Source organism: Pinus tabuliformis, chromosome 8 (genome assembly GCF_031772625.1).
Source record: "Pinus tabuliformis cultivar Carrire ecotype Pingquan chromosome 8, CPIR1, whole genome shotgun sequence".
Classification (NCBI taxonomy): domain Eukaryota; kingdom Viridiplantae; phylum Streptophyta; class Pinopsida; order Pinales; family Pinaceae; genus Pinus; species Pinus tabuliformis.
In genome coordinates, this window is record NC_142294.1 from 139,336,887 (window position 1) to 139,408,975 (window position 72,089).

The window sequence follows — 72,089 nt, forward strand, 5'->3', positions numbered from 1 at the left end:
ATTATAGAACAATCATATGTTATCCTCCTCAAGCTTGACAAAAATAAAGAGGTACTGGTCAGCAATGACTGGGGAAAAATTGGGAAGAAAACTTGAAGAAACTTTGTTGGTAGCAAGTCGCTCTTTAACATGACACTTTCACTCCGCATCCGAGTCGGGTTGGGTTGTTCCATTCACTGGTCACGTCACCATGGTTCCATCACACCATCCATATTTGGGGTTAATGCTATTGATCCATCATGTCAGTGTCAATGATATGTTCAAGAGAAGTCGCTTAGAGAATTCACCTGTGTCTCACCCACTGCAACACATTTACGCTCCATTCTTTCATGACCGCCACCCTGAACCTTATATCACCAGATCGATTTCACCTCCATTAAAATCATTTGCTCCATTCCGTGTCATTGATGTGGGATTCACTAAGGCCCTCCTATGACGGATCGCTTCTTGTTGACATCAATTCATTATCCAAGAAGTCGATCTAGGAACAACCCTTTCAGTACTTTGAAGCTTGCATGCCTCAATGGCGAGTTTCTCACTTCCGGCGACAGGTTTACATCAATGGCCTTCGACCAAAATATTTTGCGTGGTGTTCGACACCAAGTCCCTTATTCACACCACGTGAATTGTACTGTAGTACCTTGAGGGTCATCATCATTATCGGTGATTCCTCTTGCGCCTGTTAACAGCTTACATCATTGGCGGGTAATCAGGCGATGTCTTTCCATGTTCGACTCCAGAACATCTCTCACATGGATCGACTTGTACTTTGAGTGAAGATAGAACGAGATTGAAGACCCCGGATCTAGTTTCATCCATCCGGGCTGCGATATATATTAAGGAAAATAAAGACATCAAATGTACATCATTGCTGCACAGATAATCATCCAATCTAAGGGATGATGGCTCTACCAGAATCGTCAGTCTACACTCAGACGATTGTCTGTCTCATGTACATGAAAATGAATTTATAAAGCTGAGCATAGGAATGCCTGCCTCAGCTAGATCATGAAAATATTATGAAGATAATGTATTGTATTGTATCTTATTATAGGTTTCCTTCCAGCTTGAAAAAACTTCGGATCCTCATGATAAAACATTTCACCCGACATCAAAAGATTAACAACCTCATGCTTTAGGGGGAAACTGTTATAGACATTTCTGGGCACTGCAACCCCAATCATAAATGTCCATAAACCAAGGGCTCCTAAGTCCCTAAAGGTTTTGTTCCAACCCCTAAAATAACAAGGTCAACTGATTACAGCATCTCCCAGAAGTTCTCCATGAAAAACTACTCAGAACTGGTCAAAACTAGACCATTTCACCTGCTCCATGGTCAAAGTGCGTTGCATCCCACCTAAATACACATAGTAGGTGCGATGCATGTTGAAAAGCCCTTCTATGGGGTGTGATGGGCGAGAGTGGACAAATGGCAGGGTCAATCCGTAAGGTAGAGGATCATGGAATCTTCCAGGAACTTCTCCTGTGACACTTGCCTCTCTGCATTCGCCCAGGGATGAGTAAGAGATCATTAATTTCCAAGTGGAATCAAGAACTATTAGAGAGAGGACACTAATCAAATCTCAGAAGCTGACTCACCTCCCTTGCAAACATCTATATATGGATCCCTCATCCCAGAGACCCAGAGGCTGGAATTTTGTATCTTGTAAGGAAGTGCTGCTGGTTTCTTGGTGCAATATCATAGTGTTGGGTGATCTAAGCTTTTCATGAGGTGAAGAAGGGCTTTCTTGCTGAGAGGATGATGCTGGGTCAGAAAAATTGGTTGTAATACTCTTTGCTCTTTCTTGATTATCAATAAAGCTATTCAAGTTTTCCTCCACATTCTTGTATGATTGATGATTTATGCATTTGTGTGGTCAATATATATCTGGTCCTATATTGTTTATGATAATAGATCTCTGTTCTTGGATAGTGTTATGCTTCTTTGATCCTACAGGTGCTCTTTAAAGCTGGGTATATGCGGAAGTGAGTGGAAAAAATCTATCAGAAGGGAGAGGAATCAAATAAGGAACCAAGCGCAAGACAGAGGTTGGTCTCCTTTATTCCCCTCTTATTTATTTCTCATAAAGGAAAACGAAAGTAGTTTTAGTTTGTTTGTTTCTAAGGTAGCTACCAGCCTTAGTGGGACTAGCAGCTCTGCATAGACACTATATTTCTCGATAACAGAAGGTCTTCGTGCTCTCTTGGTCATACAAGCGACGTGAAAAGATGACCAAGTATTGATATGCCTTCCGCAATATCTTTGTCTTGTCCTTTGACTCTGCTCTTTTGGAGGCCATTAATCCTGAATTTCTGAGAGATGGGCAAAGACCTACTATATTTGGAGACATGGTGACATGCATGGCAAGAAATTTGTCAGTTAAAAACAAAGAAAAATTGAGGGATGAGATGCAACATACCCAAGGAACTACGAGCAAGGATTGCACAATTTTCACTGGGAGGCCGAGAGACTTACTATCGAAACTACACAAGAGGCATTCAGGACTATTGGGAGGCTGGTTGACTGTTGGAATTGTGCAATGCATAATCCAAATTGGCCTGTTGGGTGCTGAGATTGCGTAATGCGCAATTTTAGCTGGCAAGTGATGTAGGCCCAGGGACTATATTTTGCATTTTTTGGGCCAGCAGTCACTGCTTCTCAGAATTGTGCAAAGCCAAATTGGAGGGCAGTGACTGGCCAGATTTGTAGATTCTCTGGGAGGAAGGAATAGTCGTCCCTCTCAGAATTATTCAATGTTGTCCAGGTGAGGTAGAGTCCCAGACAAGGTTTCCCAGACCCGCCGACGGGCAACTGAAGGCAAATGAAGATGTGAATTCTTGGTGAAATTGAGTGTAAGAAGAGGTGAATGATCATGCATGAAAACAGTGAATGAAAGATTCATAAAACAGAACAACATGCATGTGTGTGAAACAAGTCGCTGAATCAGCGACTGTTTGTGAAAAATAGTGTCATGCATGTGACAGTAGTGAGATGCTAACGAAAATTGAAATGGTTCTTGTACATGCTAACATGCATGCAAATGACAACAATCATTCACAAAAATCAAGCAAACAACAATCACACAGGCCAAAACACAAAAAGCAACAGAAATGCTACAAAAGACACATTATACTAACTTACCCAGAAATAGCTCAGCTAGATGTGTCGAGGACTGCTACATGTGTTGTGGGATGTCAGAGATCCAATATCGATGTGAAGAATAAGCTGTGAAGCATCAAATAAATAAGTTTGAGGCTCATGATGTGCATGCCACAAATCTAGGAAAAAGCAACACTTAGAGGAAAGTTTCTAAAATGATATTTGCATGTAAATAGCTCCCTAAAATATAGGGATGCATTTTCATGTATCTTTTTCCTAGTTTGAGAAGAAGTAGCCCATGCATGTAAGTCAAGTTTTCTCGGTCCCGGAGGGAACTGGTCAACTTGAAGGCACATGCAACAACCTGCTTGACCGAGGGAGATTTTTGTATAATTTCTGGGATGAAGTTGGGCTGGCTGTCCAGAGGGATTGCACAATTTCTACGAAGAGTAGCTGACTGCTTCCTAGAATTGCACAATTTCTGGGCTGAGCTACACTATAGGGATAGATTATGCAATTTTCGAGAGGAAGGCTGCTTGATATGATTGTGCAATTTCTGAACCCAGTAGACTTCCAGTCATATTTTCACAATTTATGGAGGGAAAGTTGGTTCCCCTCCAAAATTACACAATTTTTTGAGGGAGCTACTCAGCTAGTAGCTAACCCAAGTCTGGGATGGCAGCCTATGAGGGGAGTAAAACAGAAAATCATTCATAGGCTAGAAATCTGCTAGAGGACCAATGAAGCTCATTTACTTGACAATGTAAGACATGCTTCTAGGATGGTTGGTAGGGAGGCTCCAAAACAAAGGTAAGGAAAAAAATTGGACGGTTGTTGAAGCTGCTACAACATATGGAATTTCAATTTGCGCAATCAAATGATGAGGATCCTTGAGAGATACAAGACTAGTCTGATCAAAATTGGAACTGGCCTCAAGACTACGAGAACCTAACATAACCATCATCTTGGGCTGAAGTTTCTTGACAACTTGTGGAATTTCCATTTCATCAGAACCTAGATTATCGAAAACTGTTGGCTTAGAAAAACTGACAACAGAAAAATCAAAGTCATGATTAGAAGAATCCAATGATTAGATCACGACAACTTTTCATCATCGTAAATAGATTCATCCTATTGATATGATGAATCATAAAGAGGGGAATATTGAAAACAAGAAATTTCACCCTTTGTTTATTTAGAATGATCAGATGACTGATTGGAGGGAGCAAGGAGAGAAGTTTCTTCTTCTCCATGTTCATATGTCAAACTAACATCGCACAAGTTTTGAGTATGATCAAATTTAACATCATTAGAAATTGGTTCTTTGAAATATTCAAAATGAATAACAGAACCACGGAAAATGTCATGATCATGAGGGAGAGGTGAACAAGGAGAATCATCAACTTGTATAACAGATTCTTGTTCAGAGATAGAATCCTACACATACTCATCGTAAATGATATCGCATGTTAGCTAGTCAACACTAAACCCATCATGAGTTTTATCCTCATGGACATTAGAAGACATGATTGAAACTGGTGAACAAAACAACTCACAATCAGGAGGACCAAAAGAACCAATATATGGAGGGCGGGGACAAATAACATCACCAGGAAAATCAAACTCATAGTCCAAACTTGTGTTTAATGTTTGAATATGTGGGGTTGGAAAAGATGGTGGGAGATAAACAAATGTACTCTCAAGTTCTCCAACCCCAATCTATGTAAATGGAGATGTTTGATGAGGGTAATATGAAGATTCACTTGGAACAACAATGGCCTTTGTCACAAATTTGGGAACTCCATAACTAATGTATGTTGGGAGACTTTCAAAAGATTCATATTCTTTTGGATTCATTGAAATATGAACAAGAAATTTGAACTTCTCTTTCATTAAATTCTAATCAATATCATCTTGAGAAAATGCAAAACATAAATGAATAAAATGATTGTGAAAATCATTAAGAGATTCATCAAGTACTTTTCGCAAATGCATGATTTTCTTGTAAACAGATTTATAATCATAACTATCAAAGGTGTGGAAGAGATTTTTGACAAAAGAGTGTATAGAAGTGGCTAGAAATGTGTAACACCATTCCTTGATGTGCTCTTTGAATGTGAGAATGGACAACCTGCAAGCAGCATCCTTGCAGTGCATATTATGTTTAGTGTAAAATTAAAGAAAGTGAGCGGTGTTCTTGAGAATGGTTGTTTCACCCTCGCCATCAAATTCCAAATTAAACAAGTCATTGATTATCCCCACAGACACTTTGAGATTTGTGGTTCTGGAAAAGAACATCGGGGTTAAGATATGGGAAGAAGGCATTAAAGATACAAAAAGTTCAAAAATACCTCAAGGGATTAACTTGTCATCTGGACCTCCTTCTAGCACCAAAAATGTTGATTGCGCTGGATCCACCAACATTAACCGGGTCTCCCTAATATGAAGTCACAATTATACCTCACACTATTTGGTGTAGAATCCCCATCCGGAATACGGCCCAGTTGCCGAAGCAGTGGGTTTTAATGATGTGCCTTGGCTGCAATAACCTATAGAATGGTGTATTTGTGATTTTGGTGAACAAGCGTATGACTCTGCATATATTCAAGTGCAATATATGAAAGGTTCTAACACACAAGGGTAAATGAGTGAGCCCTTAGAAGCATGTAATAGTACACAACTTGAAAGGAACACATAAGCATAAATACATCACGAGTTAGCCTGAAAAATAGTTCACATGTTAACCATGATGGAAATAAACAAAATCACGCATTCAACAAGATTCATACTAATACAAAATAAATAGTTCATAAGCACTAGCGTAAGTGAAATAACATGAATTGAAAACATAACAAGAATAGTCTTAATATATTCACAACATATGCATGAAAATGTGTCGGCTCTGAAATTTATTAAAGTGAAAGTTTCAAGAATACATATACCATTGATGACCCACTAGTCCCAATAGTGGAACATGATGTCAACACCTGCTCCTCCAAAGAAATATACTTACTCTATGCTATGGAGAAGCCAAGGTTCTCAACAAACTCCCAAGATCATGGTCCTAAGCTAAAAACCTAGCCAAAATCTTGGCTCCCAAAATCCCTTTGGGTATATTTATAAAAAAAGGGGTGAATATTCACCTCCCCTTGTGACTCTTGGACTTTCCTCATGACTCTTCAACTTCTTTACAAAATTAATCTTCAACTTCATTACATCATGGCCCTTCACATTCCACAATTGACACATGGAATTTCACTTACAAAATAATTACAAAAGGGTATTACAAATACTCATACCCATATGAGACATAATTAGGTAGAGCCAACTAGATAGCCTAATAAGAAAAAAGTCAATATTGAGTTTGGGGAAACTCCATATCAACAACTTCAACTTGTACGTTCTCGGTCACATGCTGATGCCAAGCTTTGTACAACGTGATTACTTCCCAAAATAGTGCAATGGGATCAGGCTGAAAGTGGACTCTAGCCTCCATGGCATCTGAGTACGCTAATTTGGAACCACTCTAGATTTCATTCTTTAGTAGTAGCATCATATTATTTATTTGGACAGGGCCACCAATGTAATTTTTCATGTTCTACCTGTTTACTTCAAGATCTTCCTTAGTAGTGATCTGTCTAAACCAGTGCAAGTATTCCTCAACCTCCTTCCTAACCTAATTGTTATGTTTTGCTTTAGTGAGTGAGCCAATTGATGGGATCTTATGTGATTTCACCATGAAATATATGTTTTTGTACAATCCTTCATGTGAGGCCTAAATATTGGTGATGAATGAGGCGAATTGTTTGTTTCCTTGAATGATTATCTACACTTGTGTGTTCTCCAACTCTGCTTGTTGCCTCATTTTCTTTGCCAATTCGAGCGATGCCCCTTTGTATTGCATTGACCATTCATGAATGACATTGATTTCTATATGGACAACCTTAATATCTTTGGCATTATGCTTACACTTCTGCTACATGTCGTGCAAGTGGACAACTTCCTTATGCATGGTGACAAGTTTTTCATACAAGCTCTTCATAGTTTCTCCCAATGTCGGTACTTCACCAAGTATGAATGCCTTAAGTTATACCAGATAAACTTGTGTGTGAGTTGCATTTTGAACCTATACTAGATTTTTTCAACTTATTACCTTGCAACCTGCAAATTCTTTTCCAATTGTTTGCTCTCAACCATAAAATACTTCGTGTCTGACTTTGTATCTCCAACCAAGGCCATGTTGACTATAGAAATGGCACTTGGATTTCTTCTGGTGTCTATCACAATCACCCTTTCTCTGATGAATGAAGGAGATGCTAGATCATCTAGAAAATATTTATTCCTCTCTTGTACAATCTTTTTTTGAACCTCATCATAAGTTAGTTTGTACATGTCAATGATCAGACCATTACCAAGAGGAACAATTTCCTCTTCCTTCCCTAGAGATTTCTCTACTACTGGAGGATGGGGAGAGTGAATGGTGACTTGATGTATACTTGGCATGACATCAATATTTTGTGGCTCCCATTCTACCTACATTTCTTGGATCTCAATCAAATCCTCAATCTCTTAAGTGAGCTCCTTGTCCTACATCTGTTTTCTCTCCTCCTCTAGCTATTGGTTCTCCTCTTTCTCTTCAGCTTGTCTTCATGTGACTTCTTCTTCTACTACTCTTCACCTTTGTTATTCTTCTTTATTTTTCCTTTCTTCCTCTAAGCTCTTTTGCACTTGTTCTACCCTATACTTTTGTTCTTATTCATGTATCCTCTATTTCCTCTTCTTCTCTATTGTTATGGTTGTTTTAAGCATGATTGGATCTTCTTTCATCTTGTGGCTTTGCTCTCCCCTTAGGATATGTGCAACCTTCCTCTTACCATTTTCACACATTGGGTTTCACCTCTCTCTTGGTACTACCTCTCGAGTGACTTCTTTCTGTGGAGTAACCTGTGATGTTCCAGTGAAGCTGACTGATTCACAAGACTTGGAGGCATTATAACAATTCTTCGATGCTTCCTCCTCAAGTCTTTGAAAGTTCCCCCTTAGCCAATGATAATGAATCCTCGCATAGTGGTCTTTGAAAACATTCCTTGGATCATATATATTGAAGTGAAAACAATCGAATGTGAATTTCTCTATTGCCTTACCTTCGATGTTTGCAAATTTTAGATTCTTGGTTTCGTACAATCTAATCTGCATAGGAAGAGTGGCCCAAGGTGCTTTCCTCTTCCTGTGAAAAGTTGTTGACAACCCTATCAAGAGATGGTACATAGATTCTTACACAAATAATTCATTGGTGGCATACCTCAATAGAAGATGCAGACACTTTTGTCCACCGAACAATCTAAGGAAAGTTCCATCCAATGGGGCAAACCAATCTACTATCTCCAATCTTGCGTCCATTTCTCCACGTGACATGCAAGGTGGTTCTTCCTCAAACATCAACTTATACAATGTAATGAGGAAGTGATCACTCAAATTTTCCATTACTCCTTTATGCCTTCAATCTAAAAGAACCTTGTAATGAATGTGCATGGAAGGATATTATGGTGTCCAAGTCTAATTCATGCTAGGGAATGCATTATGGGCATAGATTACATCGAGTAGATAGGAAAACATGTAAAATATAGTTTTCTTTCCCTTGGGAGGATTCATGGCATTAGTTACATGGAACCTTAGTTGTTGAGATAGCAAGTCTGACTAGTTGAATGGTATTCCTTCATTCACAACCTGGTTTAGTAAGAATTCCCACCATTCAGGGAAGCTCTCAATACTCTACTAACCATAGATTCTGCAACATAAAACTATCAAGTGATTATAGGCCCTCCTGAAAGATTTTGTCTTGTAGGTGTTTGTGGGTGTTTAAAGGAACTTTGCTAGCTCTTTCACCCATATTTTGATAATATCCTTTGTGCTCAAGTAGTTGGTGGTAGTATAGAAGTAAGAATCCATGAGTGATTCTAGCTTCGCAAAATGGTGAGATGATAATCTGGTGCTAGGAAAGAAGTAAGCCTTTGTCCGCTGGAATTGTTGAGGGTTATAGTCTTTGGATATGTATGAGACAATATCCAATTGATAATGTCTACATATGGGAAAGTAGGGTTCTTGCATGAAACCTTATGTAACCCTGACCTTTGGATATTGATATACATCTTCAATCTTCAAGGTTTTCTTTGAAGATTCTTGTTGAAAAATATTCATTTACTTTTTTCCATGTTATGTCTAATTATTTTTCTATGAAAAATTGAGTATCTAAGTAAACTAGAAATCTCATTTGCATACTCTCAACTACCTCCCCAATTATTATTTCAGTAGTTTCCTTTGAAGCATATCTCTTTGGTTCCATGATATTAGTGATTGATGAAGAGAAGTGCTCAACAACTGCAATACCTGTAGGATGAAAATGCACGCATTGCAAACATGAATTAGCTTCAAAAAAATGTCTCACAAAGCAAGATCACAATAACAACCACATGAATGAAGGGAAGGATTGAAAATTTCTTAAAGGGAAGGGAGAGGGACTGGCTTCTCAAACTTCGCATTACATAGTCTCAATAGCCAGGGGAGTAGCTTGAGGCTAGAGACTATGTAATGAGCAGTCTCAGCCTCGGAAAACTAAGGTGGAGACTATGCATTACACAGTCTCAGTGGACAAGGGACATGCTTGAGCCCTAGAACTATGCAATGCATAGTTTGGTTAGCTAGGTATTGCACATTGTGCAATCTCAGAGGACAAGCATCAATCCTTATCCTTGGACTTGCACAATGCCCAGCTAGATAAGGCATCTGTTGGCCAAGGGAAGGGAAAATATTCCTAGAAAGAGTGTGGGAAACTCACATATATAAGTGATAGTGCAAGTTAGAGTGTAGATCTGACTAAGGTTAGATAGATCAATGAAAATCAAGTGTAGAAGATCAACATGCACAAGGAAAAACAAGCATGCATGGAAAGTCACCAAAATGACGACCATTGATGGGAAAAAACAAGAAAGTTGATGTGACACTTGTAAAAATTGAATGATAGACCGAACTAAAACTTGTACGAGGTAATATAAATTAAAACTCCAGCAACCATGAAAATAAACAAGTGAAACAACACTAACAAAAGCAAAACAATAAAAGCGAAAAAAGACGAAAAAAGAAAAACTCACTCGGAAAAGTGCTACAAACTCCCCCGAAGGCCCTGTGATCTCCTTAGGAATGTTATATCTCCAATATCAAATGTACAAATGAGATCTAGGGTTTATACCAATTAGGTTTTATGGCGTGCATGCCTAAAATCAAGGAAAAACGACACTTGGCAGAATTACAAAAACAACAAGTTGTGTCATCCTTGAGGAAACTAATTATCCGCCCCCTATATTATAGGGATGCCTTTTTTTTGTTTTTTCTTGTTTTTTCTTTTTTGGGAAAACTAGCCATTCACATTGTTGAGGAATATTGTATGATTTCCAACAATTGCGCAACTCCTTGACTAAGTGCATTGCACAGGTTTTGAGAGAAAGGATCATTTGCACGGTTTTTAAGCTCAAGGTTGGGCTACCATCGAAAATGGCACAATTTCTAAGCTCAATGTAGACCTTCATGTCTAGATTGAGCAATTCCAATCATCAAGGTTTCCCGGCCTTCCAAGATTGCACAATTTCTGGAGGCAAGCCCATCAATGTTGCAAAGTAAAGTCAAGAGATATCTTATGTTTGAAAGATATCAAATCAAGATCAATATATCAAAATAAAAGCATGAAAAAATAAGTCCTTATCATAGCATGAATAGTTGATGACACTGAAAGATAATCTCCTATGGATAGAAGGGACGCTCCAAAATCAAAGCATGCACAAAATTTTGGACAGTGGTTGTAGCAGCTTAAACAACTCAAGTGAGACCTTGAGCCATACAATTTTTCATTAATAGGATTAATAAAATTTGGTTGGTTGTTTGAATTTGAAGCACTTGATCGAGCTCTTGAGGTCCAAAAAATCATAGTTTTAGCACCTCTTCTGCAGATTTCTATGCAACCCCATTTCATACCCTAGCGGATTTAGGGAAGAATTTTTCATTAAGTGGCAAATTTTATCATGTTGGATTCGTGAAAGAATCCTCCATCGAATGGCATATGAATTTGACACTTTTGAATTCATATGATATTTTTCATCTAATTTCTTTTAAACATAACGCTTAAAATATTTTTGGACAATTTCAAAGGGGCTCAATAAAAAATCAATAACATAAATATACAAAATGTTTTTTTTTTTAATACCGCTATTTTTGTTCATGAGGCCTCTTTAAAAGGGTAATAATGGTTTTTCAATTTATTTAAAGAGTTTAAAACAATCTTACATGAACACATGTGTCTCCAAAATTCAATTGAAATATTACTTCGCAAACTTTCAAAATTAGTAAAAAAATATAATCTTTCATAAAACTATAAATTTTTAATATGAAAAACTAAGTTATATCAATGTAGATCATGCTCTCTCTCTCTCACACACACACGCACATTTTAGACTAGTTTATGCTACATGGACACACACATACCTCTTAAGTTTTGTGAAACTTTGCAAGGACAAGTATTGCATTTAATGGAAAATTGAGAGATTATACGACACTAAATATTTTAAAAAAAGATATCATTAGGAAAACAACATAACTCTCCACATATTTTCTTTTTACTCTAAACCAAAATTAATAATGCTTATATGAATTTTGAGGTCTACAATTCAATAAAAGAGAAAAACTTGAAATTTCATCTCCACATTTGGCCCAAACCTGTAACCCCATGTTCATGCATTCACCCTTGAGTATTTGAATACTTCGAACTTATTGATTAATATCTGATAAGAATATCCTTCTTTAGGATCATTTGGATGCTAAATGGTGTAGAAAAAGAAAGTTAGTGGAGGAAGAGAAAATTTGGTGTAGGAAGAAGAAGCTAGAGTAGTATGCAAGTTCTCCAACTACCAATGAAAAAGTATGTATGTTATATGAGTGCTACAAGTTGTTAAAAGTATCTGAATATTACAAGGTATGTATAGTATATTGTTTCAGTGTTATGATTTAGCTACAATATCAGGACCACTAGTTAAGCCATAAGGTATGAAAAAAATATTACCTTTAGAAAAGTCTTGATTCATGTAATACTCTTGAGAAATGCATGCTAGTCATATATACATGTGAGTAAGTTTGATTTCTAGTACATGTGATATACTAATGAACTTTATAGCTTAAATCTCATTGATATTTGGATATCCTAATTTTTGTATAAATATAAAGCATGACCAAAAGCAATGACTTTGATATACATTAACTTGATAATGTTGTCAATGCTTGCAATGAGTATGGTAACCCGCATGGAAATAGTATGATTGCAATATTGACATGTATGATCTACTAATTGTCTTCTTGTTGATATTGATGAGGTTTTGATGAGCTATAATCATTATGATACTAACAACATGGTAAATTTATGATAAAATGAATGCCTTCACTTGATGGTGTTTGGGCTCTAATGGAAATGGTTAGTATATCATGATAAATATGTGATATTGAATAGAGGTACACTTTCCAGCTACCCTAATTGTATGATGTTAACCCCTGATGAATGATTGATATACATGTATGATAGTGAAGCCAAATTGAATAGTCGATGATGACTTGTCATGAAAATGATATATATATCTATATCTATATATATATATATATATATATATATATATATATATATATATATATATATATATAACAATTTTGTATGAACTAATATGGTTGTGCACTAAAGAAAAAATTATCTTGATTCATCGATGATGACTAAATAATCCTCCCATTCAGAGGGAGAGGCCCTTAATGAAGATACCAACACCTATTACTAATTGTGTATTGATTGTAAACTTGGGGCTACCTCAAAAGTTTTGAACTGGATGAATAGAAGAACCATGATTGCAGATTGAAATAAGCCTTCTATACTTGGATTGATGAATATCTGAAGTAGTTGAAGGTATGTATTTAATATTTGGTTTTATAAACTAACAAATTTTTTCTTGCATGATTAAGAACATTTTAGCATTCAGTGCCAAAGGGAGTTAACCCTTCATGACCCACTTCCTGAAAGTAAAAGTGTAACAGAAAAATGATGAGGCCTTCCTTGTCAATGGAAGCATGTTGTCATAAACTTGGCATGATGGTTTACACTAAAAAAAAGATTCTCCTCTTTAGATTGATTTTTTGATGAAATCCCATGATGAGCCGACATCTAGTTGGATTCTTGAGTTACAACATGTAGGCTTGTGATTGATGCCTCCTTGTGTGAGAGGTAGAAAGGATGAATATGGTTTTTTATTTATGTAATGCATTTTATCTAAAATATTATTTGATTTCATGTCATGTATGAACTGAAATCAAAGGAAGTATGACTAATCTCTTCAGTGAAATTTTTTGAGTAGGTGGTGGATATGGGCACATTGATATTCTGCATAGACAAGTAAATAGATGTGACCCTCCTAGGTAAAGGTCAAGGATAAGAAAGGACACTTATTTGTGATATTCCCCCCTATATGAGCTCCTAGGGTGAGGGATTGAATCAGAGAGCTTGTGGGGTTGAGGGAAATCTAGAAAATAGGATAGTATGTGATCCTTACCTCCTAGTATGTTGTCTCCTACCTATTGTTGAGAAATAGGATCATTATATATATATATATATATATATATATATATATATATATATATATATATATATATATATATATATATATATATATATATATATATATATAACATTGATATGAAATAAAATAAAAAGAAAAATTGTTAAAAATATTTTTTTGGATAAAATAAAAGGTTAGAAAAAATAATAAAAGTCAAAAACTAAATTATGAATGAAAATGGTGGGGAACCTTCTAAAATGGTTAAGTTTATATCCATTTTTAAATTATTCATAATGTGTATTCTTTATTTTAAATTTTATTAATTATTTCAAATAAATATTGACAATTTAACATTATTATGAATATTAATGATGATGATGATGATTAATATCAATTTAAAACCAATATGGTGTATCAGACCTTAAGAAAGTAAGATTAATTGATATTCTTAAATATTTTAGTTTTATGATAGAAAAAAGAAAAAGAAAAAAGTGTTCATAGATCGTCATAGTTTTGTTGACTTAAATTTGTAGAAAAGCCCTGAAACATTGCAACTGCTAATGAGAGCAAAATGATCACAAAAGACTCAATATTTCTCTACCAAAAAATTGTAGAAAGAAAACAATGAATTGAAACACAATCACACATAGAACACAAAATTTATCTAGGGAACCCAACTAGGAAAAACACCTCTTGCTTGTATTGAATCAACTGTGCAATCTGATCTATTACAAAGAAAGAAATTCAATCACGAAGCTCCTTGCAATAATGATCAACTCTACATAAGACTTTCCCAACACTTAGGAAAATAAGGCATGATAAGAAGCTCCTATTTCCTAGCACAAATCTGCCCATAAAAAAATAGGAATTCCTCTTATTTCCTTATGCAATTCTCAAGAGAAATAGATCTGCCTACTCAACCAAGCCTATACACAAAAACCTGTATACAATAATGAGTTATAATGGTGCCATCATTCATTCTCAATAGTCAATTTTAATTTCATGACCTACTAGGGAGAAAATTAGTAGTTGTTGCAGCTAACTGAGATTAAGTTGAGTTAAAAAAAAGTGAACTACTCAACTAAACTAAAATATATCTCTATTCTAGAACTAGAGATCAGTTAACTGACAAACACTAGATTTAACACCACTAGATAGATGTTGGGAATGGGTTCCCCCAAGAGCAATTTTGGGGCTAAAAACCCATGTGTTGGGACAATTTTGTAATAAAGTTTTAAAGTCTCTGCATTTTGTGGTCGCTGAGTGCGAAGGTGTCAAGAGTCATAAAGGGTTATCCTCTCTTGTTTTGTAAAGTGTCAAGTTGGCTGTAAAGATCTACCCATGGTCTGCAGACCATGGGAGTGTATAAAAAGGAGCTAAGTAAGTAAGCTCTAAGTTATTTAGAAAAGAAGAATGAAGAGTAAGTAGCAGAGTAGTGTGGAGAAGTTCTAAGTATTCTTGGCTTTTAGCATAGGTAGAGGCTCTATAGCTGAGTGCACAGAGGCCTAGGGTAGAAGTTCGCAGTTGAGTGTGCATACCCCTGCAACTATGTGCGTAGGGTGGATAGAGTCTCTATTAAATTGGAGATATCAATAAAGAGAAGTATTCTGCAATTTCTGTGTATTTAGTCTCTGTTAATGCATCTAATTATATTGCATTGTGATATGGGTTTATTTTACACTGCTTATTTGATGCGTGAATGTATGTGAGTATATATGTTAATTGAACACAAGTAAGAATATCAGTCTAGACGACAATAACTGTAATTGATTGGTAGAATAAGTAGAACACTTAAGATAAATTAGGGACCTATACAATACTTCTTCATAGGAGCACAAAAGTGAACGGAACCACTGGTTAGGGCTGCGTGAAGATCAATCGTACACATTCGCGAAGGTACTAAAGGGTAGGATAGAGGATAGATCGATAAGCTCTAAGTCTTAGCAACCTGTGTGAAGGAAGGAGCAGGAGGTATAAACCAACATCACAACCATCTTAGGGTGTAGAAACTTGGTTCCAGCATCCCCCCATACTACTTCGAGTGAGACTTCGGTCCGCACTCCGCGGGCTAATGCCAAAAGGGCTAGTAGTGTAGGGATTTATTTGGCTGACTAACACTGAACCTGGGTTACGGCCCACAAAGCTAGCAAATGGTTCCATTTCCATGACCGGAATCTGCATAAGAGATCTGTGATGTCATATCACTAGAATCCAACTATGAAAGAGATTAAAGACTGGTTGGATAGGAAGATCCACGAATTTGTGGTGCAAGAGAATAGAAATCCATGGCTGATGAAGGAACAATGGCTAGACAGGTACCTGTATACGAAAATCCATGAGATCTTTTTCTTTTCCTTTCCAGTTGAGTTATACGAGTGGATCGCGAAGACAGTGGATAGCCAAGGAAGGTGGAAGCTTGACGGTCCTATTGTTTGGGCCCCGAAGTTAGTGCAAAGACTGGAAGCCTGTGAGGTTAAGATCATCTGCGATGTTGATCATTGGCTCAATTGTATCATAGGAGGGTTTGTGACTGAATTCGTGGTTGATAAATCAGTCAATTATAGTGAGGAGGGGCAGCGCTTTTTGAAAGGTCTGTGAGGTAAGTACTTGATGTCTTTAAATACTTGGATTAAGATGTTATTGTATGAAAAGTAGGTTATGCAGCTACCTTGATGTTCGAAGCTACATGAAGTTGAAAGACTTATAGGAACAAAGGAAGAAAGGGTCCTGAATATAGCCCACTGATTTCACCTCCTTTGAGTGACAAAGAGGGAGTAGCACAGGATTCTCCACGAAGTACAGTTCTGTTTATAAAACAAGGGTTCCCGCGACTACCACTTCCACCTACACCACCTCCACCTTCACCATTGTCACCTGCAAATTTGCTCACTCCACCACCACCTCCACCATAGTTCAACATGGCGAATTAGTGAAGATTCCATTGTTTAAGGACCTGGGATATGAGTACTCGGACCAGTTCTGGTTCATCGTAAAAGTCGTATCGGAAGTTTAGGGTGTCACAGATGATCACATGAAGAAGGAAATGTTGGTTAATGATCTGCAGGATCGCGCGCTAACTTGGTACATCAAGTACTCTAATGATAACCCAAACATTGCATTGGCATAGATCCAGACCACGCTAAATTAAGAGTTCAATAGGCCTAACTCCAAGGCACAATCAATTGTGGGATTCAAGGAAATTATGATGAAACCAGGTGAGACCCCTTGGGAGTTGGATCAGAGATTGAAGTGTAAAATTCACGAAGCTAATATGAATTTAACAGATGGGTAGCATATCGAATGGTTCGTGGCTTCACTCCTGCCTCACCTAAGGTTTGTGATGTCACAACAGAAGATTACAACTTAGGTAGATGCCTTGGAAATTGCAATAAGACTGCATGAAACACCGATGCAAGATCTAAATCTAGGGGTTTAGAAGATCCATGTGCAATTGCAAAATATTTTCCTTGAAATGCAAAGTTTGACGCAGGACAAAACAGTTGGGCTAGAGGTGTGTGAAGAGATATGGTGCCTGAAATGTAAAGGTCAAGGGCATGACAAATACCATTGCCCGGTCTTTGCGAACTATATTATAGGAGGAGGATTGATGCCTTTGAGGCTGGAAGCCCAAGCAGGACCGAGCATGGGGCCTATGTTGTGGTGTGCTATATGTCAGGTAGTAGGGAAACATATGACTAATAATTGTCATTTGCTGTAGAAGTTTGTACAAACACCGCAACAACTTTTCTGCAACTTCTGTAGGTCGATAGGGCATGATGAGTGCAATTTCTGAAGTTATGAATTGATGATGGATAGGACACCCACCTATAGAGTTCAGGCAGAAACATGGCCTCCAAACTAGGCTACTGGGATGGCGCAAATAGTCTTTCAGGGGCGCAGACGAGGCCAAGGTGGAGGAGGACTTGGCAGAGTGTTACACAGTAATTTGTCACTGCCTTCACTCCCAGTCCTTCTACTATATCATGTGTCCAAGTAAAACATGCTCATACTGAAAAAATGCTCTCTTATGTTGCCAATTGACCTACTTTTCCTAAGTTATTTGCCTCATCGCGAGAATGGACTTAATATACACGATGAACAGTGGTTATAAATAGTCCAGCCACGCTTCCAGTGAGGAAGTGTTTCCCGTGACGGTCAGATTTCCTGCTCCGGCACGAGGCTATTTGCTATCTTTAGCGACGGTCTGACTGGATACATTACCTACTAGCGATGTCAGCGCTAAATCTTAGTTATAAACTCGCGATGATCCAGATTGGGCGAATTCATTCCAACAATTAGCCTTCTGGATGTCTCCAGACCTAGTTGTTGGCATAGTTTGTGTCGCCCTTCCTTCTCTGGTATGGCAGTTCCATCATTTGTGCTACCTTCCTTGGGGATAAGCTCTCTCTTCCACCTTTCATGGAGACTCCTTCTCCTATTTAAACACTCACCTTTGATATGATCAGCTAGTTGGTAATTTCTTGGTTTGAGCAGTGCTGTTAGTGCTTTTGGGTTTGATAGATAGCTGGTGTGGGTGTGACAAGTGTGGGATTGTTGATAGCTTGTGGAAGGTTGTGAAGTGCCTTTAACTTTGTGTTAAAACTTATGAGTAAGAGAGAGACATTGTATGTTGGGAGATCCATCTTCAAAGAGTGAATGCTTGAGGAACATGCTGGCTGGATCCTCTGAGAAGGCTTGCGACATCAAGACTTTGGTTGTAATCTTGCTCTTATTTCATTATTAATACAATCAATGATGTTTTCCTATGTCTTGTATGTAATTTACTTGATAGCTCATGACTTCTTGACTTTGTGAGTAAATAGATCATTGTTGTTTTTCGATTATGTGCTTTGTTGTATTTCCTTTGCATTGTCTCAGGTTGATCACTCATTGAGGAGAAGGAAGTGAAAGCTGGAGCAGCACAACGGAACTCCATCAACCACCGGTTGAGGTAGGCATTCAAATATGACTATTTAAGGAAATCTATTGTTGATCTGTCCTTGTTGTGACTAGACCCACTCTAGAGCTAGAGGGGTTGCCTCTGTCCACAGAGGGAACACTTTGCTGCATCACAAGTTGGCGACTTCACTCGGGAGTCTGTCCTGTGTTCTTCTCTTGTTTGCTCTTGTTTTGATTTTGATTTGGTCTCTCTTGAATTTTGGGGATTAACTGTCAGTCTTTTGGGTCACCTAGATCAATCTAGGAAATCCCTCTATTGTTTGTAGGATTGACTGGTTTTTGTTTGGGAGTTTTTTCTTCATTTGTCATTGTTTTTAGCATCATCACGGAAAATAGTTTAACAGTTGCGCTGAAGTCACGCTCACTCTTTTGTAAAGTCCTGTGTGTCGCTGAATACCATCGCACAGTCATGACGACTCCTGAAATGTACGTCGCAGGAAAGACATGTACTTCTGTGATGACATCACTCTGTTGCTACTGCTAGTTGCTGATTAGCACTAGTTGCTTGTGTGGTCCCCACGACGATTCCTGTAGAATTGATTTTTTCAATTCTTCCTCCTTTCACCAGTCCTGTTGATCCTTTACTTTTTTTTCTCTTGCTCAATAGCTTGTTTTTCATTGTTTATGGTTAAGGCACTCTTTCTTTGGCTCTGTTGAATGAATCTTGCATTTTTTCCTGTGTGACCTAGTTTGTTCTTTCAAGTTCTTGAATAAATTGGCTTGGTTGCTAGTTTGCCCAAGGTTCGTTTGTAGCTTTCTTGTTGGTTTGATTGAGCCTTCCTCATTGCTTGTTTTTGGTTGATTTTTAGTGACAATTATTGAACCAATCTTTGGTATTGATTCAATTTATTTTCACTACCGAACATAGATCACGATTGTTTGGATCAACCAGTTTTTTCACGCTTGCTTGTTTGTTTCTTTTTAATTTAAAACATCAAAATCAAAAGACTGCATTCATTTAATATACGAAAGTGAAAGTGAATTTGCATTTCAAGGTTGCATATTGGGAAGCAAATGATAAAATCCCTCATTAGTAGTATCGATGCATCATGAGATTAGTGTATTGATGCATTGTGTTTCTTAGTGTTTGCACTCCCTTGTCTTGGTTCTCTTGGTTTGGGAATGATCTCTCTACCCTTCTATAACTAGGAGTTCATCGAAATGAAAGGTGCTTTGTTCATTCTAGTTGCATCCTAGGTTTTGATATACATGCGGTAAGGCCTGAAAATTGAAACATAATCCAAGATCAACTATAAAATGAACTAAATGAACTTAACAACGCATTGGAACATAACGCACACTATTTAGAGGTCTAGGCTAGAGACATGCTCCAGCATCGTTAAACCTAGTCACTATTGTTTTCACTCAAGGTTGGGTGATTCCTCCTTCTATGACTCAATAGCGGTCTAGTACAGAATTGTGCTCCCAGTACTGTCAAGTATATGTTGGGAGACCCCACTAGGTTATCATCCTATATCCCTAGGAAGTCGTGTTTGCCACCTCGCAAACCATAATGCACCGAACAAAACATTAGGGAAGATTGACTACCGTATGGAAAGTCCTTCGTTTTCATATGATCGCTAAGGTGTATATGCAGTTTTACGGGTTGTTTGGTAAACCTTTTGCCTAGTTTCTCCAAAGTAGTCACTTTCATTCCTTTTCAGACTCCTTAAAAGAAAAGGTCCGTCTGAGCACTTGTCCTTTTAGGCTCATTAAACCTCGAAAGAGATAGAGTCACCTTTTCGTCCTTTTCTCGACTCTTGAAACATGAAAAGGTCAAGTTTTGTTACTACGTCATAAAATTTACTGCCCATGAAATATTCCTGGTAACAGTTTGAGTTTTTGTTTGTGATAAGAGTGTTTCTCAGGCCGTTCTCGATGGCAACATTCCCCAAGTCTACCGGCCAAGGTCTTCCCCCAGATGGAAATCCTGGTCCATTTGCCGGTGCTCCGTATATGGAAACATTGTCTTTGCCTGGGCTAACCATCAGTTTGCCCCTGTGGTTGTTTTCAACCTCGGTGGTCCCGAGCGTCATGACTCCTATTCCACCATCTTATTTGTCTAAACCATGCCACAATGATTCCAAGGTTGAGCCTACGCCTTCTTCCCCTGTTTCTTCCTCCTCCTCTCCTCCTTCGCTTGGTGAAAGTTTCACATCTAGTAACCAGGAGACTAAGAAGAAGAAGAAGAAGATGAAGAAGAAGAAGAAGTCCGATAAGCATGATGCCACCTGTGCAGCTACTGCTCTGAGTACATCTCAGGTCAAAACACCTTTTTCTCCTCCACGGAAGGTTAAGTTTCCTTGTAAATTGTGCAAGGGTGACCATCTTCTTCGTGATTGTCCTGGTATTCCTAGGATCTTAGATGTATGGTCTCATGATCTGGCTTATCCCTCGTCATCCTATGAACCTCATGGTGATGCTACCCTATAAACTAGCAAGGGTAAGAAGAAAGGGAAGATTCAATTCCCCTGTAGGCTATGTGAACGCAACCATCCCCTTCACCTTTGTCTGCTCATGGATAAAGCTTCCACCATTTTGGAAAGTCTTAGAGCTTCTTCACCCCAACTTCCTGTTGTTTATCAGAGGCTCTCTTCAGACCCTCTTGCCATAGACAAAGAGATTGACTTAGATTCTTCTCTTTTCCGTCCTCCTCCTTCCAACCCTAGCTCTGCTCAGCCTGTTCTGGACCAACCATTGGTTGGAAAGAGTGTCGACTTGGGTTCACCACCTGTTGATCACTCTCTTTCGGAAGAGCATCATGCTCATGTTCTTCTCGTCTCATCAATTTCTCCTGAGTCCAAAAACGACCCTCCTATCCCCGCTGGTCAAGAGGGTCCTTCTTCAATTCTTGTAGAGTAGGGGGGCAATCATACGATTCCCCCACCAAGTAGTTTAGTCGTTTCCTTCGAATGGAGTCATTTGAATACTTTCTACCTTCCATCATATGTGCCTTTCCAGATTACAGTACATGCCTATGATAAGGCAGTACCTAGCACTGTCTTGGATGAGGGTGCGTCAGTTAGTCTCATGCCTTTCACTATTTGGCAAGCTTTGGGCTCCCCACAGCTTGTGTCGGTCATGTAGAATCTATTAGCATTTGACGGAGGAACCAGTCAACGTTTAGGGATCCTCTTGAAGCTTCCCGTTACTTTGGGGGGCAAAATTGTCTATATAGACATCATGGTTGTCCAAGGTGCTTTAGATTTCATTCTTCTCCTTGGCCGTGACTATGTTTATGCCATGGGGGCCCTCGTCTCTTCACTTTTCCATGTGGTTTGTTTTCCACACGGTGGAAAAATGGTGACCATCGATAAATTATCATTCTTTAATCCCCCGGTGCCTCATGTTCAGCCGTATTCCCCTATCGGTTCTTGCTCGCAAGCAGTACCTTCCTTGCCACAGGTCAATTATGTGGCTACCCGTTTCATCTCTGCCTCTACTGATGATCATGCAGATGGTCTCGTACATCATGTACTGGGGGCATTGGAACCCGATCTGTCATTAGTGCCTCATGACATGTATTCCTCCCAGAGTGTGTCCCTTCCATCCTGCGAAGACCTCTTGGGAGCCATGTTCTCATATGGCCAATGAACCAAGGAGTGACGAGGATAGTTTGTTCCTATCTCAACCTCATTAAAAAATGAAACTGGGTGTCCTGAGGATAGTTCTGATCATGTGTCGACTTCGTTAAAAAATGAAACCAAGAGTAATGAGGATAGTTTGTTCCTGTCTCAACCTTGTTAAGAAATGAAAACAAGGGTGATGAGCATAGTTCTTGACCTTGTGTCAAGCTCATTAATAAATGAAACAAGGAGTCTTGAGGAAGGTTCTTGATATTATGTCAACCTCATTAAAAAATGAAACACCTCCCTTTCCAAATCGAGTCTTTGATTAAGATCTCGTAAAATCCAAGTCGATTATTTCCAAGATCTCGAAAGTGAACCTTCATTCCATCCACTTCGTTGAATGCAATGAAGCTTGGGGGGCATGTACCTCAATTTGCGTTGTTATGCTGGGGGCATGCGAACTCATAACAAGCATAGTTTTTTCATTTCAGGCTTGTGTAAACATGAAACTGAATCCAAGCAGAGTTCTCCATGGTTCAAGCTTGTGTAAAAATGAACCCATACTCGATTTACATCTCATGATTGCCATTTTACCCGCTAAATTCTACTAGATGAGCCTTGGTTGTTTCATTCCATTGCCACCATCTCTTTGGCCGATCATATGCTTTCACTTGGTTGTTTTTCCTTTCCCGAGGAACCACAACGATGAGTGGTTTTATTAGCCAACCTATTGACCATTACATGTTTTGAGTAGTTCCACCATTGTCAGAACCAGTTGCTACCCTTTATACCACTCATTCCTCTAGGACGAGTCACCTTTAAGCTCTTTTCTGACTCATAAAATATGAAAAATATTGCCAAGTTTTTCCTTTTTGACTCGTTAAATGGAATAAAAAGGCGGTCCACTTTGATCTCTTTTCCGACCATATAAACGTGAAAATATTGCCAATCTTTTGTCGTTTTGGGTTCGTTATTATTTACGAAATGATGTGGTTTCGATCGCTTTTCTACTTTTTCGGGTCTAGGTCACTAATCACGAAAAGTACTCCTTGATCGTAATGGTCAAGCAGTTCTTTCGAGTATCATTTTAAACTTTTTTGGGCTCGAGAGACACAAATCTACGGAAAAAGACCCCCCTGGAGTTTTCTTTTATGTGTCCTTTTCAAACTCCCTAAACATGAAAAAGACTCCAAGTTTTACCTATGTCAGACTTGTTAAACCCTCACGACATCAGACTTGTCACCATGACGAGACTCGATCTTCTCCTCCCTAGGGCTCATTAAAATTTTACTAGGTTGGATTCGATCGAAGGTCAAACTTATGTTACAAGAACATGCTATCCCCTTCAAGCTTGTTTTCAAAAATAATTGGGGCACTTGCCAACAATGGTGGGGGAAAATTTGGAAATCATTATTGATCATCTATGGCAGCTAGTCACTCTTGAACATTGACACTTTTGTTTCTTGTCGGGTTGGGATATCCATACATCGTCATTTGGCCTTCCATGGATTTGGGTTGCCATTTAGCCTCATTCCATCTGATCCATGCTATCTTCATCAAGCCTTTGATCCCTTGGTACCTGAATGCTGCCACCCTCCAGAGTCGTGTCGTCGACATGTTCAAGAGTATAATCCTTCTGCAGTTTACATCCTTTCCTTCTCCCATGATACTCTGTTTCACCATTTACCACTTGCTCCTTATCTCGTGTCGTTGATGGGGGAAACATTATGGCCCTCCTATGACGGACCGTCTCCTGTCGACATCAGCTCATTATCTAGGAGATTGATCTAGAGATCAGCTTTGGTACCTTAGAGCTTGCATGCCTCAATGGCAAGTTCTTCACGCCTGACGGTCAACTTTCATCATTGGTCCTCGATTGGGTGATTCCATGAGTGTTCAACTTCAACTCATTTTTCACACTTCGTGAATTGTACTATACAGTACCTTGAGAACCATTGGAATTATTGGTGGTTTCTCTCGTGCTTGTTAATGGTTTTACTCATTGGCCGGTAATCAAGCGAATTTCTATCATGCTCGACTTCAACACCTCTATTCGCATGCTAGAATTTGTACTATGATTGGTTGGGTTCAAGACCCCGAACTCAGATTACACATGTTCGGGCTACGTGGATTGGTTCATGATTGCATGACTCATTGATGGATGGCTGCGACCATACCTGAGTCTTCATGGATGGCTGCGACCATACCTTTATCATTATCATGGTCTTATTAGCTGGATGGTTGCGTCCATACCACAGACCTTGTTCGTATGTCTTTTGGATGGCTGCGCCCATGCCTATACTACATGTATTTCACTATCCGAGATATCAGTTGTACTTGTACCTGCAGGTCCTTCCAGATGGTGTTCTAGCTCAGTCAGTTTCATAAAGCATTTCACCCCTCCCTCTCTCTTGGGCTTCATACTTTAGGGGGCATCTGTTACACAGTAATTTGTCACTGCCTTCACTACCAATCCTTCTACTATGTCATGTGTCCAAGTAAAACATGCTCATACTGAACAAGTTCTCTCTTATGTTGCCAATTGACCCACTTTTCCTAAGTTATCTGCCTCATTGCGAGAATGGACTTAATATATGCGATGAATGACGGTCGTAAATAGTCCAACTATGCTTCCAGCATGGAAGTACATCAGCTTCCCACGACAGTCGTATTTCCTGCTTCGACGCGAGGCTATTTGCTATCTTTAGCGATGGTATGATTGGCTACATTACCTACTAGCGATGTCAGCGCTAAAGCTTAGTTATAAACTCGCAATGATCTAGATTGGGCGAATTTGCTCCAAAAGTTGGCCTTCTAGATGTCTCCAGACATGGTTGTTGGCATAGTTTGTGTCACCCTTCCTTTTCTGGTATGGCAGTTCCGTCATTTGTGCTACCTTCCTTGGGGATAAGCTCTCTCTTCCACCTTTCATGGAGACTCCTTCTCCTATTTAAAAACTCACCTTTGATATGATCAGTTAGTTGGTAATTTCTTGGTTTGAGCAGTGCTGTTAGTGCTTTTGGGTTTGATAGATAGCTGGTTTGGGTGTGACAAGTGTGGGATTGTTGATAGCTTGTGGAAGGTTGTGAAGTGCCTTTAACTTTGTGTTAAAACTGATGAGTAAGAGAGATACATTGTATGTTGGGAGATCCATCTTCAAAGAGTGAATGCTTGAGGAACATGCTAGCTGGATCGTCTGAGAAGGCTTGCGATGTCAAGACTTTGGTTGTAAGCTTGCTCTTATTTCATTATTAATACAATCAATGATGTTTTCCTATGTCTTGTATGTAATTTACTTGATAGTTCATGACTTCTTGACTTTGTGAGTAAATAGATCGTTGTTGTTTTCCGGTTACATGCTTTGTTGTATTTCCTTTGCATTGTTTCAGGTTGATCACTCATTGAGGAGAAGGAAGTGAACGCTGGAGCAGCGCAACGGAACTCCATCGACCACTGGTTGAGGTAGGCCTTCAACTATGACTGTTTAAGGAAATCTATTGTTGATCTATCCTTTTTGTGACTAGACCTTCTCTAGGGCTAGAGGGGTTGCCTCTATCCAAAAAGGGAACACTTTCCTGCATCACACAGAGGTTGGGGACAACTAATCTATTACAATTATGGAGGACCAGGACACTATGCCTATGAATGCACTAACCCAACGTGGTCGTCGTGCAATTATTGCACTCAGTTTGATCATGAGACTGAGGACTGTCCTACATTGATAGTAAGGATACACGACAAAGGAGTGCTACCCCCGCAACCGACTCAGAACTTGTAGATGATGAGGGTTGAGCCTCGCAAAGAGGATTCAAATTTGAATATAGTGCTCTGAAGTGGAATTGCAGTGGGTGACGATAAGGGGAAATAACTTGAAGACAACACATGGGTTCACAAAGCTCCAGAGAAGGAGGTTGAATTTGATTTGGAGCATGCACATGAAATGTTCATGGAAGAAAAGAAGATCTTCGTTAAGGCCTCTACCTCAGGGAGCCAGGATAAACATGTTTAGGAGATGGACCCTTATATGCTTACAACCTTTCTAGAGACCCACATGAAGTTGTTGCAAAATAGAAAAGTTGTGAAGGGGTTATAGGAACTTATAAATAGATGTGCCAAAAACACTCCGGGTGAACCGCACATGGTACGGAAGATTAGTAAGCACAAGGCAAGGACAGCACATGAGATGAGGCTCACCGCGTAGATAGGAGAATATGAAATGGATCAGGTTATTTTGGATCTGGGGTCAGACGTGAACGTTTTGCCAAAGAAGACTTGTGAGCGGATGGGGAGACCTATGCTACAATGGTATCTGATTCAGTTAAGGATGGAAAATTAGCAGAAGATCATCCCCATGGGATGGCTGCAAGGAGTAACTATAGATATTGAAGGCGTGAGCGCATTGGCTAATTTTGAAGTAATAAAAATTGTGGATGACAACAACCCCTACCCTGCGCTCCTTGGCATTGATTGGGCTACTGACATGAATGGGATATTCAACCTAAAGAAGTGAAAGATGATATTTGAAAAGAAATCACTTTGCGTAATAGTACCCCTAGATCCTGCTGAAGGATCGTGCTATACTAAACCAGTCTGCGATTACGAAAGTGATGACGATTTGGACTGCATATATAAGCTAACATCGCAAGACCAAGATTGGGTGAATCCAATAGCAGATTGGTGAATTACATGAGATCATGAGAGTTCCTGCACCCTAGACTCAGATGGAGAATTAAAGCGCTGGCAGAATTAGCTACATGAATTAACTATGATGAGTTATAACATGATGACCTGGTCACTACGTTGTGTGTCATTAGAGGTAATAAATCTACCCACTTATGATGGCTTGAGTAATGTGGATGTGTTTTTGGATGCATTTAAGAGGGAAGTACCAGAGAAGCAGTGCTTCCAGGCTTTGAATTTGGGCACTATGCGCTATGCTCGCAAGATAGTGGGGTACGCACAAGGGTAGTTTTGACGATTGGCACGAGTATAGGAGGATGATGAGAACATGCTTTGGGAAGCCGAAGGTACAGGTGATGGACAAGTATGATGAGAAGGATGATCTGCGAACACACTTGGCCAAATGGGCTAAGGCCTATGGAGTGAAGCCCCAACCTGAATGGGTGCACTTGTTCTATCACATCCTCGATGTCATCCTGATGAACTGGTACTTGGAGACAGAGCTCTGCCATGGAACAGGAGAATGCGATATTTTGCGCGAAGGGTTCATAATGACATTCAGCTTCGAAGACTGGTTTGACTATATTGACAAAGCACTACAAGAAGTTAAAGCAATGATCTTTAGGATACCACAAGATCCTTTGGATCTGGTTCAACCCGATTGGACTACTCAGTTCAGCCACATGATGGAATGCTATAGTGTGACTATTGGAGAAGAAGACAAGGACCCCTAAAAGATTAATATCCCTAAAACCGAGGGTCACTGTGAGGTCAAGGGACCGCCAATCGAGAATCCCGATATAACTGTGTCACTAAAAACTAAACAGATAAATATTGGCACGGAGGCGGAGCCCAAATTCACGAAGAATGGAGATTATTGGGATGATGTGATAGTAGATAAGTTCTCCGAATTGCTTTGCGAATACCAGGATTTGTTCTCTACCAAGTTTATGGAGTTAAAGGAGATAATAGGAGACCTGGGCGTTATGAAGATCACATTAAAACCTGACACGAAGCTCATTAAAAAAATACCTTACCATCTCAATCCGAAGTATAAGGAGAAGGTTCACTTAGAGTTAGATAAGATGCTCGTGGAAGGCATCATTGAGCTCATAAAAGAATCTAATTAGGTGAGCCCAATGGTGGTACAGGAAAAGAAGTAGAAGGAAGAAATAAGGATATGCGTAGATCTCAGGAAATTGAATGATGCTTGCATGCATGATCCTTTCCCAACTTCATTCACTGACGAGGTATTGGATAATGTAGTTGGCCAGGAACCATACTCCTTCACTGCTGGGTTCTCTAGGTACCATCAGATCAAAATTGCACCTAAAGATAAAATAAAGATGACCTTCATGACTGAATGGGGATGCTTTTAGTACACTGTAATGCCTTTCAGATTAAACAATGCACCTAAGACTTTTTCGCACGTAGTCATTGCTGCATTCAAAGACTTCATTCATAAGTTTCTGGAGGTGTAATTTGATAACTGGACTATGTTTGGGTTGGTAAAATGCCATGTGGCCAATTTGCACTTAATGCTCAATACTTGTCGAAGGTCCCAGATTGCGCTCAATCTAAAGAAATGTTTGTTTTGTGTCCTTTTTGGGATTTTTTTGTGTCATGTGGCATGCAGACATGGATTGCTAGTAGACCCTGCGAAGATCGCAATGATAATTAATCTAGAGGTGCCAAGGGGTGTGAAATAGTTGCGCACAACATTGGTACATACCGAGTACTACAGGAAGTTTATCAAGGGCTATGCCCAGATCACTGCGCCTATGGAGAAGTTGTTGAAAAATGATTTCATGTTTTGTTGGAACGAGGACTATCAGAAAATCTTAGATGTGCTTAAAGGAAAAATGGTCACCGCACCAATTTTAGTCTTCCTGGATTGGAAGAAAGAGTTTCATGTACATGTAGACATGTCATGTATAGCACTGGGAATAGTATTGACACAGTCTAGCTAAGGAGAACTGGACCATCCTATAGCATTCACAAGTAGGAAGTTATCCAAGGCTGAGAAGAACTATTCCACCATAGAGCGTGAAGGACTAGCCATGGTATACACACTGCAGAAGTTTAGACATTATTTGTTGGGTGGACATTTTCAGATGTATACGGATCATTCTGTGTTGAAATACCTGGTCAATAAGCTTGTGTTGAGGGGGAGAATCTGCAGGTGGTTGTTATTGTTCCAGGAGTATGATTTTGAAGTTATTGTGAAGCCTGGATGATAGAACGTGGGACCAGATCATCTGTCGCGCATTGAAACGGGAGAAGAGCCCACTAATTTGGAGGAGGGATTGCATGAGTCATAGCTATTTGTAGTTCACATCGCAGATGGTCACTTTGAATACATCATACACTTCCTAACGACAAGAACTACCCTAGAAGGCTACACCACCCACCAAAAAAAGGAGTTAGAGGTGCATGTGGTAGAATTTTCTGTCATTGCCAGACACATATACAAAATGAGGTTTGATGAAGTATTGCGACAATATGTACCATAGTTTGAAAGAATAAGTATCCTCACAGACACTCATGAGGGTGTTGCAGGAGGAAATTACACAGGAAGGGTGACCACGTAGAAGATTCTACACACAGTGTTGTGGTGGCCAACCCTCCATAAGGATTCAAAATCCTAGTGTAGGGCATGCGATGTGTGTCAAAGGACTAGTAGGAGATCATGGAGAGATGAGATGCCTGTGAACCCACAGATGACATTACAACCTTTCAAGAAATGGGAAATAGATTTTTTGGGACCCATTTAGCCTCAAGGAAAGAAGAAGGGTGCGTGGTACATTATCACCGCGATTGAGTATTTGAATCGATGTGTGGAGGCATAGCCTGTGAAGGACTGCATAGGCGCAACCACTATGAATTTTCTCTTTGAGTATGTACTGACGCGATTTGGGTGTCCAAAGATTTTGATGAGTGATCATGGTATACACTTTCTAAATGAAACGATCAGTGCACTGATGGAGGAATTTTAGGTTTATCACCAGAAAATCATGCCTTATCACCCATAGACTAATGGGATGGTGGAAGCATTCAATAAGGTATTGGAGAACACACTAACCAAGGTTTGCAATTCTCAGTGAAATGATTGGGACTTGCACATACCCACAGTACTATGGACCTATCAAACGACATGCAAAAAGTTCACTAGACAGACACCCTTTAGGCTTGTATATGGTGTTGAGGCAGTGATGCTAATGGAATACATTGTGCCTAGTCTATGTGTTATCACTCAGGTTTTCCCAGAAGTTGTAAGAAGGGGAAAGGAGGCCAAGGTAACCATAGAAAAATCTTTTAGATACAGAATCTAGCTAATCTATATCTAGAGAGGGCTCTCTCTTTGTGATTTAGCTTTGTTTTTAAAGGTATTAGTGGTAGAGGGAATTACTCCCCTAGGGATTTTTGGGTGAAACCCTAGCAGACTGAAAGTTGTCTATTCAAAGAAACATTCATTCATACAGCCATTATGCTATTATAAGCAAATTCTATGATAAGGGTACGTACCTTCGGTCCTACGTTTGAGAAGGCCTTTAGGGTCCAAACCCTTCTTGGAGTTCCCTTCTTCTCTTTTGTCCTACAAAACAAACAATTCGAAGAACACACCAGTACATGGACAAAAACTTATAAAGAAACCATCTTCATGTTATAAAGAAAGGTAGTTAGTTATGAAATCCAAACAACCATTTACACATGAATTCAAAACATGAATATCATTAACATAAAGAAGATTCATTTCAGGAACCAAGACATGTGTTTCTTTTATTATAGACAAAGAAAGTACATAAAAAAGGAATATGTTCACCTGAGTCACCTTCAGCAGGCTCCAAGCAAAGCTTCCTTCCGGATCCGTTCCAGCCTCAAGCCTCTAACAAAACTCCTTCCATGACTCTCTCCATGATGTCATAAATGGTAGATGAACATCAACACACAAGGAAACAAAGGTTTCCTGTACAAAATGGGGGAAGTGCAGAAGGCACAAGGGACTTCAGACCTGGTCAAGGGAAAAATCTCAGCATAATAACCTTTCTCTCTATTCTCTCTCCTCTTAGGCCTTCCCTTTGAGGTCTTTTTATACCATCTCCAAAGTAGTTTTTTAGTTAGGAGTTGGTTGGGAACAGTTGGACCACGGGCACTAACAGGGGATCAGCAGGTAAAACCCACGATCTCCACCCGAAAAGAAGGAATTTTATATTTTTTTAAGTGTTTTAATACATACACGCGGGTTGGATATACACAGACCCACATATACACGCGTTTAACTCAGGGAAATGTCGCGTATAAGGGATAAAACACTGTTTTTTAAATTTTAGGACCAGGTCTGGAAGGAGGGGTTGCCCTAGGCCATGAGTACAACATCAAAAACCATAAGAGTGAGATTTGGAGCTATAACAGATGCCCCCTAATATATGAGGTCAGAAGGGGTACATGATGGCCGAAATATATTATGCGAGTACATGGAAAGGAAGTCTGTCAAAAACTGAGGAGGACTTCACCAGAATTCAGCCTGCCAAGCCACCAAAGGAGATCAGAAAGAAACACTGTCTGAGGCGGGCATACCCATGCTCAGAAAAAGTAAAGCATGTCCGCATATCAAGTACAAGTGGATCCACTAAGTATACAAGTATAAATGACTGAAAGATACATAATGGATCATCTGAGCATAATGAACAAGTACATGTCTGAATATCACATATAAGACTGTCAATGATGCTGAAAGATGCAACAGATCACTGATATCAAAAACTGATCCCAAAAGGTACCAACTGAACATGATGGAATAGGATGGTACTACACTGCAAACTCAGGTGCCAGCATATAGAATGTCGCCATGACTGACTGCAACATATAAAGTGGAGTGGTATCAACTAGCAGCAACAGGAGCAACTGTCAAGTGAACTAATGAATGTTGATACAACCGGAGGTCTTCACCGACCGCCGTGGTACATTTCTACACCATGGGAATAAATGATCTGAATTCGACCATGTGAGAAATTGTTTGGTTACCGGTCATTGATGTATACCGTTAACAAACGCGAGACTACTCACCGATAATGATAATGAGCGTCAAGGTACCCAGTACAATCTAACAAGTGTGAATAGATGAGCTGGAGTCGAACACCTGTAAGAATCTATCGATCAGGAGACAATGATGGTTTCCCACTGTCAATAGCGAAGGATCTGCCACTAATGACTGCAAACCCCAAGGTACTGCAAAATGGACTCTAGATCTTTGCCCCAGAGCAATGAGTCGGAGTCGATAGGGAAAGATCCGCTAGAAGGAAGGCATTAAGGCATCCTTCATCAATCTAGCACGAGTGTAACCCGTAGGCCAATAATGTGGAAGGAATCGGACGAAAAAGATGTAGTAACCCAACCGAAGTACGTTTCCAGCGTACACAAGATGTGGCTAGCCCACGGCAGAAACCCTCTGAACCAACAAATAATGAAAGCTGACACAGAGGTGAGGTATCCACCAATAGGGTCAAATGGAAACCAAGGTACTGCACAGATCCCAATGTGTGATAATGTAAGCTGATGTCGAACACAAGGGAAACCACTCAGTCAAAGACCCATGATACTGATCGATGCTGAGCACAAGGTGACCTATCAATAATGAAAATAGGGCCAGGGTGCGGCTCTAGGCATGTCCTCAGAGGAAGGTGTCGTCGTCGATAAGGACAAGACCCGCCAGCAAGAAGTCAATGGGGACCTTCTCAAACTGGCACGAGTAAAGGACCAATATAACTGATGTGATGATAGACATGACACTGACAACCAGGGATGGCCGACTGAAAAATGAGTCAAGAGACACCGCAAAGAGGCCGACTGAGGCTAACTTCCCTTGAACAAAAGCATGACTCAATGTGACTGTGTGGCAGCATATGATGACTCTGTATAAGTTCGCCATGCAGGAGGCACGAACGAACCCTCCATATGATTGGAAGAGATAACCAATCGGGGGAGAACTGACTCAATAACAAGGTTATGGCGTACCTAAGTCAAACTAAATCCCACCAATGCGGAGGAGACTTTGTTTTGAGTGCTTTGTTCAAGGGTGACACGACTGACTCTAGCTGCCAACAATAAATGGAAATAATGTCCCGTTCCCGCTCTTTTTGGAATATTTAATTTTTTTGTCTTTTTCTGTTAAGCCGGAAAAAGAATAAAAGAATGCTATGGTACAGTGGAAAGAGCGAGTGTCGGTGAAACAGATGATCTAGTTCCCGGGAAAGGAACGTTCCTATGCTCAATGCAGGGAGGTGAAAACTGGTCAGTGACACTCAAAGGTATGTTCCTTCCACGGGTCAAGGTGTGTCAAGCTGCAGAAGTCAAAGGTATGCAAGGTTTATTTTGCAAACGTCATGGTCAAAAGTTGGCTTAAACACGAGTCCAAGTGAAGCCGGCTCCAGGCCAAAAGGTGCAAGTGGTCAACATGCAATGCAGTAGTACAACTCAACACAAAGGAGCCTCTAGGGTATATGGCCAGAACAAAGCGGAGAAGCTAAGAGGAATGAGTCTTCAACGCATAAGTCATGGCGGGACTATAGAGGACTCCCGAGCCTAGGGACAAAAGATCAGCATGAGTGCCAAGTGACAACAAGGTACTAACTAGGGCACCCATGATAAGGTAGGCTCTACCACACAAGTCATGATACTTCTAAGCAATGAGAAGGTTCTGCACCATAACTTGGTGGGGTCGATCCGAAGGCAAAATGGAAAAGGAAACTGATAAGTGCACAATGCAGGCGGAAAAACCTAACCTATATGCCAGTTTTGAGAACCAATACCTGTCAAAGCGGACCAACCATAAACTTCCAAAGGAGACATATTCCAAGTTCTGTAAACATAAATAGGAACACTAGACACAAAGTTAATACATCCCACATATAAACTTCATATAAAATCTTTGTGTTATAGAATACAAAAATTGAAAATGTGTACCTCATATATACAATATGGTACAGGGAACCACGCAGCCTTGCGGCTTACGCATAATAGTTCTGCTAAACAAACCCCTTGCAAGGCTCAGGCCAAGGACTCCTTTGGTAGTCAAAACTCATGGCGTCAAAGAGTTCCTCCTGTGAAGGCAAAGCAAGATCTGAGAAATCATGAGAACTACAAGGATTAAAAGAGGGAATTAAAGGGTCCCATGTTCCTATAGGAAGAATCTCTCGGTCAACTGCCGGGACTAAGTCCCAAGAAGGAGAATAATAGGTCAAAGGATCGTTCTTAGAAGTGATTGAACATTGAGGATTCAATGCCACATAATTAACCCGTGGTGGGGTAGAGTCTACATGAACACTTGGAACAAACCAAGGGGCAATCTGCAGTAAAGTCGAATTAGAGTGGTGATTATCAGATGCAAGCTGATCAATAGTGACAATATTCCCGTTATGAGGAAAGCACATTACTCGAAAGAGTGAAGACACCATAGAATTCATAGCATAGACATAATCACGCCCAAGTAGCATATTAAAGTCTAAAGGGCTATTAACCACCATCATATCGATTAAGACAGTCTTCCCACCTAAAGTGATAGGCAATTGAGGAAGAACACCCATAGATTCACCAGGTCTTCTATCATAGGCTAACAACTGACTCTGAGCTTTCAACAACTTTGGGGAACCCAAAGCTTTCCAAGTCAAAGAGGATATAATACTTGCAGAGGATCCTTCATCCACCATACATCGATAGACATTTGTGGAATTAACTCTGACCTTTATTTGGAAAGGTACAGCAGAAGGAAGACGAGGCTCAACAAGACTATCCCAATCAAAGGAAACACTCTTAGCACTTGGAGGGGGAACATTCGAAGTAACCGGAATGCCCCCTATACTAGAAGACTCTGTACTAGAGATCAAACAAACTCTTTTGTTAGGCACTTCACCCCCCAAAAGAGGAGTGTAATCGGCCAGCGATTGCACTAGCTCTACCACATTATCAACCAATGGTTGATGGGATTGATGAGAAACCATATCAGATCTAGGAGTAGAAGTACTTTCAGACTCAGACCATATCCTTTGAACCTCTGGAATACCAGGGCATAAATGAGTAAGATGGTCTCCCTTGCATATCTTACAAGGGAACTTAGGTTTAAAACTTCTACGTCCAGGTTTCTTACCAACCTCCATTCCACGAACATGACTAGCAGTGGTTTGCGAAGAGTCCTGAACATGACTTGCAGAGGTTGGTGACTCTTTGCTAGTATGACTTGCAGTGACTAGACTTGTGCCCCCAGCATGACTAGCAGTGGCTGAAGGCTCATCTCCAACATGACTCACAGAGGTTGATGATGAAGGGCTAGTGTGACTCGCAGTGACTAGACTTGTGCCCCCAGCATGACTTGCAGTGGCTGAAGACTCATCTTCAACATGACTCACAGAGGTTGATGATGAAGGGCTAGTGTGACTCGCAGTGACTAGACTTGTGCCCCCAGCATGACTAGCAGTGGTTGAAGGCTCATCTCCAACATGACTGGCAGAGGTTGAAGATGAAGGGATAGAATTATCCTTCTTCGTTGACTTCCTCTTTCTCCTCTTTTTAGACTTCTTGTGACAAGAAGGAGGAGAAGAAGGAACCCCAGATTTCTCTTTGAGAGAAGATGAACAATTAGCACCCATGTGATGCCCTTGAAATAAAGCATTCAACTGAGAGGCTTCAAGAGCATTTGGAATATTTGGAGTGGACCACAGCCAAACGGGTAGTCCAACATTCAACCCAGGAATATTCAAAGTGGCCATCAAGGGAGTACCAACGTTTCCAAAGAAAGGAAAAGCACAAGGATCCCCTTTTGGGAGGGCACCTTGGTTGGTTTCCATAGGAATATTGGCCATATCTAACTGTTCCAAAGACCCTTCCTCTACGGGAATATAGAAATAAATTTTCAAGGAATATGGATAAGCAATCAAAACCTTTGCCCTTGAGGAGGCAACTCCACAATTTCTGAAAGAACGACCAAAAACCTTTCAAGATTAGTAGAGTGGTAAGCCAGTCACTCAGAACACAAAGTCCAAACGTGACTAGACAAAAATACCTAAAGCCAACTATATACAAGGAGCAAAGAGCACACACTATAAAGTCCCTAAAGATATCAACCAGTCAAACAACTTCCAAGTATTTCCGCTCCGGGTGATTAAGACCGGACACCAAAATACAAGAAAGTGGAGTAAGGGGCCTTCCGAAGATAGTCTGGGATAATGACGGCCCAGACCTATCAGCGAAGGTATCAGAGGAAGTTACGCTGACCTCCTAACAACAACCTGCGCCGGTGCAAGCCCCCAAGCTTCACAAGGGTGCCCTCCAGTAGTACTGTCGAGAGTGATGCAACATCGACCTCAGGTGCCACAGGATTCCCCTCCGTAGCCACCTGTGTAGTTCCCTAGGAGCAGCAACTATGGATACCAACCCATCGCAAAAGCCAGGCGGAACAGTCATGAGGTAAGTTCAGACAAGTAGGAGAGGGGGTATATCTCTTCCCTGTCTTCACAGACCCTCATTCTTAACTCCCAGATCCGGAGCTTTCCTGGTCTTCCTAACGCTATTGGATTTTCTCTCGTTATTCAGACTCCTACGTTTGACGTTTATATGGCCTTGGAGAGTTAACTCTCCACTCGCCTAATCCAAGGCCCTAAAATCCTAATCTTGTTGGTGTAACTGACTAAAACAAAAAGTTCTAGTGAATTTTAGTTAGCACTTGATTTTATTAGGCTGTTATTTAAGTCACAAGGTAACGAAAGTGAAACTAGTGGTGTTTTTTGACGCAAAAGAAATTAATAAAAACTTAACTACATGCACATGCACTTGTTTTCGTTTTTCGATGAAAAGTAATCTCTACAGGGTTCAGAGGAACTTCAAATAAACAAATTTTTCTTTTTCTTTTCAAACTCGACACTCACAAAAGTTAACAAAACTATGGATGCCTAAAAAGATATGCAAATCTATCCTAATGCAACAAATATATGCTAATGCAACAAAAAATGAAAGTTTCTTGCTTATCAATCTTTATCTTGCCACTTAAGATGCCTAGATGGAATATGAGATGTTTCCATTCATTTCGTCTAAACACTAAAAATAAGTTCTAAGACAAACATAAAGCACTTTCACTTCTCTAAAAGGAAACCAAATGAAAAGCAAGTTCAAGAAAGCAAAACTAAGATTTTCTTCAAAGCAACAAACAAAAATGTCTTTTCAAAAAATTCTCTCAACAACACTGAAACTTGTGATTGAAGAATAGGCAATTAAACACTTTTGCGAATCAACACCACTTAATGGATGAAAACCCAACAAAACTAAATGTGTTTAAAATCGCTCTTAACAATCAAAAGCAGCAATGAAAGCCTTGGCAATGAAAACCAAAAGATCAAAAAGACAAATTCCAAGAAAGTGTCAATCAACAACTTTCATGAAACAAAGAAGTGGATGGTCACAAAAAGCGGTTTTGTCAAGCAAACAAAAAGTCACCAAAAGCAAGATTAACACAAAGATTGAATTCAATGTCCCCACCCTGATGAAACAGAGCAGCCAAGATTCATAACAAGAAATCTTGCGTGCTTTAGCCAAAAACGATGACGCTTGCAATCAACAAAAAACAAGAACAATACTCCTTATAATCAGAGAGAATTCAGAACGAGATGCTCGCTGTAAAACAAATAAATGATACTGGAAAATGACTGTTTCAGACTGACTCAAACCACCAGACAAGCCTTCAGAGACTAAACAGATTTATAAATCTCGAAAATTGCAATATATACGCGACTGTACTTAAGTACAGATTGCATGTATACGCTACTGTGTTTGAGGAAACCTGCGTATACGCGGGTTCACTCAAAGAAACAAGCGTATATATGCCTCTGTATCTAAGAAAAACAGCGTGTATGAAAAGCTTTAAGAAAAATAAAAAAGACAAACTGAAGAAACTGGAAAATCTTAAAGTTCAAGAATAGACCAGACAGTAACAGCAAGCAAACAAGGCAGTTGAGCCCTGATTGGCTTGGAAAACACCCAAACTAGGAACAACAAGAGTGTTGTCCCCACCGGAGTAGCCAATTCTGGTAGAGGGAATTACTCCCCTAGGGCTTTTTGGGTGAAACCCTAGCAGACTGAAAGTTGTATATTCAAAGACACATGCATTCATACAGCCATTATGCTATTATAAGCAAATTCTATGATAAGGGTACGTACCTTCGGTCCTACGTTTGAGAAGGCCTTTAGGGTCCAAACCCTTCTTGGAGTTCCCTTCTTCTCTTTTGTCCTACAAAACAAACAATTCAAAGAACACAGCAGTACATGGACAAAAACTTATAAAGAAACCATCTTCATGTTATAAAGAAAGGTAGTTAGTTATGAAATCCAAACAACCATTTACACATGAATTCAAAACATGAATATCATTAACATAAAGAAGATTCATTTCGGGAACCAAGAGATGTGTTTCTTTTATTATAGACAAATAAAGTACATAAAAAAGGAATATGTTCACCTGAGTCACCTTCAATAGGCTCCAAGCAAAGCTTCCTTCCGGATCCGTTCCAACCTCAAGCCTCTATCAAAACTCCTTCCATGACTCTCTCCATGATGTCATAAATGGTAGATGAACATCAACACACAAGGAAACAAAGGTTTCCTGTACAAAATGGGGGAAGTGCAGAAGGCATAAGGGACTTCAGACCTGGTCAAGGGAAAAATCTCAGCATAATAACCTTTCTCTCTATTCTCTCTCCTCTTAGGCCTTCCCTTTGAGGTCTTTTTATACCATCTCCAAAGTAGTTTTTTAGTTAGGAGTTGGTTGGGAACAGTTGGGCCATGGGCACTAACAGGTGATCAGCAGGTAAAACCTGCGATATCCGTCCGAAAAGAAGCAATTTTATATTTTTTTAAGTGTTTTAATACATACACGCGAGTTGGATATACACAGACCCGCGTATACACGCGTTTAACTCAGGGCAATGTCGCGTATAAGGGATAAAACACTATTTTGTAAATTTTAGGACCAGGTCTGGAAGGAGGGGTTGCCCTAGGCCATGAGTACAACATCACAAACCATAAGAGTGAGATTTGGAGCTATAACAATTAGGCTAGTTATGAAGTTCAAGGGTTTTGCTTGAGTTTGGATGGTGAGATTCAATAGAACAGAGAGGTAAGATAGAGTAGGTCAGTCCATTGGGCTAATGGAGTCAAAGAAGATGGCTTTCTGGATTTGGTTTCTTAACAGAGGATGGCTTCACAGAGCGAGGTAGTCAAACAGGGAACAAATAAAGGACTTGAAACAGATGGAATGGGATCAAATGGGGTGAAGGGCAGTTAAGAATCCTTCAACCTATTTAAAGAGGGAAATTGGATGATTACTAAAATGGAGTAGTTAAGTATTATTTAGCAAATAATCAGCATGAAAGAATTAGGAAACAAGAGCAATTAAGACTTCACTGCTTATCCAAATTCTGAAGAAAACACAGAGAACAATAATGACTAAAAACAGAGTGCAATCAAGCATATTCTGCAATTAAACCTTTTCTTTATCATTCAGATTGTGAAACATAGATGATATAGTAAACTAAGAAAACTTTAAAGCACGAGATATAGAGGACTTATTGATTCAAGAAATATGTGACAAGTCCTCTGCTTCAATTCTTCATCCAGTAGGCCATGCAACGATTGATTCCAACAGCTCTTTATTCCAAAAATCAATATTACAGCAAAGTCTAGTAATCCACACCAATACTCCAATGGAGGGGGTATTTTATGCTCGAAATTGTAAAACAAATATCTCATAACAGCTGTGAGATAATATCTAGGATTTAAATAAAAATAGTTTACAAGTAAAATAGAAACAACTAGTCTTCTTCAGTAACACTGCGCTGATTGCATGTCTTAACTGATACTCTTTAATTCTAATCTGCCACTCTTTAATGCTGATCTAATACTCTTTAATGTTGATCTACCACTCTTTAATGCTGATCTGATACTCTTTGACTTGCTTTGAAACTCTTTAATTCTGATCTGACACACTTTGATCTGCTTTGAATCCTGTTCACCTTTATTTACCTTACTGTGGTTAATTTCTTTGTCTGGTAAATAGCTTTGTATTTACCTTTTATCCGGGGTAAATTTAACAATATTTCCAACACATCTTCCGTGAGGAACGTTGAGGGGTGCAACCTTCAGGGTTACAGGGGTTTCTCTGTGAAAAATGGACCAAATAGCAAGCTGGGAGCTTTATATAGCAACGCAAACTGAACCAAAAAACTGAACTTGGCCTCCTCTGGTAGAATTTTTAGCCGAGAACTAAAAATTGTAGGGTTTCATGGTAAACTGGATAAATACCTGTGTAAAAGGAAAAAACGATACAAAAGCAGGTAGAATGGAAGGCTGCAAATCTCATACTTGTATTTTTTCTAGTCGAGGGCCGGTCGAGACTGATCTGTGAACTCAGTCGATTTTATTCACGGAGCGCCGTTTGCAGCGAAATATAGCAAAAATGATATTTTATCCTTTTTATTTGACAAAATGAAGTTTTTGAAGGAATTTTTGATTTGATTGGGCGGATGACGTCAGTGGGAGTACAGGTGCAGATGACGTGGTGGATGATGTGGTGGGTGACATCAACAAAAGGATAGATGACATCAGCGGATGAGATCAGTAGGGGGTGGTAAGCGGTTTTGCCCACACCGCTTTTGGGGCTGGGCTATTTCGGGCCGAGAGGGAGCGATCACCCCGGATGGACGACACGTGGCAGAGGTACGGGGGCAAAACTACGACCCTCGCGAGTTAACATACGGTGATGAAGGGGGTCGCAATAAGATCGTTGACCGTTGGATGGTGGAGCAGGGATCACACGATTGATGGGCTTTTAACATGGTGTGGGGTTAACTGTGCGAGCCCAATATAATTAACTATGTTTTTAATATATCGGGTGTGTTTCTATTGGTCAGGGTAGTTTGGTTATTAATCAACTAGAAGTTAACTAATCCCATATGGCACACGGGAAAGGTTTTAATAAGTTTCAAATAAACTTATTAATCCTTTGTAAATGGTGTTTATATGGTTATATTTAACCCGGGCGGGGATATGTAGTGATGCAGGGGTTTATGTATTTACATAATACGGGAAGGGAAATGACTTTGATCCGGGAGTTTATATAATAATGGTTATAGTTAATATGAAATTGAAATGATAATAAGCGCTAAGTTAAAAAAAATTGATTTTTGTAGTTAAACTTAGGCTTAGGATGAACAAAGGGGTTTTGAGGTGATATAATGCATTCTCCTAAGTAAAATAGGGTTTTATTTAGGCAATGTTTATGAAATGAGATGAGTGACTTTTTAGTGATATTAAAAACAGATTCTTAATATTTTAGGGAGGAAATTAGTAAATGATCAGGGAAAAGTATGAAGGGGAGTTAGTTATGTAACCTTGCCTTACTTGAGCTGCTCCAAGTTTAATGTCTGCCTTGCACTTGAGATAGAGATAAAGATTAACACATTTAGAGGCATAATCTATCACAAGTATCATTCTGCAACACCAATCTACCTACCCTGCGTACTTGGCCTAGCATTTTTTCTTCTTTATCCCGATGCACTTAGACTGGAAAACCCTCATCAACTTTTCTTTTCTTTGCATAGCAAGCCTACCTAAGTATGCACTTATTACATCCAAGGGCTCAAATTAAACTGTTGAGCTCCTTTGCTTCTCTACCTATCTACTTATCTACCAAGATTGAACAGTTTGGTCAGATTTTATTCTCTATCTCTAAAACAGGAAATTCAAATATGAACTAGCCAAGATTAAGCTATTTGGCCATTCATCAATTGTGGCATAAATTAACAAGCTGCACACAATGCTTATTACAGAAAATGAAAAAGTAGTGGCATTTTGGACTTGCACACTTTCCTGGTCTTTCTTTATTTGGGGTTCATTTCTTTCACTTTTTTGACCATTTTATTCTTTTTACCCTTTGATTTTTCTTTTAGGGCATACCCTCTTTACATTTTTTACATTTTTTGATTTTTTTGATAATATGGAAAACCTTTGCAACAAGGAAAGGAATGAACATATTACAGAGCTCAACAAGTCAATCATGAAATATGACACCTATTGGTATAGGAGTATAACAGTGGCTCCACTTGGGGATGGCTTTCCCTGGTGGAAAGTCAAGAATAGCAGGTCAGAGAGCCTTATGAGTAACTTTTACTATGCTCTGAATTCTCCTTCATCTAGTTGCTTTATTGTATATATGACAGTAAGGTTTCTGGGGCTTAGGGCCTTCACTTCGGGCTTCAACTCCAATAAGTTACTGTCCAATCAACAATTAAACATTTATTCTTCCTCCTTGAATCCTACTTGAGCACCTTGTCACTTGGGTAGGAACTTTTAGCCTTGGTCCTTTTGTCAAAATCTTCTTAACCTTCTCCTGCACAACTTGAGATCTGACCTGAAACTGAAAGGTGCTGCAACCTTCAAATCAAATTAGTAAATCATCAAGATATTAAGGCCTTTTGATTGGATTCAAATCTTTTAGGATTTATTTCATAATCTACTAAAGCTAAATTAAATCAAACTGAAATCCTACCTACTTATGCTAACTAACTTTCAAGCATTATATACATTAGTGACCTTTATTGCTTGTGCTTGTTGGTGTTTAAAATTGATATCTTGCAATCAAATATAGCTTGTTGACCTTTAAGAAGATAAGGAAATTCCTGATCTCCTTTGCTGAATCTAAAAACTGTACAAAAGGATCTTGTAAAATATATACACTATTCTTGAGATAATTCAAACAACTATATAAATGTTCTGGATAGCCTACCTGCCATGAAATTGAAATATCACTTTTATCTTTATCACCCTGCATGTTTTCAACTGCTCTTTGTGATGATATTTCTACTGATTGTAATGTTTATCTTGTAAAACCATTATCATCTTGATTTTGACTCTCATAGTCTGTTAATGGAGATAAGTTATGATTGCTTTCATCATCCAACCTGTCAACTATTGGATCATAAAGAACTTGGAAGGATTGTTGCAACTTATTACATATAGGTTCAAATGGAACTTCATAGATTTCTACAAGCTGCTCCTCCTTTTCTTTAAAAATTTTACACCATATTTCCTTTAAAAATTGAAATGATTCAAAACAAAGAGGTAGGGAATCAACTTGGATCATTTGATCATATGTTCCTGCTTCCAAGTCTTCTTCTGCAACCTGATATTCAATGGCATTTTGGGGCTGCAACTCTAGATATGAGTAGTCTTGAACAAAGATTTGATTGCCCCCTAGATAGTTAATACCAAGACCTGTTGACTTTGATTTTCTAATTGCATGATAGTTATCTCTGATAAACTAAAATGGATCAAAAAAAAATGGTAAATTTCCTTCATTTATTTCAAAATTTTCTGCACTTTCCTCCTCATTTTCATAACTGAAATGAACAAGCTGATCACTCTTTTCAAGTTGTTGAACCTGAACTTCCTTATTCCTCAAATTAGCTTTTGATTCCTTTGCAAGGTTAATTTGGATTTGAAGAACATAATTATCATCATACTGATCATATTTGGGCAAATCATCAGAAAAAGTAATGTCATCAAACACATGCATTAGATCAGGAGCTTTCTCCTCCACATATTGCTTTATAAATCTATCTTCTGATCTATGGTAGTTGGAATTAGCAGAAATTTGTTCATGATTCTCACTCTCTTCTTGCACTGATGGCTGCAATATATTGACCAAAGGATAATGGTAATCCTGCCATATAAGATCTTCTGGATGATTGGTATCAGGAAAACAAACCTCATTCCAAACTGCTGCTTGATTCAAGTGATTGGTCAATCGTTTCTCCTCTTTATTCTCCATTGTATCCAAGTGCTCTGAATACTCTTTATCTTCATCAAATATAACATCCTTATCACATACAACTGGAAAATCCTCCGCATTATCTTTGTCATATATAAGTTTGCAAGGGAATTGCAAATTCTCATTAGTTTTAGATGAAAGATCATGATCTGTCAAAGTATGTTGTTTCATTTCATTTACATGCAAGGAAAGAAAATGGTTTTCATCTAATAAATTTGACTGGTCTTTAATTCTTGAAGAAACCACTACTTGCTGAAGAAGGTCTTGTGGTTCAATATTTTTAAGCTCTATTGCCTCTACCTCCAGATCTCTGGACTGTTGTTGGTTTTCATTGCTATTTTCTATTTGAGCAATTTCACGGAACTGCATTTCTTCTTTATTCTGATAAGTTTGTAGTGCTGCAAGAGTTTTTTCCTGTGGGGAAATTTCATGGGTTTCTGAACAACATACATCATCTTTTTCTTTCAGAGGGGAAGATAATTCAAGCAAGGCGTCCACTTTTTGAAAAGACTTCTCTTCTAAGACCTCTAATATTTCATGATCCATGAACTGATTATCATCATCCTCATAGTAGTTTTCAAGATATTGAATAAAACTTTCAAAATTGTCACAGCAGTCTTGAATTAGAAATAGAGATGAATACCTTTCCTTGTATTTGTCATGAAATGTAGCATGAAACTTCTTTAAAGACATATGCTAGAGGCTCGTAAATTTTCATACCAAGATGTAGCTTTTTCTTCTAAAGTTATCATAAATATTTTCATAAGACAATCTTCATGGAATTTGACCTTAAACTTCCAAATTTGCATATGAAATTTTAATAAATGTAAAGTAGCATCATCTCCTACTTCATCTTTAAATAATGGAAGATTTCTTGACCAATCAAAATTGGGCAAAGGGTTTGGAAAACCTGGAATCTTTGACCTGTCCAAAGGAGCATACGTGCATTGATTTGTTAAATTAATCTTAAAGACACTTAATGCTAAAATTGGATCACCAGAGGTTCTCAACAACTCTGGATTCTTTTAGTAGTGAAGACTTGAGTATTTGAGGCTTCTTGATTGGAAAGTGATCATCATAAGTTTCAAAAGGATGATATCTATTTACAATTTTCAAAAGAAAATACTCAAAAATTAATCTAAGAATTTTTCTAAAATACAATATACATTGGAAAACTCTAACAATTTAGAAAGAACATAAGGTCTTGGATAAAAATCTAAGTTAAAATCCTAATCTTTTTGTATTGTTCTTTAAGGTTCATCCCTCCAGTGGAGTCTTAGTTGTTAAATTGATGTGGAGTCGCCAGGTGGATGATTTTTAACCTTTGTGTGTCTGATCCTTGTCCACCATCACAGATCAGATCTAAAACCTGTAAAACAGTTCTAAGGAAAAGGTTTAGTTTCTCCAGGAAACCAAATTTTGAGTATTTTATGATTATTTCAGTTTTTTATGACTTTTCAAAACAACTTCTATTATTTCTTTAAGAGGCTTTAGATATGGGATTTAAACTTTGTTAAATACTTTATTTGACAAGAGGAACTGATCAACTATTTGAAACCAACTGTCCAATCTATAAGCTAGACCGGAGAGAGACTGAAGTAGCATTCATTTACTTCTGCAATTGCAAAGCAAAAGCATTTCAAAGGCTACCTGGCTAACTTCAGGCTCAGTTTGTAGCTTATGCAATAAACAATAGTAACAAACAATTATTCAAGTCTCCTGTAGAGTTGCCAATGATGTTATCACTCAGGTTTTCCCAGAAGTTGTAAGAAGGGGAAAGGAGGCCGAGGTAACCACAGACCAATCTTTTAGATATAGAATCTAGCCAATCTATATCCAGAGAGGGCTCTCTCTTTATGATTTAGCTTTGTTTTTAAAGGTATTAGGCTAGTTATGAAGTTCAAGGGTTTTGTTTGAGTTTGGGTGGTGAGATTCAATAGAACAGAGAGGTAAGACAGAGTAGTTCAGTCCATTGGGTTAATGGAGTCAAAGAAGATGGCTTTCTGGATTTGGTTTCTTAACAGAGGATGGCTTCACAAAGCAAGGTAGTCAAACAGGGAACAAATAAATGACTTGAAACAGATGGAATGGGATCAAATGGGGTGAAGGGAAGTTAAGAATCCTTCAACCTATTTAACGAGAGAAATTGGATGATTACTGATAAGGAGCAGTTAAGTATTCTTTAGCAAATAATCAGCATGAAAGAATTAGGAAACAGGAGCAATTAAGATTTCACTGCTTATCCAAATTCCGAAGAAAAGACAGAGAACAATAATGACTGAAAACAAAGTGGAATCAAGCATATTCTACAATTAAACCTTTTCTTTATCATTCAGATTGTGAAACACAGATGATATAATAAACTAAGAAAACTTTAAAACACAAGATATAGAGGACTTATTGATCTAGTGGTTGATTCAAGAAATTTGTGACAAGTCCTCTGCTTCAATTCTTCATCCAGTAGGCCATGCAATGATTGATTCCAACAGCTCTTTATTCCAAAAATAAATATTACAGCAAAGTCTAGGAATCCACACCAATACTCCAATGGAGGGGGTATTTATGCTCAAAATTGTAAAACAAATATCTCATAACAACTGTGAGATAATATAGGATTTAAGTAAAAATAGTTTACAAGTAAAATAGAAACAGCTAGTCTTCTTAAGTAACTCTGCGCTGACTACCTGTCTTAACTTATACTCTTTAATTCTGATCTGCCACTCTTTAATGTTGATATGATACTCTTTAATGCTAATCTGCCACTTTTTAATGCTGATATGATACTCTTTGACTTGCTTTGAAACTCTTTAATTCTGATCTGACACACTTTGATCTGCTTTGAACCCTGTTCACCTTTATTTACCTTACTGTGGTTAATTGCTCTGTCTGGTAAATAGCTTTATATTTACCTTTTATTCAGGGTGAAGTTAACAATATTTCCAACAGATCTTCCGTGAGGAATGTTGAGGGGTGCAACCTTCAGGGTTACAGGGATTTTTCTATGAAAAATGGACCAAATAGCAGGCTGGGAGCTTTATATAGCAACGCAAACTAGACCAAAAAACTGAACTTGGCCTCCTCCAGTAGAATTTTTAGCCGAGAAATGAAAATTACAGGGTTTCATGGTAAACTGGATAAATACCTACGTAAAAGGAAAAAATGGTACAAAATCAGGTAGAACGGAAGGCCGCGGAGCTCATACTTGTAGTTTTTCTGGTCGGGGGTCGGTCGAGAATGATCTATGAACTCGGTCAATTTTATGCCCGGAGCACTGTTTGCAGCGAAATATAACAAAAATGATATTTTATCCTTTTTATTTGAGAAAATGAAGTTTTGGCGGGAATTTTTGATTTGATTGGGCGGATGACGTGAGCAGTACGAATGATGTCAGTGGGAGTACGGGGGTAGATGATGTGGCAGGTGACATCAGCAAAAGGACAGATGACATCAATAGATCATGTCAGCAGGGGGTGGTAAGCGGTTTTTCCCGCACCACTTTTGGGGCTGGACAGTTTCAGGCCTGGAGCGAGCGAGCACCCCAAATGGGTGATGTGTGGATGAGGTATGGGGGAAAAACTGTCGGCCCCCATGAGTTATGTTCGGCAATGAAGGGGGTCACGATACGATCGTCGACCGTTGGATGGTGGAGCGAGGATCAAACGGTTGACGGGGGGTTAACTGTGTGGGTCCAATATAATTAACTATGTTTTTAATATATCGGGTGCATTTCTATTGGTCGAGGTAGTTTGGTTATTAATCAACCGGAGGTTAATTAATCCCATATGGCCCACGGGGAAGGTTTTTAATAAGTTTCAAATAAACTTATTAATCCTTTTTAAATGGTGTTTATATGGTTATATTTAACCGGGGTGGGGATATGTAGTGATGCGGGGGTTTATGTATTTACATACTACGGGAAGGGAAACGACCTTTATCCAGGAGTTTATATAATAATAGTGAGAGTTAATATGAAATTGAAATGATAATAAGCGCTAAGTTAAAAAAAATTGATTTTTGTAGTTAAACTTAGGCTTAGGATGAACAAAGGGGTTTTGAGGTGATATAATGCATTCTCCTAAGTAAAATAGGGTTTTAATTAGGAAATGTTTATGAAATGAGATGAGTGACTTTTTAGTGATATTAAGAATAGATTCTTAATATTTTAGGGGGGAAATTAGTAAATGATCAGGGAAAAGTATGAAGGGGAGTTAGTTATGTAACCTTGCCTTGCTTGAGCTACTCCAAGTTTAATGTCTGCCTTGCACTTGAAATAGAGATAAAGATTAACACATTTAGAGGCTTAATCTATCACAAGTATCATTCTGTAACACCAATCTACCTACCCTGCCTACTTGGCCTAGCATTTTTTCTTCCTTATCCGGGTGCACTTAGACTGGAAAACCCTCATCAACTTTTATTTTCTTTGCATAACAAGCCTACCTAAGTCTACACTTATTACATCCAAGGACTCAGATTAAACTGTTGAGCTCCTTTGCTTCTCTACCTATCTACTTATTTTGCCAAGATTGAACAGTTTGGTTAGATTTTATTCTCTATCTCTAAACAGGAAATTCAAATATGAACTAGCCAAGATTAAGCTATTTGGTCATTCATCAATTGTGGCATAAATTAACAAGCTGCACAGAATTCTTATTACAGAAAATGAAAAGTAGTGGCATTTTGGACTTGCACACTTTCCTGGTTCTTTATTTGGAGTTCATTCCTTTCACTTTTTTGACCATTTTATTCTTTTTACCCTTTGATTTTTCTTTTAGGGAATACCCTCTTTACACTTTTTACATCTTTTTTTTTTTTGATAATATGGAAAACCTTTGCAACAAGGAAAGGAATGAACATATTACAAAGCTCAACAAGTCAATCATGAAATATGACACCTATTGGTATAGGAGTATAACACTATGCGTAATAGCCCTCATGGGTATGATAGATCCCGGAGCCCTGGAAAAGAGGCTTGTGCAGCCTGCTGAGATTGAGGAAGAAAGGTTTCTAGCTGGATTTCACCAACAGGTCCAAAATCAGTGCGAAAAATCATGGCATGATCGACACATTAAGCTATGCACCTTTAAGTTAAATGGTCTGGTTTTTTTATATGACAGCAAGTTTGATAAATTTCCAGGGAAATTTATGATGCACTGGCTAGGGCCCTATGTCATTAAGGAGATTACTGATGGTCGAGCAGTTCAGTTGGTTAAATTGAATGGAGATCCCTTCCCAAGAAAGGTGAACGGCAGTCAACTGAAGCCATACACCGGTGATCCAGCCAGGTGACTATATGAAGGTAGCATAGTATTAGCGCTCTAGGCAGCTGAAAGGAGGCACGGGACTATAAACTACACTACCCGGGTTGGGACACTGCTTGATCAAGGGATTTCACGGAACGAGGAGATGTCACGGGGTTCACAACAGCGCGGAGAGAGCTTTGCTACCCCAGGAAATACCACGCAGGTCAGCCAAAAAGTGACCGTTATAGTCACTGTTCATGATTTGACAGTGAGAACCCAATGTTATAGACATTTTTGGGCACTGCAACCCCAATCAAACATGTCCATAAACCAAGGGCTCTTAAGTCCCTAAAAGTGTTGTTCCATCCCATAAAGGAATAAGGTTGGCTGATTACATCATCTCCCAGAAGTTCTCCATGAAAAACTACTCAGAACTGGTCAAAACTGGACCATCACACCTGCTCCATTGTCAAAGTGTGATGCATCCCACCTAAATGCACACGGGAGGTACGATGCATACTGAAAAGCCCTTCTATGGGTGTGATGGGTGAGAGCGGACAAATGACAGAGTCAATTTGCGAGGTGGATGATCATGGAATCTTCCAGAAACTTCTCCTGTGGCACTTGCCTCTCTGAATTCGCCCAGGGATGAGTAAGAGATCATCAATCTCCAAGTGGAATCAAGAACTATCAGAGAAAGGACACTAATCAGAATCCCAAAAGCTTACTCACCCCCCTGCAATCATTTATATATGGATCCCTCATCCCAGAGATCCAAAGGTTGGAATTTTATATCTTGTAAGGAAGTGCTATTGGTTTCTTGTTGGAATATCATAGTGTTGGGTGATCTAAGCTTTTCATGAGGTGAAAGAAGGGCTTTCATGCTTGAGGATGACGCTGGGTCAGAAAAATTGGTTGTAATCCTCTTTGCTATTCTTGATTATTAATAAAGCTATTCAAGTTTTCCTCCACATTCTTGTATGTTTGATGATATATGCATTTGTGTGGTCAATATACATTTGGTCCTATATTGTTTATGATTGCAGATCTCCGTTCTTAGTTAGTATTATGCTGCTTTGATTGCACATGTGCTCTTTGAAGCTGGGTAGACAAAGGAGAAGTGACAAGGATCTGTCAGAGAGGAGAGGAATCAAGCAAGGAACCAAGAGCAAGACTGAGGTTGGTGTCCTTCATTCCACTCTTATCTACTTTTCATAAAGGAAAACGAAAGTGGTTTTAGTTTGTTTGTTTCTAAGATAGCTACCAGTCTTAGTGGGACTAACAGATCCGAGCGGACACTAGATTTCCCAATAACAAAATGGCGACTCCACTGGGGAGCGAATAGATTGTTTGTTTGTCTATATTTGTTTGTTTTATAAACTTACATATGGAGCCTGAATTCAAGCCAGCTAGCCTTCGAACTGCATTTGCTATGCAAGTGCAAAGTAGATCAATGTTGCTTCAATCTATCTCCAGGTTTTGTTTATAAACTGAACAATTGATTTGAAAACCTTCTAATTGCCCTAGTGGTGGCTCTAGTAACCTCATTAGATCAGCCCCTATGATTTCTATTTACTGCACATCATTTGCTCGGCCTAAATCCATGAACTGAGCTTCAAACTATGACCAAGAGCCAAGCAAAGTCTCATCTTGGTACCATCACACCCTCTCTTCAAGGAAACCTAGATGCATTGCACTTCCCATGTGAAGTAGGTGGGATGCATCCCTGTTTCCCTGTGTTACAGGTGCGATGATCAGAAAAGGATAATTTTGCCTCCAGGTTTTGGTTTTTCTTCACTCTTTTCATCTATATTCTAGAATTTTGTTGTCTGTGATCAGTATACCACTGTGGAAACCCCCTTCTTTTCCATCATTCCACCTCCATTGTGCAAAGAACTGTGAATTTTTTTGTGTATTTTCTGCCATTTTCAGTTCTCTTTTGCAAAGTAGTAGCATAGTCGAACTGTCGTCTTTTTATTTGAAAGTGTCGCAAGTGGCGTTTTCAGTCAAAGAAAGGAATTCTATTGTTCTTGATGGTTGATTATACAATTACTTTTGTATTTGATTTGAATTAATAGTTTTTCAAGTGTCGAAAGCAGTTTTCAATTCGAAATAGTAAAGTGTCGTCATTATCTTCCTTTCGTTTTTGAAGAGAAATCTGTTAGTACTGTCGCTTTGAAAAGATAATTTAGATTTGTACTTAGCATTCTTCTTGTCATCCACACATTAAGAAAGCTAAAAACAAATACATGCATGTGCATTTGCATTTAGACTGCTTGTTGGTTTGATTTAGGACAGTGCATCTAGTGTGTGCTCTCTGCTCTATGTTGAAAGAATATCATCTCTCTTTCTTTAGTAGCTAGGATTTTCATTGCAAAAAGAAGATTAAACGATTGTTTATCATCTTAGATTGCATTTTAGGAATTGTACATCTACATCACGCGGTGAACCTGAAAGGAAAATTTCTTAAGAAGGATCAACTGTAAAATAAATTTAATGAACCTAAAAACTCTTTGGAACCTAATGCACAACATCTAGAAGTCTAGGCTAGAGACATATTACGGTGTCGTAAAACCTGGTAACTATCGCTTTCACTGTTGGTTGGGTGATTCCTCCCCTTTGAGACGACAAGTGCCAGTACGGACTTGTGCTCCCATGTACCGTCGACTATATATTGGGAGACCATAATAGGCTATATCCTTTATCCATAGGAAGCCTTGTCTGCTGCCCTATCAATTGCAATGCACTGAACACAGCATTCGGGAAGATTGACTGCCGTACCTAAAAAGTATTCTGCAGTTTTGCGATTGGTTTGGTAATCCCTCTGTCTAGATTTCCAGAGCAGTCTCTTTCGTTCCTTTTCAGACTCCTTAAAGCAAAAGGTCCATCTAAGCACTTGTCACTTCAGGCTCATTAAAAATCAAAGGCGACTACAGTCATCTTTTGTTTTTCCTCGACTCTTAAAAATTGAAAAAACAAGTTGTGTCAAAGCGTCTAAAATTCATTTAATTCGGAAACATTTTCCCCTTTATTTTTAGTTGATCGAGTAATCCGAAATTGTGGAGGAAAGTCAATTGAAACCCCGTCGTTCACGGAGGCTTATGAGTCAACCGTCTTTGTCCCTAGAATCAAAACTATTTCAGACAAAGCGAACTCATTTAATCAGCTCAAAGTCCCTTGGTCGGGTTGGAACAAGTGTTCCGACACCCTCCGAGACTCTGGTTACTCCAAACATTTCTGGTAACCCTGCCTTTACAGAAGAAGTTTCATAGCCACAAGAGGACAGCAGAACTGATCCTAGTGTGAAGGTAAACACTTATATACCTAAACCAGCTACATCCATATCTGATTCGGAAGGTGTTGTTCCCAAAACATCAGTCGCTGCAGAATCTATACCTTATTCGGCACCAGAAATATTTTACGGACCTGACAGCCTACCTCTTCCACCCGGTTTGATTGCCATAGAAGAAATTGTAGAGGATCCACCATCTAATACTCCATCGCAATTTGGAGTCGGGATCACTCTATATCCTTATTCATCAAAATTTAGTCCACCGTTATCAGAAGTTCCTGTAGAATTGCTAGGGAAACTTTTGGATGGACTAGATATGTCTGAACAACCGTAGGACTGTGTCATCTAACACAGTAGCAGTAGAGCTTCCTGTTGCTACTCTAACAATGTTTGTCGGCATACCATTTGTCGCGACTAGCTCTCAATCACTGGATGGGATCCATCCAGGGGCTGTTTCGATGGTATGGTCTGTTCCCGTTTGTTCATCCGGAATAATATCTGGAATCTCTTATGTTGAGTCTCAACAAATTGATCCTTCGCAATGTCAATTTGGGCAGTCCGGTCCTCAAAGGCAAATAATTCCCTTAAGTACCGGATTACCGCCGCATGGGGGGAAATATTCCCTTTCATTGTCTCTTCTAGGAGGTCAAACATACGTGAGTTCCCAACATAATTCAGGTTATGCTAGAATTACATCCAGTGGTTGGATGCCAATATTTCCTCAACAACCAGGAGTTGTATACTCAATGCAACAAAGTTTGCCTATGTCAAATAACCCCACTACACTGGCCATTGTGACGGTGTCGCAAGTACAAGCGTTACCTGTTGTATGCCAACCTCAAGTCTCTCAGGTCGCAATCCAATAGCCCCTTGTCCCTGCGATGCCACCATAATCATCAGTTAGTGACTCCTTAACTAGAATGACCCAGGCTCAAACCGGTACCATTACGCCTCATCTTGGTCAAACAGTCAGTATTAGACAACAACACATGGTCTCACAACCATGGCTGGTGCAATATCAACAACCAAAATTCCAACAAGTTTACCAAGGATCTGAGCACCAAGTCTTTGCAAGTAATGGGCAGCTGTATATTCAAAATAGTCAACATCAACCATTTCATAATGGTTATGCCCATCAACCTTATCAAAGTTATCAGCATCAAATGTACTATGCTGGTATGCAAAGACCCACCGCTCAGGCAATTCCATCTTATCCTGGGTATGCTTCGCCGAACCTGAATCAACAGTTGTCCTTCGTGGCGACTTTAGAGTTACCAAATCTAAATCGGCTAACAAACGATCCAATAGCTTATGCCCCTTGGTGGTCAGCGATTCCTCATAAATCTCCGTAAGATATTCCTAAATTTAATGGAAATCCGGGTGAAGACCCATCGAATCATGTGATGACCTTTCACTTGTGGTGTTCATCTAACACTCTAAATGATGATTCGATTAGGCTTCGCCTCTTTCAGCAAACGTTAACTGGTCCGGCAGAAAAATGGTATATTGAATTGCCTAGAGCTTCGTTTGATAACTTCAGCACTCTAGCCACAATCTTTTTAACCCATTTTCAGTTACCCATAAGGTACGAAACGGGAACAGAGCTTCTTACCAATTTCAAGCAAATGACAGCCACTCACATATCCGACCATATTCACGAGTGGCGACATCGTCGTAGAATGGTAAAAACATATGTTCCCGATCAGCTATTGGCTGAATGGTTTATTAAGTCATTGTTACCTTATATTACGGAAGATGTGACAAAGGGAGGAGTCATCACTGAAGAGCAAGTAATTGCTCATGTGCAATATCTAGACTTGATCTATACTCAGTCTAGCACGCTCTACCATAAAATCCCTGATGCTCCTAGACTGGAATTTTCCGTTCCTCCATCTCCTAAATCAAACAAAGACTCTCATGCCGGGGACAGTGTGATAGGAACGACCAGCACGAAAACCGCAAAGGCTAAGTCGAAAAAGGCCCGTACGGTTTTAGGTCAAAATGCAAATGAAGAACTTCTCACCTTGAAAGTAAATGTCGTATCGACTGACAAAGGCAAAGAAACCAAGCAACCAAGACGCAAGAAGAAAAAGAAAGGGAAGAAGAATAAACAGGGAGAGTCGTCCCCTGAAGAATCTTCTGCAAACCCTTCTAGAGACAGGAAACCAAAAATTCCATGCCTAATATGTGATGAGGATCATTGGACAAGAGAGTGTCCGTATAGAGCTGAGCTTAGAAAATTCTTCAAGAATTCAAAAACCTCGGCAGTATTGATTGATCCGTCTCCAAATCCAGGAACAAATCTGGTTGCTACTGACAATGCTTCCCCGTCCCAAGTGCTAATGTTGTCGGTTTCAAAGTAGCCAAACGATGCTTTGATATCGACAAGGAATAAAAATTACGGGAATCCACAGCTGTCAGACAAAAAGGCCAGTGATTAACCTAGTAGTTCGAAAACAACTTCGACTGAAGTTGTGCCACCCATCATTCCTGAACTAACGATAAAGCCACCAAAGGGAGTAGTACACAAATCGACATTTAATCCTTGTGCCAGAGTAGCACAGCATTATAATATAGTGGAGGATCTGGCCCAATCGCCATCCGCTATGTCGACACTTGAGGTACTAAAAAATTTCCCCTCGCAAAAGCAGGATTTATTATCAGCAATAGGTGGGATTGACCCAACGGATTCCAATCTTGTGTCCTTTAATCACAAAGGATATGACCCTCAGTTACCAGCTCAACTAGCTTTCCTCATTCAAGTGAAAACCCTCAACAAAACTGTTCATCGAACAATTATTGATGAGGGGGCATCTACATGTATTATGTCAATGAGTTGCTGGAAAACTTTAGGATCTCCACCCTTGTCGCGATCTTCGACAACATTAAAAGCATTTGATGGACGAACATACACCCCCTACGGGATTTTAAGTAACTTGCAAGTCGAACTGGGGGGCAAAACAGTAGAAATAGATGTTGAAGTAATTGACGGAAACCTCGATTACAACATCCTACTGGGAAGGCCTTGGATATATGCTATGGCAGCCATTGTGTCGACCTACTTTAGGAAGATTTCATTTCCCTTTAAAGGAGGAATTACAATCGTCGACCAACAAACTTTTCTCCCCAACAATTCACAAGTTACGGGAAGCATTCCGATGATCCATGGAAGCCCTCATTCGCTTCAAAATATCGGAGTAGGCCTACTAAAAGACCCTATATTAATGGGGACTTTTGCCCTACCACCTCCAATAAATCTGGCGGAAGTGGCAACGGTGGGAACCTGCAATATGATATCTTCTATTCAAAAGATCTCTGAAAACGATATTAACATGGATCATCTGCAAGTATTGCCTCCAAGCCCAATAGAAATCTTGTAGCAATCAATGTTTCTGGCATGGGAGGCAAACCCAAATCAATGCTCATCAAGCGTTTGGATAGATAGGTCTAAGGAATATGGTACCCCTTCAGATCCTTGGTCGCAAGTACATAATATAGATGAAGGAATTGTTCAGTCAATGATGATTGACGGGGCACCATGGGAAGATTACCACCATCGTTCCCATCTTCTAGATTACAAAGAAGATACTCCAAGTGATCTTAATCATCCCTCAATTTTTTATTTTCTATCAAATACTGTAAACACGGTGGATTTCGAGGGAAACTTGTCCAATATTGAAGAGACTATCGCAATAAATATCTCGACCAAAACAGATGTTGTAGAGAATATTCATGTCAGCAAATCTTGTTCTCCTTTAGAACTGGAAATATATAACGCTCTTTTTGGCGAATTCAGAGATGTCTTTGCTTGGTCGTATGATGAAATGCCAGGCATTGACTCGAGTATAGTTGAACATGAAATCAAGATGTATCCAGATGTCAAACCGGCATGACAGCGGCTACAGCAGGTGCACCCCAAGAAAGCCGCTGCCATCAAGGTAGAAGTCAAAAAACTTCTCCATGCTGGTTTTATTTACCCGGTTCCTCTAACCGATTGGGTATCAAATATTGTTCCTGTAATGAAAAAACAAGGAACGATTAGAGTGTGCGTCAATTATAGGGATGTAAATCAAGCTTGTCCGAAAGAAAACTACCCTACACCCTTCATTGACCAGATAATTGATGAATGCGCCGGATGTGAAATCTTCTCATTTATGGATGGATTTTCCAGGTATAATCAAATAAATATCCACCCACAGGACCAGTCAAAGACTGCATTTATTTGTCCATGGGGCACATTTGCATATCGCAAGCTACCCTTTGGTTTAAAGAACGCAGGGGAAACATTTCAGAGGGTAATGAATTATGCCTTCCATGACATCAAAAACATCGTTCAACCATATCTTGACGATCTTCCAGCTCATTCGCGAAAGCGGACCGATCACCCGCAGCATTTAAGAGCAATATTTCTACGTTGCCGACACTACAAGATACGACTCAATCCACACAAATGTGTATTCTGTGTCAGTTCTGGTCAGTTAATTGGCTTCGTGGTCTCAAAGGACGGGATTCGTCTCGACCCATGTAAGGTTGAGGCAATCATCAATTTGCCTCCACCTTCAAATTTGCTTCAGATTCAGAAACTCCAAGGGAAAGAAAACTTTCTGAGGAGGTTCATTCCAAATTACGCTGAACTTGCTAAAGGTTATACTCGTCTATTGAAAAAAGAAGTACCCTTCGTCTGGGACCAGGTCGTGTAAGCTTCCTTTGATGCTTTAAAAGAATCCCTAATAAAAGCATCATTAATGTACGCTCCTGATTATCAAAAAGACTTTAACCTATATCTAGCTGCAGCGAATGCAACCATCGCGATGGTTTTAGTTCAAGAAGACAATGGAATTGAACATCCTATATATTATTTAAGTAGAAACTTAAATAATATAGAAATCAAGTACTCCTATGTTGAAAAGCTGGCTCTCGCAGCTGTTCAAGCGATACAAAGATTTCGACACTATATCCTCTTTCAAAAAACTACCATTCTGTCAAATTGCAACCCCATGACTTATATATTGTCGCGACAGTTGCTGGGGGGAAAATATTCAAAATGGATAGCAATTCTACAAGACTTTGGTCTGGAATTTATAAAATCAAAATCAAAGAAATCCCTGGTTTTCGCGGAGTTACTATGTGATCTCCCATCGTCGTCCAATGATGTAACATCAGAAGAAACAATCGTGGATGAAACTTTGTTTCTGATATCTTCAAGAAATCTGTGGTATGGAGACATAATAATCTATCTCCAAACCCAAACATATAGGTCTAATACCTCCCGCTCGGAACAACGACGCATTTGATACCAAGCAAAATACTACATGATCGTCGATGATACACTTTACCATCGTGGTTTCGATACAGTTCTGAGGAGGTGCCTCACCCACGAGGAGGCCGAAAAAGTCCTGAATGATTGCCATTCAGGCGCGTGTGGGGGGCATCAATCTAGTTACGCTATGGCGCAAAATATTTTATGAGCAGGATACTTCTGGCCAGCAACGTTTAAAGATTGCATAACCACAGTCAGAAGTTGCCATGCATGTCAAATCTTTAATCGAAAAACTAGAATACCACCTGCACCGCTGCAACCAGTAGTCGTTGTTGGGCCATTTGCAAAATGGGGCATAGATTTCATGACATGTAACCCCACCTCGGCCAAGGGGCATGGGTACATCATAGTCGCAGTAGACTATTTTACCAAATGGGCCGAGGTGATGCCTAAATTAAACAACAATGGTGAAACGGCTGCCCTCTTCTTTTTCAATCATGCAGTCTCTAGATTCGGCATTCCACAGGCCATAGTCACAGATCATGGATCGCATTTTCACAATCACATGATGGTTGAGTTGGCTGCCAAGTTAGGACTGTCCCACGACAACTCTACTCTGTATTATCCACAGGCTAACAGACAAGTTGAGGCAATCAACAAGGTCTTGAAGTGGATGCTGCAAAGGATGATTGGAGTCCACAAAAGGAGTTGGCACTTGATCCTGTACTCAGGCTTGTGGGCATACCGAACATTGGTGAGAAATGCAACCTGGTTTAAACCTTTTCAATTAGTGTATGGCCTGGAAGCAATCTTACCAATTCAGTGTGAAATCTCGTCCCTCAAACTCGCAGTCGACCTTCTCCCTGGAACTTCTGAAGAAGATGCTCTTTTCTTGGAACTAATCCAATTGGATGAAACCCATCGTGATGCCGCTTTGGCTAACGAAGCCCATAAGAAACAAGTCAAGGCGCAGTTCGACAAGAATGTCAAACCTCGTGTCTTCTCAGAAGGTGACCTGGTCTTACTTTACGACCAGGCATCCGACAAATTGGGAGCAGGTAAGTTAAAATCCTTATGGATGGGCCCCTATTTTGTTAAACGTGTATTAGCAAAAGGAGCCTACGAGTTAGTAGATTATGATGGGATTCCACTGGCGCAACCTCGCAATAGGTTGTACCTTAAGCGTTACTATGCTTGACTCAAGATAGTAACCCCTGTGCTTTTGTTACATTTTTGTTTTCGCTAACGGTAATTGTTTTGGTTAAGTGATATGATTTTACATTTGTTGCAGATGTTGGACCTATTGGAATCATTTTTTGGATATGCCGACGGAGCGAGTCATAGTTCGCAGAACCTATCTTCTGTGGCCTGGGCCATCTTCAATCCAAGTGGCGAGTTAGTGAGTTTCAGAGGGGTATGTATTGGTCGGTCAATGAACAATATTGTTGAATACAATGCATTGATAGAACTCCTCTCTGATGCCATTACACATGGCATACACCGACTAGTCGTCAGGCTAGACTCACAACTCGTCATCCTACAGCTCACTGGTATCTACTCCGTATGGAATCCAGCTATCTATCGCATGTTCCTAAGGGTCAGGATTTTGGAAAGGCAGTTTGATTCTATTCAATATCAGCATATTTCCAGAAACTTAAACACATTAACAGACTCATTGGCAAATTATGTGTTAGATAAACATTTGCAACATTTATAAAAGAAGCATTTCATCATATATTTGCATCAAGATCACGTAACTCAACCAAAATAAAGCTCCGAAAATCAAAAATATATATATAACTATTTATGGTTCATACATAATGTTCTGTAACCAGGACAAAATTGATCAAATGACCAAAAACTCAAAATTCTAGGGGGCACCCTAGCCTAATGATGCTAGTGATAACAAGTCACCCCCTGTGCAACCATGCGTAACAGCCTAGTCCATCGACTCGGCACGCCAGTAGTATGTTGCTGCAACCTCAGGGGCAGCTCGTTGGTCCTCACATCTGAAATACCAAGAGTGAGGCCCTTGACCTAATCCTCCAATGCTGAAAGAGTCTCAGCCACATCAAGGTCGCGAAGGATAGCCCTCCCCACAGCCTCTCCTACTGGAGCGGCAGTTGGTACTCTCGGACATACTACTGGCCAAACTGGTCCAACATCTACATGAGCACATGAGTTTTGATTAGTCCTAATAGAAGAAAGTACAAGAACATTATAAAAAGAAACGAGGAACAGAGATATGGTCAGAGAATTTACCGATAACACCCCACTGCTCACCAGCTGGCAGCACCAAATCCGGGTCACCCCGAAAATCCATACCAGCATATGGATACTAGGAAAAAACCATCTCCTAATGGTTGAACCACTCAAAAAAGGTATCAGGAAAGGAAACCTGGGACTGACCAGCATGTCGGGCTATAAGGTCGACCCATCTCTACATCCGTGGCTCAGTCGGTGGAGGCAAGCCAAGTGAGATGTACTGCGGCTGCATCAGTGAGATATTTTCCAAGGAAAAAGTGGTCAAGATAGAACCATAACCGAAGTTCTTCAGTCTTCTGTTCTTTACCTTGGTCAATTTTTCTTTCATCACAGGGAGTACTGCATCACACCAATTGAACACCTTTGGTTCAAGGCATTCCAAGGCGTACTGCATAAAGGACATGTTAGCTACATCAGGAGCCGCACTACTAGCTAGTCTAGTAAAAGTGAACAGAATGGTCCTCAAGGACCGGCATTGACATCTCGAATGTTGATCTTGCCATCCCTACTCAACTGAGATCCCTCTCTGCAATACCGATGAATATAATCTCTCACGGATTTGCCCCCATGGGCAGAACCTGATAATGAAAGAGGGGCACCACGCCCCGATAAACCTGTCAAAAAATAGATGTCTACAACAATCAAGGGGATATATTTGCCTCTGATCTGAAACACTTGGTTGGTAGGATCCCATGCATCGAGAAGATATTGCAACAAGTTGATTTGTTGCCTCATGCTAGAGATGTGGAAAAACTTGAACAGGCAGCAGTTCCGCAGTGCAGTTATTGTAACCGGATCATGTAGAGCAAGCATGTCCTCTTCTTCATGCTCACGTTCTCACCATGTAACAACCATTTTGCTCTGATAAATCTCTGCAAAACAAGCAAGAGAAGAGTCAGGATCCTAATTTGGCAAAAAACAGGCAAAAATTCCATGAGAAAACAGTGCAAAAACTTCCCTTCTTGCGCCCATCGCACCCCCAGTAGTGTACTGGGTGGGATGCATCCCTACTGGCCAATGGCCAAGCCAGGATGCATCGCACCTTTCGATATAGAAAGGGTGCGATGGAGCTAGGGTGAATTTTTCAAACCCCAGAGGCTCAAAAAAACAGGGAAACATTCACAGAATTCAAAAAGGAAGGAATGCAACTGAAGAGCTCAGGTTTAGCTCCTACCTGGTCCAGACGGTGCTGAGAATCATCCACAGAATCTCCCGAAATCAGCTGGTGAAAATCAAGGGGGAAAAGCACCTCCAGAGCTCCAACAAACCAAGTTCAAATGAAATGGTAAAATGAGGGGTAAAAACCACTTTTAAATTACTTTTCATGTAATTCGAGTAAAACATTAGTGTTTTAACTCATTTTGAAACATATATTGTTCATTTCTAATCGGTTTGATGAAGCAATTGAATAGGTGGTACAACCTTTGAAGGAACAAAGTGATTAACGGTGAAATTAAATCAATGACCATTATCACGAGCAGTGTTAACACGGAATTCAAGCTCGTTAAAAAATAAACATATGCAATGAGCAAACGTCCCCCCAGAATTTAAGCTCATTAAAAATGAACCAATTTCCGATAAATAACCATTGTGAATGCATTATCATAAGCTTTTGAGCCTTGGTCATGTTCTCATCATCACCTCCACTCTGTTTAGCCGATCGTTCAACTCCATTTGATTGTTTACCCCTTTTGAGGAATAGCTGCGAAGAGTGATCCTGTTAGCCATCCTTGTGACACTGCTATGACTGGAAAATTCCAAACCTTACCTGGAATCAGCTGCTACCCGAAATTATCACTCGTTCCTCAAAAATGAGTCTCCTTTAAGCTATTTTCACCTGACTCGTAAAATATGAAAAGATTGCTGAGCGATTGGCCTCTCCAGCTCGTTAAAGTGACTAGAAGTTATATCCCTCCTCTAGATTTTAATCTTTTTGGACCTGAGGGATTATTACACAAAAAGATCGAGCGCTTGTCTTGTTCGGCTCTTTAAAATTACCGAAAATTCATCCCTTTTGTATTATTTTATACTTTTTCAGACTTAAGGGATTATATGACGAAAAAGGATCATTGGAGTTTCCTTTACATCCCTTTTCAGATACTCTAAAATTGAAAAGGACCGAGTTATCTTTTTCGTTAAAGTCGTTAAAACTGAATAGCGACAAACTTGTCCACACAGACAAGAACGAGTTTCACTGTCGCTAGGCTCATTAAAATATAGCGACAGGTTTTCCCGAAGGGAAAATTATAGAAAAAGCATATGTTATCCTCCTCAAGTTGACAAAAATAAAGAGGTACTGGTCAGCAATAACTAGGGAAAAATTGGGAAGAAAACTTGAACAAACTTTATTGGTAGCAAGTCGCTCTTGAACATGACACTTTCACTCCACATCCGAGTCGGGTTGGGTTGTTCCGTTCATTGGTCATATCACCATTGGTCCATCACACCATCCACATTTGGGGTTAACACTACCAATCCATCATGTCAGTGTCACCGGTATGTTCAAGAGAAGTCGCTCAGAGAATTCACCTAAGTCTCATCCGCTGCAATACATTCACACTCCATTCCTTCATGACCGTCACCCTGAACCTTGTATCATCAGACTGTCTTCACCTCCAAAATCGTTTACTTCATTCCGTGTTGTAGATGTTGGATTCACTAAGGCCCTCCTACGGTGAGTCACTTATTGTCGAAATCAGCTCATTATCCAAGAATTCGACTTAGGAACAACCCTTTCAGTACTTTGAAGCTTGCATGCCTCAATGGCAAGTTTCTCACTTCCGGTGATAGGTTTACATCAATGGCCTTCGACCGAAAGATTTTGCGTGGTGTTCGACACCAAGTCCCTTATTCACACCACATGAATTGTATTGTAGTACCTTGAGGGTCATCATCATTATCGGTGATTCCTCTTGCGCCTGTTAACAGCTTACATCATTGGCTGGTAATCAAGCGATGTCTTTCCATGTTCGACTCCAGAACATCTTTCACATGGATTGACTTGTACTCCGAGTGAAGATTGAACGAGTTTGAAGACCTCGGATCTAGTTTCATCCATTCGGGCTGCGATATATTCAGGAAAATAAAGACATCAAATGTACATTGTTGCTGCATAAATGATCATCCGAATCAAAGGATGATGATTCTATCAGAATCATCAGTCTCCCACACAGACAGTTGTCTGTCTTATGTACATGGAAATGAATTTATAAAGATGAGCATGGGAATTCCCACCTCAGCTAGATCATGAAAAATATTATGAAGATAATGTATTGTATTGTATCTTATTACAGGTCGCCTTCCAACTCGAAAAAACTTTAGATCCTCATGATAAAGCATTTCACCCGACATAAAAATATTAACGACCTCATGCTTTAGGGGGAAACTGTTATAGACATTTTTGGGCACTGCAAACCCAATCAAACATGTCCATAAACCAAGGGCTCTTAAGTCCCTAAAAGTGTTGTTCCATCCCCTAAAGGAACAAGGCCAGCTGATTACATCATCTCCCAGAAGTTCTCCATGAAAAACTACTCAGAACTAGTCAAAACTGGACCATCTCACCTGCTCCATGGTCAAAGTGCGACGCATCCCACCTAAATGCACACGAGAGGTGTGATGCATACTGAAAATCCCTTCTATGGGGTGCAATGGGCGAGAGTGGACAAATGGCAGAGTCAATTTGTGAGGTGGATGATCATGGAATATTCCAGAAACTTCTCCTGTGACACTTGCCTCTCTGAATTCACCCAGGGATGAGTAAGAGATCATCAATCTCCAAGTGGAATCAAGAACTATCAGAGAAAGGACACTAATGAGAATCCTAGAAGTTGACTCACCCCCCTGCAATCATCTATATATGGATCCCTCATCCCAGAGATCCAAAGGCTGGAATTTTGTATCTTGTAAGGAAGTTTTGTTGTTTTCTTGTTGGAATATCATAGTGTTGGGTGATTTAAGCTTTTCATGATGTGAAAGAAGGGCTTTCATGCTGAAGGATGATGTTGGGTCAGAACAATTGGTTGTAATCCTCTTCGCTATTCTTGATTATTAATAAAGTTATTCAAGTTTTCCTCCACATTCTTGTATGTTTGATGATATATGCATTTGTGTGGTCAATATACATCTGGTCCTATATTGTTTATGATTGTAGATCTCTGTTCTTCGATAGTATTATGCTGCTTTGATTCCACAGGTGCTCTTTGAAGCTGGGTAGACGAAGGAGAAGCGGCAAGGATTTGTCAGAGAGGAGAGGAATCAAGCAAGGAACCAAGCGCAAGACTAAGGTTGGTGTCCTTCATTCCACTCTTATCTACTTTTCATAAAGGAAAACGAAAGTGGTTTTAGTTTTTTTGTTTCTAAGATAGCTACCAGTCTTAGTGGGACTAGCAGATCCGAGTGGACACTAGATTTCCTGATAACACCCAACCAAATGGACCGGGCGGGAAACATTTAAGATGAAATTTATGGGTAAGATCCTTTAAAATCTGCCACTAATTTGGCATTAATGAACCGAATTTGGGGGGAACAGTTGAATTTGAATTCAAAATGGCCTATAAATTACATGTGGCTGCCCAATGAAAAACACTTGGCATTTTGAGCATTGAGTTGGTGAGATCTCAGACGTGCATGAAGAATTTCATCCGTGACACTAGCCCAGGATCAGAAGCTATGGAAACTGAAGCAGTGACAACTGAAGGGGTTGTGCCAGAGGTTGTTATGGAGGTAGAGGGAGATGCTCCAGAAGTTGCAGAGGTATTAGCTGAAGTCCCCAAGTCACCATGGATGCCTAGACCAAAGCTTAACCTGACCAAGGAGAGTGTGAAGGATAAGAAGGGAAAGGAGGCTGTGACACCTGTGCATGCGTTGCGTAGAAGAAACCCACAGAAGGACAAGCCCATCGCATAGGAAAAGGGAAAAGCTATTAACTTGGAGCTAGAGGAAGATATTGAAGACATCCTAATGGGTGATGAGGATTTCGGGGTGGAAGTTAAGGATGTTGAAGTTAAGAGTTCTGACCCTATTACTAAGTTGCCTGAATACATCCCTCCACACAAGGGAAGGACCAAGGTGCCGAAGGACATTGATGAAAGCAAGGTCACCTTGCACATACCTCGATTGTTAGAGGAGATTGTCTTTGAAGGACCACGCTTGGGGCAAGTTCTGTTATTGAAATTGGAAGACTGGGACTTAGCTGACACTGAGAAGTTCCCTCACTTGGCAACAGAACAACTAATGCACCACATTGTTCATACAACCACTGGGATGACTATGTTGGAACCATGGAAGTGGCTTAGGGGTGTAGACAAGGCAGGTCTACTCAACCTGCTATGGGTGCCACACTACAATTGCACACCCATTACAGTATTGGTAATCAAGAAGCTGCTATGCTTGGTGCACGATGGGTGTCTATGGCTAGAGGAGTCGATACCCATCACCGATAGGTTGATCCATAGGATCACACAGCTTCCCTATACAAGGGAAAATCTGGCCATGATGTTTAGCGGAAAAGGTGGCGAGCATGCCCTCGCGAAGGCCATGAAGGAGAAATTCAAGCTCATGAAGAAGTCGCGAGGCTATGCCATCTCGAGTATCTGTGATCCTGTAGTCAAGGTGGCCACGCAAATTTTGGGAGGAAAAGTTATGCGGAAGTGTCTTGTAGATGAAATTTCGGCAGCTGTCATTGTTGTAGTGGCCCAATGCGCACAAGGAGTTCAGTTTAATTGAGCACGCTATCTCTATGGTGAGTTCCTCATTAACAACCACGAGGCACAGGAGCTCAGTAACACCTTGCACTACATGTGGCTCTTGCTCTCCATTCTGCTGGTAGCCTCAGAGCTGCCTGAAGATAGTCAATTCCCCTCGGTCACGCTAGACCTGCCAGAAGCGGCGAAGTACGCTTCACTGTAGGTGAACAAGGATGCTCAGTGCATCAAGGTTAGCAAGATCTTTTAGATCTTGATGGAAATAAATATATATGCATGGCTATCAACTGCAAGTCATGATTGTTGCCTACTATGTTTTCCAAACTACAGGAGTACATGGAGTTCAAGGTAGACTTTCAGCGTGTATCAATCAGGGCACAGAAGGACCCTAAGCAGAAGTGGCATGACTTGCCTTACTTGGCAACTAATGATGCAATCAAGGAAGTTCTTGATCACTGGCCAGCTGAGTGGTGCACTGCCTCAAACTTGGTGGTTGGGTCAAGCAAGTCTGTCGCGCAGTGCAAAAAAGAGGAGACCAAGCTCAAGATGGCGCAGCTGGCCAAGAAGTGGAGGAAGGACTCCGATGGTAGGGCCCAAGCAGAGCACGATGCTGCACAGCAGGTAAAAGAGTAGACAGGCAAGGCAGAGTGCGGCTCTGACAAAGGTCCGAGGTCGCCCTCACCCGAAATAGTGGAAGAAATGGATGAGCAAATAGAGTAGCATGGAGCGAGCCTGCAACCAACGTCATTCTGTATCAAATGTCCAAGAGGACAGGAAAAATTTGGGTCGTGGAAGAAATCCAAGGGCAGTAAGACGTCACTGGACCAAATCACCCTAATAGAGGGAGATTTGAATGACATTGGATATATGGTGTGGGATGTCACTATGGAGGTACTACAGTAGTTTGAGTAGCAGCAGTAGCAAGTATTAGGGGCCATCCAGATGGGTCTGCATGGGCTGCAGATCCATGCATTACAGACGAGCACGATGTCCGCCAGTCTCACCATTGGTACTTCAGAAGTCATTAGGATGCTACACGCGAAGCACTCCCGAGCGATAGTGCTGCTGGAGGGAGCACTAACCATAGAAAACGAAGCTGACAAGCTCACTGTCATCACCCTCAAGGGAGTAAGGTTGAACTTGGTAGTGCTTCCTAGTGAAGCGCTCCACCTATTGCATGATGGGGTGGTCGTTGTTGGAAATAATACTGAGAGGGGGGGTGAATCAGTATTATCAAGCCAAATATTTCCTTTTTAAATTCCAGATGATATACGCTACTTCAGTTAATACAACCCGCGTATATACGCAACTACAGATAAAAAAACCTGCGTATATAAATCAGACTTATAATTTGAATTATCTTTCAGATGTAAGTTATTAATCTGTGATTCAGATGCACATAAACAATACCAGAAACAGTGAAACAGATCAAAAGACAGTCACACACAAGAACACAAGATATAAGGAGGAAACTCAATGTGGGTGAAAACCCCCTGCTGCAATTCGTCTCTATCTTCTTTTTAATTAGAAACTTCTCTTTACAATGTCTTGTACTTGAGCAGACTTTACCAGTACGCAGGCTGCAACTTGCAGAGAGCTACAGCTCTCTCTCTCGTTTTCCAGCTTCCCTGGGAGGGAGCTTCAACCCCCTTAGTTCTTGTACTAGCTTGAGATACTAGTACGTAGGCTCCTACCTGCAGAAGGCTGCAATCTTCTCTTTGCTTTCAGGGACCTCGTTTCATTAATTTTCAGACTAGATCCACAAGTAACATCAATCAAACATCAAGAATTTCTGCATAACCCAAACTCCTTTTCACCAATCAAAAGCTGAAACAACTAAGCACTCCTCTGACCACTGAACCCAGAACACAGTAACTGTAATCAAACACCAATTCTGAACCCAGAACACTGCAGCAATAAAACAGAAGCAGCTAGAACATAAATCAAGACATATACACTACTTCACTGTTCAACAACCTGCGAGTATACGCTTCTGTACCACAACCAACCTGCGTATACGTGTCTTTCATTCACTGAAAACGCGTATATACACACCTTCAATTCACTGAACCTGCGTACAGATCTATAAAGGATAATTTATTCTTTTAAGCATTCAGACATTAGTTAGCCCAGACTTATAGATCAAGAGTGCGCCACATATAACAGATCAAAATCATACAGAGATACCAATGTTCAAGCCTTGAGATTTAGATCCATCAATAGTCCTTATCCTTCTTGCGCTCAGGTTCCACCTTCATTCAGATCTAGATCTGCACCATAACCCAATCACCCGTATTCCAGATCTATCACAATATCAGATATTCAATAATTCAGATGATACCTTGCCACATGATCTACTTCCTCTTTTATAGTTTTAGGCCTTCCTCAATACCACGGTCCAAAACCATAATAAACCAATACCAAGGGCCAAAAACCCTGGTTCAACTCTTCTGCTGAGATACCATGGTCCACAACCAAAGGTTCAAATTCCAAGGACTAACAACCACGGACCAAAAATAAGTTTCCCATCATGTATGCGCTTTTATGTGCATAAAAGTGCATGTATACGCATACGCGACTTCGGAACGTATAAACCGCGTGTATACGCGTCTTCGGCAAGATGTACCTGCGTATACAAGATTTCCTTCATTCTGAGCACTTGAACTGAGATCTGTCACCAAAGTGAGTTTCCATCAAGGACAACACCTGTACCATAGCGCCACATCTGTGCCAAAATGCCAACAATCTCCCCCTTTGGACTTGATGGGAACCCCAAGATCCTCAAAGTCATTCTCCCCCTTTGTCATCAAGGGCAAAGGGCTGTGCTCCCCTTGAGTACATGCTGATATCTCTGCTCTGCTGTGCTGAACATGCTCCCCCTGACTGTAGGCAAGATCTGCAAAAAGATGTTCTTCAAGAAGAACCATGGGTTATACATCATAAAAGACCTTCCTATCCAAAAAGACTCGATACATACAACCATCACCCAACCAAGTGGGGATACATCAAAAATTTACATATGACAACAGATCACAACAATCATCCCAGGCATAGTGGGGAAACCAAAATAGGCCATTACATGACCTTGATAAGAAAATATACATGACATAGAGACGAAATATCAAGACTTATGACCAATAACTACTATTAGCATCATCTGACAATCACTGTACATATCAGCAATCATGTTCACCTTCTGACCTTCTTTTTGCAGCTGATCCACCTGAGCCAAAAACAACTTGAGTACTAGACCCAAGCACTTCTAAGGTAATGCCAACAATGCATTATTAGAAAATTATCTGCTCCCCCTGAATCTGTGCCTGATGGTCTCTGACAGACCCATCTCAGACTCTCTCCAACCGGAGTCTACCCTTGCTGATTTTCTTCAGAACTCCATATACGTGACTGCACCTGAATAAAATGGCGTATGTACGCAGATACCCCTCATCCAACTCGCGTACACCAACTTTTCTTGGAACAGACAAGCTTCAACAACAGGATGAAGCATCAACGACTCCCAGCTTCTGTCTAAGATATTCAAATGTTTCCCTGGGAAGTGGTTTGGTGAATATATCAGCAACTTGTTCCTTAGAAGGAACATACTCCAATTTGACCTTTTGTTCCAACACTTGTTCCCGGAGAAAGTGATACTTGATCGGTATGTTCTTGGTTTTTGAATGCATGACTGGGTTCTTTGAAATGCTTATTGCACTTGTATTATCACATAAGATAGAGACAGGTGGATTACAAGTGATTTGAAAGTCCTGCAAGGTTTGCATCATCCAAAGGAGTTGTGTGCAACAGGATGTAGCAGCCACATATTCTGCTTCAGCTGTAGATAAAGCAATCGTACTCTGTTTCTTGCTGAACCAAGATACTAATCTGGAACCCATAAAGAATGCACCGCCACTTGTGATCTTCCTGTCATCCACGCTTCCGGCCCAATCTGCATCTGTGTAAGCATGAAGAGTGAGATCTATATATCTAGGATACCATAGGCCATAGTTTTGAGTTCCTTGAAGGTACTTGAAGATTCTGTTGACTGCCTGAAGATGAGTTTCCTTTGGGTTGGCTTGAAACCTTCCAACTATTCCCACTGCATGCATAATATCTGGTTGTGTACCTGTCAAATAAAGCAAGCTCCCAATCATGGATCTATAGGTTGGTTGATGCACTGCTGCTGATTCATCATTTGCACTAAGGCTGCATCCCGTAACCATGGGGGTACATACTGGTTTCGAATCTTCCATGCCATACTTCTTCAAGATCCGCTTGAGGTACTTGGTTTGAGACAAGAAAATACCGCCTTCATTTGTTGGATTTGCAATCCAAGAAAATATGTCAATTCTCCAAGTAATGACATTTCGAATTCTTTCTGCATCACCAAGGCAAAGCTTTGACTCATAGCTTCTTCATTGCTCCCAAAGATAATATCATCTACATACACAACAAGTATTAGCAATTTGTTATTTTCAATTTTTATATATAGATTTCTATCTGCTGATCCTTTTGAAAATCCTTGTTGATGAAGGTATTTGTCCAACCGATAGTACCAAGACCTTGGAGCTTGTTTAAGCCCATAGAGAGCCTTTTTAAGTTTGCATACAAGATTTGGATCATTTCTAAGGATAAAGCCATCTGGTTGCTCAATGTACACTTCTTCTTCTAAGTCTCCATTCAAAAAGGTTGACTTCACGTCCATTTGAAATACTTTGAATTTTTGAAAGCTAGAGAGGGCAAGGAACATTCTGATGGCCTCAAGTCTAGCAACAGGAGCAAAAGTTTCTTCAAAGTCTATTCCTTCCTATTGAGCATACCCTTTGCAAACAAGCCTGGCCTTGTTTCTAATAACTTCCCCATTTTCATTCAACTTGTTCTTGAAGATCCATTTTGTTCCTATGACATTCTTGTCTTTTGGTCTAGGAACCAACTCCCAAGTGTTGTTCTTTTCGATCTGCTCAAGCTCTTCATCCACTGCCTTAACCCAACACTCATCCTTGCATGCTTCTTTTACATTTTGCGGTTCAGTGGAAGAGAGCAATGCCAAATAGCTTGAAGCTTCTGCTATTGTTCTTCTGGTTTGTATACCTGCCTCTTTCTGCCCCAGAATTTGAGATTCTGGATGATTCTTCTGAACATATCTGGATGGAGTCTTCTCTTCTACCCTTATCTGTTCCTTTGGTGCCTCTTGGGGTTCTTCTTCATCATCTGCCTGATTTGGAGAGTAGTCTTCATCCTCATCGATATTTTCATGATTTACTTGCCTGGGGATGTATCCTTTTTCATCAACCACTACATCTATACTGTCAACAATTCTTCCAAGTCTTTTATTGTAACACTTATATGCTTTGTTGTAGGGAGAATAACCAAGAAGAATGCCTTCATCTGCTCTAGGTTCAAGTTTGCCAAGCTGCTCATTAGTATTCTTAATATAGCATTTGCTCCCAAAAATTTTGAAATGCTTTACCGAAGGAGTCTCACCATACCATAGCTCATGAGGAGTTTGAGTGTTGTTCACTCGGACATTTGTTTTGTTGAGAATAACAACCGCAGCATATGCAGCTTCACCCCAGAAAGTTGCGGGAGTTCCGGATTCATCAAGCATAGCACGAGCCATTTGTTGGACTGTTCTGTTCATCCTTTCTACCACTCCATTTTGCTAAGGAGTTCTAGCTGTGGAGAATTCCCTTCTTATCCCATGTTCTTCACAAAAATAAAAAAAATTCATTTGAGGTAAACTCCCCACCTCTGTCGGACCTGAGGCACTTAATTTTGTAACCTGATTCATTTTCAACCAAGGCTTTGAAGGATTTGAATTTTTCGAATGCTTCATCTTTGTGCTTCATAAGTCCTAACCAAACAAACCTGGAGAAATCGTCAATGAATAATATCAAGTATTCTTCTCCTCGTGGTGTCCTTTTCCTAAAAGGACCACATACATCTGTATGGACTAGCTCAAGAGGCATGCTAGCTGATCCTTCCTTCTCCGGAAAGTTAGTTCTGGTTTGTTTTCCAAACTGACATGATTTGCATATGGTGTTGTCTGGAATTTTGATGTCTGGAAGACCACGAACTGCCTGATATTTGCATGCGTTCCTTATTTGTGAAAAGCTTAGATGCCCCAACCTTCGGTGCCATAACCAATGTTCATCATCCTTCCTCAAATAGCATTGTTGTTGTCCTTCTTCAAATATGTATAGATTATTTGGAGTTCTTCTACCTTTGTTCACTGTTTTCCCTGTATCAAGATCACGAACACAGCACCCATTTGATCGAAATATTACTTTGGTTCCTTGGTCGCACATCTGACTGACACTTAGAAGATTATGCTTCAAGCCATCAACATACAAAACATTTCCAGCTTTGACTTCTTCTTTCAACTGAGCAGTGCCTTTTCCTTTTATAGCTGCAGGAGTATCATTTCCAAAAGAAACTTTCTTTCCCTTTTCTAAAGCAGAATATGATTCAAGTTTTTATTTATCACCTGTCATATGCTTCGAACATCCACTGTCAAT